At 41.4% G+C, this 65008-nt stretch overlaps 2 protein-coding genes across 2 annotated transcripts; both read left to right on the top strand.

Annotated features, from left to right (window-relative positions):
- The first annotated feature begins 6149 nt into the window (after nt 1-6149).
- Nucleotides 6150-28440, top strand: TMF1 (TATA element modulatory factor 1). The gene is made up of 17 exons (XM_075183412.1): nt 6150-6410; nt 11050-12248; nt 15198-15301; nt 15672-15798; nt 16040-16145; nt 16659-16801; nt 17487-17653; nt 18009-18165; nt 18363-18455; nt 18746-18902; nt 19089-19281; nt 19839-19908; nt 19994-20086; nt 21899-22015; nt 22372-22524; nt 23131-23256; nt 26481-28440. The coding sequence occupies exons 1-17, from the start codon at nt 6269-6271 to the stop codon at nt 26619-26621; spliced, it is 3288 nt and encodes a 1095-aa protein (XP_075039513.1). The 5' UTR covers nt 6150-6268; the 3' UTR covers nt 26622-28440.
- A 7214-nt stretch (nt 28441-35654) lies between these two features.
- Nucleotides 35655-62705, top strand: EOGT (EGF domain specific O-linked N-acetylglucosamine transferase). The gene is made up of 16 exons (XM_075183411.1): nt 35655-35782; nt 37383-37601; nt 38409-38509; nt 39581-39689; nt 39771-39865; nt 40901-41005; nt 43288-43394; nt 43808-43911; nt 50224-50316; nt 51489-51560; nt 51662-51748; nt 52947-53015; nt 55804-55865; nt 57094-57213; nt 60104-60206; nt 61546-62705. Exons 2-16 carry the CDS (start codon nt 37398-37400, stop codon nt 61690-61692), a joined length of 1578 nt encoding a protein of 525 aa, XP_075039512.1. The 5' UTR covers nt 35655-35782; nt 37383-37397; the 3' UTR covers nt 61693-62705.
- Nucleotides 62706-65008: the final 2303 nt, after the last annotated feature.

The raw sequence follows: 65008 nt of genomic DNA, 5'->3' as shown, positions 1-65008 counted from the left end.
GTGAGTTCTCTGTACAGCACTGCGGAATCAGTGGCACTATATAATTAAATGATGATGATGTTTCTTCCGTATTTACTAGACGGGAACAGACGGTAGGATTAATATATAAATATGGAAATGCCACCGTACCATTAATTAATACTTGGCTGACAAAGGAAGAAGTCCAAAAGAGACTGAAAAAAAATTAAATAAAGCTCCAGGGTTCTTATGGAGCTAAACTCAGAAATAGCTAGACCACTATTCTAGGGGAAAGTTAGTGGGAACTTAGACCAGGGTAGTACAGTAGATGTGGTCTTATATTTTGCAAAGGCCTTTGATACAGCGCCACACAAGGTTGATTTACAAAACAAGGGAACTGGGTCTAGGAAACAACATTTGTACTTGTCAAAAACTGGTTGGAGAATAGGGAACAGAGAGTTCTGGTAAATGGAATATTTTCAAATTGGTCAAAAATGTTAAGTGGTGTACATCAAGGTTCTGTGCTGGGGCCACTCCTTTTTAATATATTAATGACCTTGGTGATGGTTTTAGAGAGCAAAGTTTCCATTTTTGCTGATGACACTAAACTTTGTAAGATAATAAAATCAGAGCAATATGTAGTTTCTCTGCAGAGGGACTTCAATAAACTGGAGGATTGGGCGGCCAAATGGAAGATGAAGTTTAACATAGATAAATGTAAAGTTACGCATTTAGGGATCAAAAAGAAATATGAAATCTATAAATGAAATGGGTTAAATGTATGGTAATCTGTAATGGAAAAGGATTTGGGAGTGCTCGTGGACTGCAGACTTAGCAATAGTGCTCAATGTCAAGCAGCAGCTGCAAGGGCAAACAAAGTATTGGCATGCATAAAAAGGGGCATAGATGCAAGGGAAGACAGTGTAATTTTGCCACTATATAAATCATTGGTAAGACCTCATCTTGAATACGGAGTACAGTTCTGGGCACCACTCTATAAAAAGGACATTTTGGAACTAGAAAGGGTTCAGAGAAGGGTGATAAAATTGATAAAGGGTATGGAGTCATTAAGTTATGAGGAAAGTCCTTTTAGGACTTTAGCCAGTTTAGGCATGTTTACTTTAGAAAAGAGGCGTCTAAGGGGAGATATGATTACTATGTACAAATACATTAAGGGTCAATACAGAGAACTTTCATGGGAACTTTTTACCCCAAGGACTGTACACAGTACACGCGGTCATCCCCGAAAGTTAGAGGAGAGGAAGTTTCATAAACAACAAAGGAAGGGGTTCTTTACAGTAAGGACAGACAAGATATGGAATTCACTGCCAGGAAAGGTTGTGATGGCAGATTCAATTGATATTTTTAAGAATGGCTTAGACAATTTTTTAGTCGAAAAGGGTATCCAGTGTTACGACCGTTAATACAAATGAAGGATAGAAGTGGATCCAGGGAGAAATAGGACTGCAATATTGGGTCAGGAGGAATTTTTCCAGATTGGCGGATGCTTACTCTGGATCAATTTCAAATATAAGTGAGGGATCATAGGAGATCCAAATAGGTTGAACTTGATAGACTGGTGTCTTTTTCCAACCTCATCAATTAAGAAAGGAAATCCCATGCTAATTAGGCCGTTCTTCTGTGAGTGACCAACACATCTTTGAGCCAGTATACACAGCAAGGGGGGGGGAATTCGTTCCTTTCTAGCCTGTGTTTTCTGTCTTGCCCGCGAGTATCTGGTGGCAAGGTGATACTGATACTGTTACTGATGGTGAGAAAGCAATCCAGATAGACTGTAACATCCCTTTTCCTCTTCTCAAACAGACCGGATGGCAAAGTACGGCCATCCGGTCACAGTCGGCTATTCAGGCAATGGGTTTTGCTGCTGAGGGAGAGGTTTTCAGTAAATTTTTTCTGCTGGGTAAGTGCGGCAAAATGCCCAGCAAGATATCATATGGTCAGTAGTAATGCCAGCAAAGTGTAATATGCTCAGTAATAATGCCCAGCATGGTGTAATATGGCCAGTAATAATGTCAATAAGTGACCATTTTAAAATTGACAATTGACTACCGGATATGGATTATGGAGTGTCGCCAACAAAAGAACTACTTTTCCTTTTGAACAATATTGACATTTGTTCTGGGAGATGTCCCCCTCTAAGATAAGAAATACAAAAAATAATAATAGGGACAATCCACTGGAAAGGATGGAAGGAATTTATATATATATATATATATATGCACAATAAAAAAAAAATATGTCATGCGGACAGAGGCAGAACTAGCAAGCTGTGGGCCCCGGGACAGAGTGGCGAGGAGGAGAGAACCGGTGCCCCTGAACCTTCAGGGCTGTCTTTCCGACTGGGCACGATGGACAGGTGCTTGGGGGCCCAGGGGGAAAAAGGGCCTAAGGCAGGACTCCTGTAAAAAAAAAAACTAAAACAAAAAAAAACAAACAACTTACCTTTTGCGATCTGGCTCCGTCCCTGGTACCCTCTTTCTTGCTGTGCTCACAGTGAATGTCGGGTGTGATGACGTCATCACACCCGACATTCACTGCGAGCGTGGAGGAGCGCCGAACGGAGACTCTGCGATGACCCAGAAAAATGAAGAGAAGGGGATATATATATATATGTATAAAAACAGTGATAAAAGACAACGGCGCTTAGTGCATTAACACAGTCACGTGAATATATTGTGCTTATATAAGTAAAAAGATTCACATACAGTAAGCTGCTTCACTTTTATACATCAATTGCAGATGTGACACCAAGAAAAATACAAAAAAGGATCGCCAAACATAGGGGGTATTCAATTAGCTTTTAAAATCGCGGTAACGCGCCGTAACAGCCGCGAAACGTAATACACGTTACCGCAATAACGTGGATTTTCGTTCGCAGCCCATAGGGTTGCGTACGAAAATCCGCGTTAATGCGGTACCGTAATACCGGCAAGAACGCGCACTTTTCGCGGTAACGCGCGTTACCGCGAATCGGAAAGCTAATTAAATATGCCCCCGTGTGTGTGTGTGTGTGTAAAAAAATAAAACAGAGCTGCAGCGCCACCTGCTGGGCAGAGTTATACACTGACCTACTAAATTCTTAGTGTGTGTAAAAAAAAATTCAGAAAGGGCTGAAATTTGGTATACTAAGATGTTTTTAATTTGTTAATTGTTAAAAGTATTTATAAAGATTTAAAAAATATATATATATTTCTTGAAGGAGAAGTGACAGTTGGGAGTGGTTGGTGGTTGGTGGTTGGTGGTTGAGGCCTGGGCTATGGCCCAAATGCATGATAAGAACCTTTTTAACATCTTAAGTAGCTTGATTTGACTAGAATGCATGAGTATCATGCACGGGTTAACTTGTATGTATATATATATATATATATATATATATATATATATATATATGTATGTATATGTATATGTATGTATATATATGTATATGTATGTATGTATATGTGTGTGTATATATATATATGTATATATGTATATATATGTGTGTGTATATGTGTGTATATGTGTGTATATGTATATATATATGTATGTATGTATATGTGTGTGTGTGTATATATATATATATATATATATATATATATATATATGTGTGTATTAATATGTATATATGTATATGTGTGTATATATATATATATATATATATATATATATATATATATGAAAATATATATATACTCACCATTTTTTTTACATACACATATTTATATATTTATGTAAAAAAAAGTCATTTAGTGTGTGTATATATATATATATATGTATATATATATATATATATACACAATATAATCACCTTTTTTTTATACACACACATATATTATATATATATATATATATAATGTTTAAGATAAAAAGGGGAAGTTCAGGCTTGTGCAATATTGTTTAATATGTAAAAGATCCTGTTCGGACTGTGTATACCCGTTCGTGTGATTTGTAAAGTACGGATGAGCACGGAAAAAATGCGCACCGCCCTTTAATTCTCTGCGAGGACACCAAGCTTGTCACTAGCTAACATCAGCTGTCTACTCTGGATGCAACAAAATTAGCAGATTAGATGACTGGAGAGCAGACAGGGAGATTAGACAGATCCGAGCCATGAGGCTGATTTAATATTGCATCAAGTACTACGAGATAAAACCCAAGAGGTATAACGCAGACATGACACGTAGGGTGCAGCAGGCAGCACTGAGCCAATTGTGATTGTATGATTTCGTCACTAAAGCCTCCGATAACTTAATATATAACCCATTATACAACATGCGTGAGGATCAGAAACTTGTATTAGGCTGAGGAGTAGGAGCAGACGTACAGTTTTTATTCTAGTGACAAGAGAGGTGAGGGGGGATCGATTTGTGTCCTCACTGTTTACAGTCACCTAAAGTATTGCATATTCCACCAATTGGCTAAAGCAATATGGTTGAAGCCGATCTGTTCCCCAGGAGTGGTGCAAAGCAACAGGCACATTTGCAAAAAAACAACTCAAACTGTCCCTTCCATTGGCACTAATTTATTGGTCATTTTTTTTTAGGTATATTATTCAAAGGGTGCCAAGAAGTGTGCACAGTGCCTTGCAAAATTGCAAGAAGCACTAACAAGTGGCAGTAGCCACTACTGTACTGAAGAGCTTACAGTCTACATGGATGATGGAAGACAAAGCAACGATGGGTGAAGTGTGGCAGTGTGTATGGGGTACCGGTGTAAGCTATTGGCAGAGGCATAGGCAGACATTGGAGCAGTGCTACGTTCCTAATATTTCATCTTGGCTTGGAAGTTTGTTCTGCATAGATGTAGCAGAAGAACAAGAGAGTTTCAGAGGTAAGTAGCAGAGGCCAGCTGGCAGTGAAATGAAATGATGTGGAAAGGAGTTAGCTGAAAGAGGAACTAAGAATACATCTAGGGACAAATAAGAGATGAGATAAGGAGGAGAATGAGTAGAATGAGAGCTTTTACAAGTGATCATCATCATCACCATTTATTTATATAGCACCACTGATTCCGTAGCGCTGTACACAGAACTCATTCACATCAGTCCCTGCCCCATTGGGGCTTACAGTCTAAATTCCCTAACATATACACAGACAGATACTAGGGTCAATTTTGATAGCAGCCAATTAACTTACTAGTATGTTTTTTTTGGAGTGTGGGAGGAAACTGAAGCACCTGGAGGAAACCCACGCAAACACGGGGAGAACATACAAACTCCACACAGATAAGGCCATGGTCGGGAATTGAACTCATGACTCCAGCGCTGTGAGGCAGAAGTGCTAACCACTTAGCCACCCATGCTGCCCAAGTGATACAGCACACGATAGGAAACCATGAGAAAGACATTCAAACATACAACAAATAAGTCACAAAAAAATATTAAAAGGTATCTTTTATCATTTGTATTTGTCTAATTAACTAGACAGATGCATAATAATATGCTTAATGTAACACATTATATATCTATATGAAAGCATTACTTGCTTGCAGTTTGCCATTCATTAGACTGCCATTGTTTTCCTCTCAGTCTCATAATCCCATTCTATCCTCCCAATACCATCCTTCAGGTATCATAATCCTTCTATAGCAAATTATCTTGCTCTAGTGGCAAAGGTTGGGTATAAAATCATTGGGCATGGGATAAGGCATCACAGGGGACAGGCTTAGATCAGTGTTGGCTAACCTGTGACACTTCAGGTGTTGTGAAACTATAAGTCCCAGCATACCCTTCCGGCAATAACCTGCTAAATAGTGGCAAAGCATGCTGGGACTTGTAGTTTCCCAAACACCCGGAGTGTCACAGGTTAGCCAACGCTGATCTAGATGGCAGACAACTCCCTAAATTTGCTTTAAATTGAGAGATCCAGTGTAACATAGTTTTGTAAATGCAGGATGAATGGATAGGTGCAGTGCTACAGACAGAGTGCAGGGGACTAGTGTCTCCTTCATCTTAATAGGGTGAAACATCCCTGAGATAATATAATCTTATGAAGAAAAGTGCTTAACGTTTAAACTTAAGCTTTCATATTTCCAACTGGTCCCAATACCGTAGGGAAATACAAATAAAACAGTTTTATTCACTATGTATAGATATATAACAAGTCACGTTACGTGATATCTAGGACTATGTGTTATGAAGTGTGGGCAGTCACGTGACCGCCATGGGCCTGGCAGTGTCGCGGTGTGATGATGTCACCGCCGGGTTTGTTTACTGCTACGTGTTCGGGAAGTGGCTGAGAGTCGGGGGCCACGGACGGTCCCGGAGAGGGAGGAGGCGGCGGCCGCGGTGTGACAGGGGCTGCCCGGCACCATGAGCTGGTTCAACACCTCGCATCTCTCCAGCTTCGCCAAACAGGCGCTGTCACAGGCCCAGAAGTCCATAGACCGGGTACTGGACATTCAGGAGGACGAGTCTGCCTGGGCAGGCGCCATCATCACTCCCTATGAAGAAGGTGCTGAGTGTGATATGTGTGTGTGTCAGTGTGATATGTGTGTGTGTCAGTGTGATATGTGTGTGTGTCAGTGTGATATGTGTGTGTGTCAGTGTGATATGTGTGTGTGTCAGTGTGATGTGTGTCAGTGTGATGTGTGTCAGTGTGATGTGTGTCAGTGTGATGTGTGTCAGTGTGCTACTGGTCTCCTGGACTGAGTGTGATGTGTGTCAGTGTGCCACTGGCCTGTGTGGCGTATCAGTGTGCCACTGGCCCTGTAGGTCTCCAGTTATCTGTCAATTTCTGTATGAATTACTGTTTTTTGCTGTTGTGATACATATCCAGTAACTGATTGAGACCAACAAAGGAACACCTGTACACACAGAAACATCACATGTTTTAAAAGTCAAGTATGTTTTATAGCCAAAGCACACTCTGTTACTTTCAATGCCTAGGTTACAGGCGACAAATCTCCATCTAAACATTTAGCTTCCTAGTGGGTCATTTCTGAATACGAAAAAATTATAAATCGTTGTACAAAAGCCAGTTCTTCCTGCTTTGGGACATCCGACTTCTGTTTTAGAATACTTGAGTGGATTAGTGCGGCAATATAGCAATGTTTGTGGAAGGAGCAAGTTTGTGCTCTAACTGATGGGCATTACTGGATAGACGTGTGAATTGGGCTGTTCCAAGTGGAATGTTGGATATCCACAATAATGCTCTAAGCATGAAAGAAAAATGAGATTTGTTTTACAGGACATTATAATGAATTCAAAGGGATGGAGACCGCACATATTAGGAGCAGCTCCCAATTTAGTGATAGGCTGCAAACCCTTTTTCTCTTTACTACCTATGGGGGACACTGCAGATACCTCAGTGTTTAAGTGCCTAGGAGACAGGTCACTTTTGTATAGGCTCCTGCCTATACTTGTATTAGCTTTAGGTTTTCATGTCTTTATTTTTATTCTTCTTACAAGTGCAGCGCAGGGATCGAACTTAAGCTCCAGTGGCATGAATAGCCTTTCTGCTTCCTTCACTCTGGGTTCCTGCGAAGGAGGGAGCAGTTTCAGCTTATTAACCCCTTGCACGGATTGCTGGCAGTCTCCTTCCCCTAGTTAGATGAGCATTAGCAGATTAATTCTTCATCACTAGGGGGATGTTAAGGTCCGCACAGGTACTTGAATCTTCCTTTTTTCACACTTCCACACACACTCCGGCTGCACAGACCATATCTGTCGTAGTCACATCTTCCCAGACAGAAGCGGCTATGCCATTATCCCAGTCTGAGTCCGCCCAGGGCGCAGCACGTTTGCTTACTATCCCACACAGAGGTAAGCAGATTATTGCAGATGCTTTTCAGGGTCAGGATCAAGATTCAGAACATTCCTCTGCCGAGGTCGGCTAGTTGGATCTTGATTTACTAGAGGAAGACACTGTTAGCTCTGAGGATTCCTCATCCACATATAATGTGAATAATCTTATTCTAGGACTCTTTTGACTTTGCAGAGCCTGAGTCTGCGGCCCCCTCCACGTTTGCCCTTTTTAAGAAACCTGAGTCTCAGGTAGCTTGTTTCCCCCTCTCCCCCCAGTTGATGTACATGGTGTCGAAAGCTTTGTAGATGCCAAATAAGCAGTTTATGATGCCGGGCAGATTTAAATCTCTTTACCCTCTCCCCTCAGAGGCGTTAGTTAAATGGGAAGGTACTCCTAGGGTGGACACCCCTGTAGCTCATCTATCCACCACTTCTGCTGTCCCTACACAGGGCAGGGTTTCTCTGAGGGACCTCACTGACAAGAAGTGTAGCTTGGGCTAATTAAATCATTCAGCTGTGGTGAGAACAGCTGGTGAAAGGTACACAGGATGACGTTCCAAGATCCAAACTTCTCATTTTAGCTGATCATATCCAGGAAATGTCGGATTATGTCGGTCAGGCAGCCATGAATGCTGTGTCTGTTAACTCCAGATCCTTGGGCCTCATCATTGCGGCCCATCGCACCTTATGGTTACGCTCTTGGGCAGTGGAAGCTGACTCAGTGCACCTTAGAAATCTTACCTTTCGACGGTATCAGTCTGTTTGGGTCATAATTAGAGCGAGTTATCCAGGAGGCCACTGGAGGTAAGAGTAGCTCTCTTCCCGTCCGCTCCACAAGGCAATGACAAGGACGTTCTCGGTCCTTTTGTTCCTTTGGCCGAGGTCGGGGTGCTTTGTCGTGAGGTGACTCCTCGGCTCGCAGAGGAGCATATAGTTGAAACAGAGGTGCTGTTAGGCGAGGAGCCACGAGGGCAGGTGAAAGCCTGCGTTATGACAGAATCCCTCTAGGGGAATTGGTTGTGGGAGCGTGTCTTCTCCGCTTCCAGGACCAGTGATGGGCATCCACCACAGATGCATGGGTGCGGGGAATAGTGTCCCAGGGTTATGTTATCGACCCAGTCCAGTTTCCAGAGCAGAGGTTCTTCACAGCCCTTCCGGTTTGTCCCCTCAGTGCAAGGAACTTCAGGAAGCCATCCAGAAGCGCCTAGCAGCCGGGGTTATTGTCCAGGTCCTACAGCAGGAAAGAGGTCATGGGTTTTATTTCAACCTCATCCTGGTCCTAAAGCCAGAAGGGTCCTTCCGTCACATTTTAAACTGGCAGACCTAAACAGGCAGGACAGAATTCTCAGGTTTTGGATGGAGTTTCTGTGCTCTGTCCTTGCAGGCATGCAACAGGGAGAGTTGTTTGCCTCCATAGACATCACAGATGCCTACTTACTTGTACCAATCTGTAAGCAACACCAGTGTCTTCTCCGCTTTGCTGTACGGAATTGTCCCTTCCAGTTCAGGGCCCTACCCTTCGGTTTAGCCACTGCGCCTAAGTGTTTACCAAGATAATGACGGTCATGGTAGAGCTTCTGGGACACGAGAGTCACGATAATATCCTATCTGGACAACCTCCTTCTGAAGGCTCCGTCAGCTTTTCTTCTCTCGCATCACATCCAGATCACCATTCAATTTCTGGAAGCGCACAGCAGAGTTCTGAACCTACCCAAGTCTTTGCTCAATCTGGCACAGCAGATGCATTTCTTAGGCCTCATCTTCAATGCTGTGACCTAGAGGGTACACATACTGGAGAATAAGGTCCTCTCACTTCAGTGCAAAACCAGGACACTTCTGGCGCAGAGAGAGGTTTCTCTCAGTTGAGGTCCTTAGTCTGTAAGACTAATTACCTCTTCGTCCTCTATGATGCTCATAAGCGGAGCTGGCCAGCTTCCAAGCAGTCTCTTGCCCGCTGAATCACTTCCCCATTTGGCTTATGTACATGCCTCTCGACCCGCCCCAGTGACTTTGAGAGCTCGCTCTACCAGGGCTGTTAGCGCTTCTTGGGCGGCACATCATGGTGCGTCAGCGGAGCAGTTGTGCAGAGCACAACGTGGTCATCTGTCCACACCTTTTCCAAATTTTATAGGTTGCAGGTGACTTGGGGCGCAGGGTGTTGCACTCAGCCGTTCCAGAGCAATTCCTCCCTTAGAGGCAGGTTTGGTATGTCCCCAATGTCTTGCAGTGTTCCCCAATGGTAGGAAAGCGAAAATAAGATTTTTACTCACTGTAGAATCTGTTTCTCTAACTCCATCGGGGACACTGCGCACCCCCTCCCCCCCCCCCCCCTTTGCTCTGTAAATAGTTCTGTTCTAGTATGGTTAGTAGGTTCTATTTTTCCTTAGTTTGCCAGTTCTCATATGCTTGGTTATAGAAACGGAGGTATCGGCAGGAGAGGAGGGGCATAGTAGGGGAGGAGTGGGTGGGTTAGAAAAATGTAAGTGCCTAAACTCCTAGTCCCACCTACTATACCCTAATGTCTCGCAGTGGGAAAATTCAGATCTTGGCAATTGCTGGGAATGGAACATCTTTTGTGCCATATAATCCGTTGAAACAAAGACGGCCCTGATGTCATGTGTTATATAAGATATCGTATGGCGCAACATTTTAGAATATTCAGATTCATTAAGCTGGTGGTAAAGAATAGGACAGTACCACAACATTTACATTTAGTTTTGCAAATATACAAATTTCTGTCTTAGACCATGAGAATCTGCACGGGTGGGGGGGGGGGTTGGGGCAATAAAAATGTAAAACGGGTGCTCCAATGTTTGTGCATGGCAGATCCATTTTTTTCTTACAAAATACAACACACCTCGCCTTTGCATTTTGTTTCAATCGTGCCCCTTCCTTAAAAAAATGACATTGTGCCTTTGCTTCATGTAGCCGAATAACCATTTGGATTTGTGAAAAATGTATGAGATATTTATGAGATATAGAGTGTACTGTGTTCTTTAAATTTTAAAAGCAACATTAACATTTTAAAAAGCAATGGTATGAACGTTTGCCATTTTGCTCAATATTGTTGTTAAACGCTTTTCATGCATTGATTAATACCTGGGGGGAGAGGATGTTAAATGTATATGCAGTTTTGGAATCCAAACATTGGTTGTTTTATTGTGAATAACATTTTTTAATACTTTACAGTTGCACCATAGGTGCACAGGAATACATTCTCGTGACAGTCTGTCAGTAAAAGACCCTTGATTAAAAGGTTATCAGTATCATGATTCTGCAAGACATTTAGAGAATTCCAGCACATCCCTTTAACAATACGTTTACACTTTTGACTTTTATTTTTGTAGGCAGCGGTCCTTCCGTTAAGGGAAGCTGGGAAAACTCGAACTGGGGTGGAAGTTCAGAAGAGGATGAATCCCAGATGGTAACACCGACGGCTATCACCAAACCTGTTAGACGAACTGTAGTGGATGAGTCTGAAAATTTCTTCAGTGTCTTTCTTCCTTCTCAGGAGGTGAATCCTGTAATAGATAGTTCGGTTGTGTCCAAGCCCCCTACCAAATCTCAAAGACCCAAAGAAGAAGTAAAGCAAACGGCACCCAATCCTGTACTCCAACTCAAGCATGAGGATGGATCTGGAAATATCTTTGAAGGAAGGGAGCAGGAAGCGAGTCCAACCCAGGATTTGGGGAAAACAGATTTATGTAGCGAGAACTTTATCTTGGACAAGTCAGAGGATTCTGCAGTTGAGCATGAAAGGACCAATCAGAATTCTAGTTACTGTACTGAGGATCTTAAAGGTCATTTAGAGCCAAAGCCAGGAGAAGACCCCATCAGTTCTTCTCCATCGATTCCACCTGAAAATAAGGACAATGCACTAGACCTCAAAGACCAAAAGATTGAGGATCGCCAGAGTAATACCCCGTCACCTCCAATTAGCACTTTCTCCTCCGGCACCTCTACAACTAGTGACATTGAGGTACTTGACCATGAGAGCGTAATAAGCGAGAGCTCTGTCAGCTCGAGGCAAGAGGCGACCGAGTCCAAGGGGAACCTCAATTTAATGCAGAATTCATTTCAGCTCTTGCCCCCCTCTTCGGAATATGGACGCTTGGAGGAGTTTCCTAAGCTCACCGAGAGCTGCTCTTCCTCTGATGCCTTTGAAAGGATAGAGTGTTTCAGTGTACAGTCTATGGACAGTCGCAGTGTGAGCGAGATCAATTCTGACGATGAGCTGCCAGGCAGGGGGTGCACCCTAGTTGCTGTTGCAGTTGGCACTTCCAGCCCAATCATGGATGTTACCGACTCCGCAGAGAGCAAAGCTGACGATGAAGTGAATGAGACGCTGCTCGTCCACTCCTGTGACGATATAGAGATGGAAGAAAGTGGAAGGAGCGCGACCCCTGTGAATTCCGAGCAGCCGGATCTCCTGGTCGCTGCACATCAGACCCAGGAGCTAGAGGCAGACAGCCAGGAAGTCTCGGCGGAGGTACAGGAGAGTGACAATGAGCCAAAGGTTGATTACACAGTGGAGGATATGCAAAAGGTAATAAAACCACAGTATAAACTGCTTTCTGTGGATTATATTGTTTGCTGGGTTTAACACTTTGTTCTGTTCATTATGTTCTTCGTGCTTTCCTTCTTTAGCGCAGTCTACAAGTAAAGAAACATTACATGTGAAAAACAAAGTACACCCTCTTTCAAGTCTGTGTTGTTACATAATTAACAATCATCTAGATCTCACCAAGTCCTAAACTTTGATTGATCTAATCTCACATGACAAAGAACACATGAGATTTTACTTTGAGGTTATTTATTCAACAGAGAACAGGCCAACATGAAGTGAAATGCAAGTTCACCTCATGGTTCAGTAGCTTGTTAGATGCACCTATAGAAACAGTAACTTGAAGCAATCATTTATTGTTTGAGTTTAATAGTCAGACATTCTTATATGCACAGCTTCTCAGTGGGCTTTAGGTCTGGACTTGACTGTATCAAGTCCTTGATCTTTATCTGTTTCAGCCATTCAGTTGTATATTTGCTGGTGTGCTTAGGATCTTCATTGGTATATGATCCAATTTTGACTGAGCATCAGTTGTCAGACAGATGGGCTGACATTTTCTTGTAGAATACTCTGATATTAAAAGGAGTTTATGGTGGATTCAAAGATTGTGAGGTTTCCAGGTCCTACGGCTGCAGAGCAACCCCTAATCATCGCCTGTCCCCAATACGCTTGACATTTGGATTTGCTGGTGTACCTTCTCCGTGGAACATTAGCAACTCACTGAATTTGCCGTATAACCCTTTAAAGGCTAAACAGAAACATTCTATTCTCTGAGGTCGTTGTAGATATCTTTTCTCCTTTGCATGGGTGTAACGCAACCTGATTGCTCCTGTCCGAAATGCCAAAAGTTCTACTTTTTGAATAGAGGTGGCTGCACTTCCTGATGATCACAAGTGCAATTTTAAAGCAGCACCTGGCCCAAATTATATTTTCATTGATATTGAGTCAACAAGGGTGCACTTACTTTTTCACTCTTGGTTTTTCCAAATAGTAAAAAAAAAAATTAAACCTGTTTATGTGTTAGTTGTCCAATTAAAGTTACGAAGTTTTAGGATGATTGTTAATGATGTCCTGTTGTGTAGAAACACAAGTGGACTTTCTGCCAAAAAGTAGAGAGAGTTTGGAATGAATGTCAATAACCAGCTATTTTGTAATGTTATTGTGCAAATTGAATACGTAAAAACAAACCAATGAGATGTGGAATTTAAATGTACATCAATTGCGTACCATACGAACACAGCATTTAAATACAATTATAGTATAATGTAAGGGGCACTGTAAGAAGAAGAGAATCTATTTAGTAACACTGGAAGTGTCTTGCAAGGACCAATGTGAGCCATTGCTGGTTGTGGAGATTGATGTTTGCATTTTTGTTTAAAGTCCAAGTCCTTTTACAAAGTAACTTCATAGTTACAGATGAAAAACACGTCTTTTACCTCAAACGACTTCATTGAGGCCAGGTAAATTCAGCCTGTCAGTCAGTGTTTACATACAGGACCCGACAAGTACCTCCCATATAAAATAGGTCAGGCTGACATTTCTATTCTAAAGTTATTTATTTAATAACCTAGTTCATTTAACTGCTGGTTGTGCGTGGCATCAACTATGTCACGCTATGACAAGTAAAACTTGTAACCTTTTCTGCGATATCGTTTTCAGATCTGCCAATTAAAAGTGTATGGGTTTGAATTGCTCTTGCTGCAGTCCAGTTAGTTCAGGTGCAAGCATTCAGCCGTTACTGTGTCCCACCTTTGTGCACTAAAGCAGTACAGACGAATAAGGGGAATGTTTTGTACAGTTACTCTGGCCGCTGTAGAACTCTGGCCGCTGTAGAACTCTGGCCGCTGTAGAACTCTGGCCGCTGTAGAACTCTGGCCGCTGTAGAACTCTGGCCGCTGTAGAACTCTGGCCACTCTAAACCGGACACGTTCCGTAGCGTTTAGACGGGTACAATATTAGAGGTTGGCGTTTATTTTACGTTCTTTCGAGGAATGTTTTAGTCTTTTTTCATATAAAAATAATTTAGCCATAAATTTGTAAGGTTGTTTTACTACTGTGTTTGTTCCCAATTGTAAAGCGCTACGGAATTTGCTTGCGCTATATAAATAAATGTTGATGATGATGAATTTAAAATGCCTACACATAGTGGAGGCAGCCGTATTGTAGTCTGAACTAATACATACCTCCCGACTGTCCCAGTTTAGGTCGGATAGTCTGGATTGGTGAGATCTTTGCCGTCGGACGCTTGGAGCGTCGGCAGGTTTTGCCCCATTCAGCGCTGCTCTGCGTGACAAAGCAGCAGTGTGCACGGGATAGTGAGATTTTATGGGCGGGGAGGATGATTATGCACAGTCTTCAGAGGTGTTGGTCACGCCCCTATGTATGTGGTTACGCCCCCTTTTGCCATGTGACCACATCCCCATCACGGTGTAGCCACACCCTCCTTCAGCGCTACGACCCAATTAGAAATCTTGTATGTTTGGGTGTTATGCTATACTCGTATATTATATATATATATATATATATATATATATATATATTAAAGGTTAGAATAAGATCTTAATGTTTCAATGCACTGGGGTGCTTCAGGCCTGTTTCCTATTAAATGGATAGATCACTTAGTTCATTAATATTGGTTCCGAACACATAACGGCCACTTCCATTTTATGTAGGTATCTGGTGCCGATTAAAGCTTTCTTTGTTTTCGCTTGTCATAAGCTTCATCGGCGCCGGGACTGATGTGAATTATTAAATTCTCCTGTAGAGGGCTGCGTAATAGACGTAGACGCTATATAAATAAAGGTTCAGAAATAAGTAAAATAACTCCATTATAACCAATTTGAAAATGTTATTGGATTCCGTTTTCACTCATAATATTTGTTTAAATACAATTATCAGTTCTTCATTTCCTTTTTCATGTTGTTTTTAAAGATGATTAATGAACTCACTACCAGGCTGGAAAAGAGGGAAACCCAGCTATTATCGGTCAGCAGAGAGAAAGTGCTTCTAGAGGAGACTGTGGACAATCTCCGAGAGTGAGTATTCATGCCGGGGTGTTGGAAATATTCTCCGTTCAAAGCCAATGACTCCAGATATTTATGCCTCTGGGGCCCCTGGGGCCCCCGTACTGTTCCTGCCAGTATGTGTCGGCTGCCTCTGTAGATTTATTGTCTGACGTGTGCATAGAACTTCTATGCCTGAAGTTATTGTTTTTTTCGAAACTCTTTAAAATGTTAATGGGAGTGGATCTCTCGGGAGCACAAAGAGCAAACAAATAAAAACTGCTCTGCTTAGACATTTCATACCGTGGATTGTGACTTTGAACCCGCAGAGCATGTTGGGTTATATTGAAAAATAAATGAGGATTTAAATTTATTAAAAGAGTTATTTTCTCTGTCTTTATAGTGAAATGATTAAGGTTCAAGAAGAAAGTAATGGCGTGTCGCTGCTGAAAGACGAGTTCACCCAACGAATAGCGGAAGCTGAGAGAAGAGCGCAAACCGCCTGTAAGGAGAGAGACGCGGCAAAGAAGGTGAATAGATGTCAGACGTGGCGAACGCGCCAGTGCATCACCGACACGTTCTGTGTTGCACTGTTTCACGTTCGCTCGATCACAAACCCTTCAGTGTTTTATACACGTTACTAAAGTATTATTGTTGGCTATACTATTACGCTCTTCTGTCTCTTTATAAATGTTGGGAAAGACCCGACTTGTGTGACCTCATTGTTGGATGAGCACCGCGTGTTACAGACTTGTTTTATTGAATTGTCAGGAAGTTAAAGCAGTGAAGGAGGAGCTGGCGACAAGGTTAAAGTCTAGTGAAACGGCGGAGATCATGAGAGAGAAGGATGAACAAATCAGAGGGCTCATGGAGGAAGGCGAGTAAAATAAAAAAATTAAATCGCTTTTACATTTTTGTTCTGTTAACGTTCATTACGTGTATTTTTGGAGATAAAAAAAGGTAACCTAAAAATAGGTAGATTATATAGGACTTTCCATGAATGCCAGGACCTCACTGATTACCCAGAAGATCTTTCAGAAGTCATTCACATCATTTTTTGACCGCCTTTAACCCCATGTTAATGACTATTCCTTGCATTTATTATAGCAGCTTCCAGTTAACAAAGAGACAGCAGAGAGACGTTGCTATAAATTAGCCCCTTCTTGCGAATTAATCATTATAGCTAAGACATTGAAATAACGAAGACCTATTTTGTTGTTGTGCAGCTACTTAGAGTTTTCTCTCTTTTTTGGAATGTTGAAAAAATTCCAGCCTGGTTAAAGTTGCAGAGACTGTAATCTTGTACTGTCATTGGTCCTGCATCACTTGCTGCAAGGACCAGACAGAGCTTCTTCACCTCTAACTGACTTCACATTTGCTGCTATCACAGGGGAGAAACTTTCTAAACAACAGCTGCACAATTCTAATATCATCAAGAAGCTGCGATCGAAGGAGAAAGAACATGAACACACGGTCACCAAACAGGCGAAGAAGATCCGAGAGCTGGAGGAAGAACTGCAGCTGTTAAAACAGGTAGGTTGGAACGTCTGCCTTTCACAACCCTGTATTCCTCTCACTGCCCTAGCTGAAAAGTGATCAGAAGCCAATTCACCCCGTTTGTAAAATATATTTGTTTAATTAACTTGGAACAGTAAGGGGTGTCATAGTTGCACCATAAACTATTGATTTACATTTGTTAATGTAAAGAACAAAAGTTTATCTTCTACTTTAAAACAAAATATTCAATTTTGGGTGGAATATTATTAGTAAAACAGCATCCACAAAAGCTACTTACCTGAGGTCTGGTGTTCATGTGATCAGCTGGTCTACCAATGTCTTCCACCACGGATTCCCATGCAATGTGTAGCCATTGGGTAGTGCTGAAAAAAGACCAGGTCAGCAGGAAAGAAAATCCAGTGCCGTCTGTTGCACTCTCCTCGTTCCTGTTGATCCGGTCTTTTTTCAGACCGGCAGCACGTGTCAACTTACCATGCACTGCCAGCAGGGGCGAGGAGGAGCTTGAGAGCAGGATGCTGGGGGCACCAGGAAAATAATCTTTTGGTACCTGGTTTTTTATGACATTCTACCCTAAGCCATTTTCTTTTTTATGGTTGCACTATTATTTCTAAGAATGAAATTGAATAATTAGGAACCAGTGACCTCACTGAGGCACAAGGCACTAAGCATTGGTTGGACGTCTTTTTTCCTTCTCTTGCAGACATTAGATGGTAAGGAGGAGGTTGAGAAACAGCACAGGGAGAACATTAGGAAGTTGAACAGTGTGGTGGAGAGACAGGAGAAGGACGTGAGCCGACTGCAGACAGAACTAGATGATGTTCTAGAGAAGAACCGCAGTCTCCAGGCCGCTCTGGACAGCTCCTACCGGTGAGACAGGATTAGTATGTGCTGGTTTGTGTCTGACAACATTGATCCTTAAAGGGCATCCGCCCCCTGTACAAACAGGAGGCAGCCACCGCGAAACAATTTACTTTTCCATAAATCTTTAGAAAGTTATACGGAAATTTATTTATCTTGTTCTCCTGAGTTATAAGGATATTTGGGGGCTTGTATATCTGTGCTTGGTCTTCAACTTTCATACCAGCCTCTTTCTCTAGGACTAACAGTTGGGGGACACTGTGGACAATGCAAAAATCTTATTTTAACCCTTATAAATACCAAATGTTTTGATAGTTGGTCCAAACACTGTCATTGCTTTATAGTCTGTGTTTCTCTACCTTAGAGAGCTTGCAGAACTGCACAAAGCTAATGCCACAAAAGCCAGCGAGGCTCAGGAGGTAGTGCTGAGCTGCGAGATGAAAGCGAAGGAAGAGCTGTGCTACGCGCTGGAGAGAGCCAAGGAGGAGTCTCAGAAACAGCAGGAGATCTTGGTGATCCAGGTACGTTCTTTATATAGTGACATAGTAACCGTCTTCAAAGATGGAGCTGCAGGTGGAGCTTAATAACTGCTCCATTATCTTATTCTGAAAGAGTTTGTTTCTAGACTTGCTTTTGATCCCTGAAAGTAGGAAGAGTTAGCATATCTATGTGTATTTATATTTACGAGTCATGTGATTGAAGTTTGTCTCTTGATCAGGTTTCTGATTTGAGGCTGGCACTGCAGAGGGCGGAGCAGCAAGCTGCAAGGAAGGAAGATTATTTGCGGCAAGAAATCGCAGAATTGCAACAGGTAAAGTGCAATTCGTTCTGACGTTTAACAACTTTTTTAGTAACATAGTTCCGTATGGCTTTATATTTTGGTACTGTATAAAACTGTAGTTTTCTAAGAGTATTAAGGTTCAAGAGATTTCATTTAGAAAGGTGTTTCTTCCAAAAGCCAGATGACCTAGTACCAAGCGTTCACAATATATCAGGTTAGGCAGCTTGGCTGATCTAGAACACCTACGTATTGACCTATGATCGGATAAAATGAGCTGTGAATGAGGAACTGCGACCATTCTGTGCTTTTAAATATTGCAGAGACTCCAGGAAGATGAGGCTCGGAACCAGGAACTGAGTCAAAGTGTCACCTCGGCCACCAGACCCTTGCTGCGCCAGATTGAGAACCTCCAGGCCACTTTAGCAGCCCAAACCTCATCCTGGGAAAAACTGGCGAAGAATCTGTCTAACCGACTCAGTAAGATCAGTCTACAGACACACTAATGATCTATATGGTCTTTCCTTTGCTGAGCAGGACTTACGGCCTTTCCAATCAAATTCACGTTGCACCACAATCGTACATCAAAATAAATCGATCCCAACGTTTATAATAGTCCATTACTAGACTAAACTCTATGAACTTTTCCCCCTTGCTTTTCAATAGCTGAATCACAGACATTGTTGGCATCTGCAGTAGAGAAAGAGAGGGCATCAACCGAGGAATTCATATCTGTAAAGACCCACATTTCGGCCATCGAGTCTCAAAACAGCCTCCTCCGACAGGAAAAGGGTCGTTTCCAGGCTCAGCTAGAGGTGGAGAAGTTAAGATTGTCAAAGATGGAGGAAGAGCATAGTAGGTGTGTGTTAAAGAAGTTGTGGGTAAATGTTAGCTTCCTTTAGGCTGACTACAACTCATCTCATGTTCTGCCATCCTCCCTTATCTATTTTAACATTCTCTCTTTGTATTATTAAAAAAGTGCAATCTTTATCATCTTAAATGCTAATGACATTTTTTTTTAGTCTTTTATAAAATTTTACCACTTAACTCCTAGACTTAAAGTTGCAAGTGTGTATAGCAGGTATAATGTAACTTCTGTTGTGGCTTATTAAAATTATTTTTTGTAATTGTTGCAAGATACCACTAATTAGTGGATTAACTTGTACTTTTATATTTGGACCTTTTTAAACAGATTTTGGTGCCGTGCGTCACAGTATATCTTACTAAAGTCTCTGTTTTTACATTGATTGCTCAGTCACAACCCCTTAGATGGCCACTCCATCTAATGAGGGAACGGCCTTCACCAACACTTGAGGAAGTGTCAATATTCCTTAAACCTGAAGATATAAAAATTCTGAGAGCCGATCAGTGTTTTTTGCTCACATTTAAGCTGAACATAAACTCTCTCTCTTATAGAAATCAGGTGGAGCTGGAAAACCTGAAGGAAGACTACCAGAAAATGGTGGAAGAAGCCAGAAAAGAAAAGGTGAGATTGTAATTTACCCCCATTCTTTGTCGTCTACCTCCCGTGCGGTTGTCCTTGACTGTACTAAACAGCGTTTTATTTTCAGGCTCTGCTGAACAGTCAGCTGGAGATGGAGAAGATGAGGGTGGAACAGGAGAAGAAGAAAGTCATGTTGGCCCAAGAAGCAGCCAAAGAGAAGGTATTATATGTGCATAAAACACAGATCTAAGAATGCACATAATATAATGCCAAGTGTAAAATAATTGTAATACTTTAGGCTTTAAAGCCTATCGGTTGCCTGCGTACGCTTGAGGCAGCCGTTTAGTGTGCTCAGAACCAATATTAATAAGACTAGAGCCTATCCATTTACTGGGTGCTAGAGATATGAGGCCTGAGTGGTGTCACTGGTTCTTCATGAATTACAGGCTGCCTTCCTGGGATTATCACTACAGCTGCCTACACAATGGCTGTATAGGTGACCGGTGCAATTTAATACGTTCTGAAATAACCTCATGCATCAGTGGACATTAATTATATGCATTCCTCATGTACAAAACATCTTTACTAGCAAATATTTTTATACCTTATTTGTGATGATATTAATTAATATCAGAAGACTGCAGAAAACAATGACATGTAAAGCTACACGTTATTTTAAAAGGGGCCTTGTACTTGGGTTAAATCCTTTTCTCCGATTCCATCTGACGGACACTGCGTTCCCGCCCTTCGCTCTTCTTTTGCCTTTGTTGGTTGCGTATTGTTCTGTTTCCTTTCATTGGGGCTTTTCAGTTATACTGAGGAGCTACAGGGGTTGCAGAGGGGAGGAGCTTCTGTCAGCAGTTACATTAAAAGTTTAACTATGTAAGTGCCAACGCCATGTGCCCTCATACAACCCCATGGTAGCAGTGTCCCCCAGATGGAATCAGAAAAAAGGATTTACCGTAAGTACAAAAATCCTCCTTTTATTAGTATGTCCTTAATGTCTACTGTACATAAAATACATTTTTACAGTTGCTCCTGATTGCAAACACATGTTCTAGCATGTATACACAGCCGTCATCACTAGTCATCGGCACCAGACCTGTAGCTGGTGTAAGTGATATGACAGAAAAACACGTACAGTTTAATATGCTTGAAGCGGATGCTGCTGCTGCGTTCTTGAGCTTACTGTGCATTGACTATGTGCATACACCGAGTGCCCTCCCCGTTTTGTGCTCATGTAGGCTGTACTAAGGGTCCTTTGCGCTTAAAGACTAATTAGACGTTGCTGCGTTCATTGGCATATGGGCCGGCTCTGGGCCTGCGCAGAACGATTTTACGTAAAATACGTATCGGCATTTACGTTCCTTAATGAATCAGGCCCTGAATGCTGATTGGAAGAAAAACCTAGTTCTGAGCAGGTGAGAGGATGACATAGCCACCAAGAAGAAACGTTGCCCCCTAGTGACCACAATTATCACGACCATTGTAGAACACTGCTCCCTCTTTATAACGCCATTTGAAAACACAGGACAAAACTGGCGGTATGGTGAAGGTGACAACGGAAATAATATTTTGTGATGCACTTTAGTGTATTAAATATACTTAATCCTGGCGCTGGGGGAAACCACAACTTGAAATATAGCTGCAATGTAAATTTTTGGTGGGTGAGTGGGGGTCTTTTAGGTATGGGAGGTTTTTTGGTTTGTTCAACAAGCTTTAGTATTATTATTATTTTATTTATAAGGCGCCACAGATTCCGTAGCGCTGGATACAGAAGCAAGTAACAAATAGATGAGGTAATACACATAAGTATTATGCACAGATGAGTGTGAGTAAGGCTATGGGGACTCACACTGAGTGCAGGACATACAAGGGAGTCGGACAGTAAACAGACGTGGGACAATAGGTAGAGAGGACCCAGCCCGCGAGATCTTACATTATAATATATAACATCTTTGTAAAATAATTGACACAGCATTTTTTACAATGTGTAACCAGTTAATAATCTGTTTATATTCTATGTAATAAGGAGCGTAAATCTTATGGATTTCCTTCTCCGGATCCTGGAGCCACCCCAACACTGTCCCGATCCAGTTCTATTAGTGGGGTCGACTTGACTGGTCTCCAGACATCTCTCCTTTCTCAGGTAACCAGGTGGTTTCCTAGTCCACTTACTGTCCTATATTCTCTGTAGAAATTACATAACCCATAATCACCTTTTATATGTCATTCAGTTTGAGTGCAAGGACATTTACATTTATTAATATGTAACTGGATTGCATAGAATGGGCCTGTTGACGTTGGCAAAAAGTGTCCTAAGCGATAAAGGCCGCGGCTGCCGCTTCCACACGTTCTGGTCTCCTGGGGCTTATTTATTGGAATTGATTGAATCTGACTTATTTTATAAAACTTTGATACTTGGAGCCAGCTCACCCTCACCGGCCACCTCTCTTTTTATACGGCCTGAGCTCAATCCCACATTTTCTTTGTACATAAATACAGGACGACTCTCACGACCATCTTTATGGATCAATGACCGTGTCCGTCAGCGGCAGCAACCTGTATGATGCTGTGAGGATGGGCGCTGGTTCCAGTGTCATGGAAAACCTACAGTCACAGTTAAAATTACGAGAAGGGGAGATTGCACAGTTGCAGGTAATAAACGTCACATGATTATAGTCCTAAAACTTTCAGTTTACATTAAAGGCGGATTCAACTTGTGATTTGATGATGGCTGAATGCATATTGCAAAAATGTTTTGAATCATGCAAATTTGAGATATTCTAGCTTTAATACACTTGTCCGAGGACTATTTGGGACATTATTAATTGAAATCCCTTTCACTATTGTTGAACCGACTGGACCATAGTTACTGAAAACAAGCTCTAGGGTTTAGTTCGCTTCCCTTCTCTGCTGTTATTTGTTTTCTGGTATGGAGCCAAGAAACCCTCACCATTACCTGGTAATTTTCCCAAGAAAAGCTTTGAGTTCGATAAAATATAATGCTATAGGTATCTTGTAGGAGAGGTAGGAACAGATTGAGTCCACCAGCACCATGAGCTGAGACACTGGTTTCAGGCCCTCCTTTTTGTTGTTCAGACGGCTGTTACCCTAAGTAAGAGATGTCTAAAAGTTGACAGCTCTTTGCATTGGGGTTTGTGTCTGATCTGGAAGAAAATATGGATATTTTTGCAAAAGTTTTTTGTATTTTATTACAAATCAGTCAAGATTGTTGTTCCACTGAAATATTTACACTTCCAGCTTGAAATTGGATACTTGGAAAAGACTCGTTCCATACTTGCTGAAGAAATCATTAAATTAAATAATCTCATTGACGATCTAGAGGAGAAGGTGAAGGAGATTCCAAAACTGCGGGCTCATATGAAGGTGAGTGTCAAGGTTTTAGAATAGAATGTGTTTATCAGAACTTTCCCTTAACCTTCCTTCTGTTCTTTGCAAGGACATTAAACCACCATTAGTCCGAGATCAGTCCCAGACAAGGAGCTCTGTGTTGGGAAATGCATTTATATGTATTTGATTTACTGAGACGTTTCAGCTGTAAGCCTCCATAGAAGAGGGGGGGTTAGCTCCTATCAAAATGGTCATTGTTCATATGTCAAGTGATAACAGACCATACCATAGAGCAGTGGTTCCCAAACTATTGCAGTTCGCAGCACCCTTAGAGTCTCCATAATTTTTTCAAGGCTCCCCTCCAAACTAATTACCGAGCAGTCCCGTTTTACAAGTAATTGGGTCAAAAAAAACGTATTAAGTATTTAGGTCAGGACAGAAATACTTATTTAGTTGTATGCAAAAATAATACACATAAATCCAAGGGAAAAGAATATTTTTATATATTTTTTTCAATTATATTTCCGTCAAAGAATAATTTACAGCTAACTCACACTGTGCCCCCTCTGCATTTCCACACACACTCTGTGGCCCCTCTGCATCTCCCCACCACTCTGTGGCTCCTCTGCATCTCCCCACCACTCTGTGGCCCCTCTGCATCTCCCCACCACTCTGTGGCCCCTCTGCATCTCCCCACCACTCTGTGGCCCCTCTGCATCGCCCCACCACTCTGTGGCCCCTCTGCATCTCCCCACCACTCTGTGGCCCCTCTGCATCGCCCCACCACTCTGTGGCCCCTCTGCATCGCCCCACCACTCTGTGGCCCCTCTGCATCTCCCCACCACTCTGTGGCCCCTCTGCATCTCCCCACCACTCTGTGGCCCCTCTGCATCGCCCCACCACTCTGTGGCCCCTCTGCATCTCCCCACCACTCTGTGGCCCCCTCTGCATCTCCCCACCACTCTGTGGCCCCCTCTGCATCTCCCCACCACTCTGTGGCCCCCTCTGCATCTCCCCACCACTCTGTGGCCCCTCTGCATCTCCCCACCACTCTGTGGCCCCTCTGCATCTCCCCACCACTCTGTGGCCCCTCTGCATCTCCCCACCACTCTGTGGCCCCTCTGCATCTCCCCACCACTCTGTGGCCCCTCTGCATCTTGGGGGCCAGGAAGAGAAGAAAAAAAAACCAAAAAACTTACCAATCCGGGGGCGCCCGGGACCCAGCACTTTGGGAACCGTCGCCATATACGTTTGTAAAGCTGAAACTTTCATTTAAAGCAGGTGTGTCCTCTGTACAGAGGTACCTCTGTGTCTGCGATGTGTATTATGCCATGTTGCAAGATAATTTGGCCACAAGGGGCACTGTTCTACAGCCGGTACCGTGGCTGTAATAAGTATTTATGAAATCGGAATGGATTGATTTGGGATCAACACACTGCAGAGAGAGTAGCGGAGTTGTATCTCTGGTGAATACAAATACACAGCTAAACTCTGCTGATATAAATACATGGCTAAAAAGTACTGGAAGGAAGTCAGAACGATCATGTCTTTAATAAATGTTGTAGACGTAAATAAATGAAAATCTCCCACTTGGAGAAAACCTATAAGAAATTCCCAGTGCAAAGTTGTTTGGTTAATCGCAAGAAACTGAAGAGTCCTATGTTTTACACAGCGGTGGAGCCTTCTCTTCCACACGTAATATCAATATCTCAGGATTTGCATATTGAGAGGTACAATTTAAAGTCTCAGCATACGCTGATGCTTTAGTATAGTCGCAAACCCAATTATTAATATCCCTAACTTAGTTGAAGGACCATTAAAATCCAATCTGTAAATTTTCAGATAAGAGCAGCAGAGGTAAAACACGTGGTCAGTGTTACTTTGGTGTTTCACAGCAGCTCTGTTTTAAGAAGTAAAATATTATCTCCCCATACAACCATACAGAGCCGTATATCACTACCTGCTTAGTTAGAGATGCACCTCCCTCCTGATATGGCAGTGTGCGGCTGAGAGCACGGTGGTCATATAGGTATAAACACAGTTTTTATCGTGTATCTTATTCAACTGTTGGCTTTATTTGCTGTTTAAAACTCTTAAGGAGTTTGCCATGATATCTAGGCTTAAAATTGTAATGTCTGGGGTTCTTAACAATATTTCAATGTTCAATTTTTCAATTTGACATATTGAGGGGTTAAGTTACTTCCAGCTACTCTTTATTGCATCTAAAGTTATCTCATCTTGACTATTTTTCTCCCAGTATGCGCTGTCTTTCTTCCTAGATTCTTTGGAGTTGCCTCGTTCACCTTTACTTTTTTTTATCGGTATTCCCTTATTTTCCTTTCCATACCTTGGGTCATTATACCGCTGATGAGTCTGTTCCAGACGCCTGCAAATCTGGGACATGCTAGCAATTTCATTCCCCCCTACCATTCCAAATTTAATAGATCCAAGACCCCTGCTAGATGCTAGTAACTTTGGTAAAAAAAAAAAAATGTTATGTAGAATGTTCTGCCTTTATTAAGGAGACCGCTATAAACGTCATAGATTGATCACTCCCATTGTGTTTTAGCTGGGAGCTATGGGTCTGTATATGGTAGTTCTGCCTAGGAAAAGCGCATCATCTGATTATGTAACGTTACCCCTAACACTTGGGAGACTCTGTGTCCCAACCTCACTTCCTGTTAAATTACAAATATAGCTTTTCAATTGTAGGTGCATCTTGATGGTATTTAGAGAGAAGTTGGCTATACAGCCTTCAATATTGTTTTCCTAAAATGAGTAGACCCATTATGCTTAATGAAATCATTGGATGCTGCATTACGAAATAGAGCTAAATAAAGATATCTATGCATCATAATATATTGTGCCTGATTCATTAAGGAAAGTAAAGCAAAAAAAAAAATGAGTAACTTTGAACCTTGGCAAAAATCATGTTACAATGCAAGGGCTGCAAATTAGTTTATTATTTTGCACATAAGTTGCAGCACACAAATATTTAATACATTTAAAGTTGATCTAGGACATGCCCTACCCCAGTTATAAATCTGTCCCCACATTTTTAAATTTGGCTCCCCCTCCAATGCAACATGGTTTAGCCAAGGTGAAAAGTTACTCATTATTTTTGCTTTACTTTCCTTAATGAATCGGGCCCCAAAGATGATTTTTTTAAAAAAATAAATAATTTTGAAGGTGGCAACTGCATAAGTACTTTGCATAGACAGCAAAACTGCATTCTTATAATACTATAATGTACGTTTTAGGACTTGGACCAGAGATACAATACCATCCTACAGATGTATGGGGAGAAAGCCGAGGAAGCTGAAGAACTACGCCTAGACCTGGTGGATGTAAAAAATATGTACAAGGCTCAAATAGATGAACTTTTACAGCAACTGAAATAGCTTCTCATTGAGCTTCAAAATAAAACAAAACAATACTCCCAAATGATCAATCAGAAAAGGCATTTTAACTTGTTTCATATGTAAATGTAGAAATCGCAACTACCCTGTATAAATATATAGTGTACATTAGGAAATACTTTTTATTTACTGGTCCGCATGTTGATACGACGCTTTGTTTTTTCCTCTGTAGCTGTTACCTTCCATTAAATTATTTGTGTAATATTTAAATTTTACTTGGGTTTAAATCTAAACATTTTCAAAGGAAATACTGTAACTTTTATGAATCGTACAAATGTTTGTTTTGTTTAAAAGTACATAATATCCTTGTTTAAATGACGGTCCAAAGCTATTTTTTTTTGTTCTTTTAAAAAGCAAGGTTCGTCTTATAGCCGAGAAAAAGATTTTAATGTAGATTTGCTAACTTATTGGTGGAGAGAAGTCTAAATGAAAAATAATTTGTTAAATGTATACGATGGTGAAAAGTCAATACACCAAATATTATAAAGTATCATGTAACAGTAAGTAAAACAAAAAACTAGTCACTGATTCTTTTTTTTTTTTTCAGTTACTTATCTTGCATTTCTTTTCTTTCTTTCCTAAATTTTAACATATCTATAGAAATAATTTGCAAATGGTGTACGCAGATTGTTAAAATGGCAGTACCAACCATATACTCTGGTACCAATTCATTTACACTTTACGGGACTAATATTTGTTAGTAAATGGGGTCAACCGCTTCCTCTTAGCTGATTGGGCACATTGTTTTCCAGCTGCAGTGGCATGCAAAAAAGCACTTTGCAATTTTTTAATCTATAAATTAAATAATGTTGCCCGCAGTGGTGATTAAACCTGGCCACACGTTTTGATATAATCGTCGTCCTCCCGCCCGATGTGGCCCCTAATAGAGCCCAGTGCCCAAAAATAATCCATTAGGCATGCTGACCCTAATTACGTCCTCAATACAGGATGACTTGCTCCACTTTTGTCATGGTAAGCTTTTCAAATATTCCCATGCTGTACTCCATATGTCTGGTCAGAATGTGATTTATTTTTAATGTAGAGCCAGCACGTCCGTATCGTTGGCTTCTGTATAATTTGTACAGCTTTGTGTATAGCACTCGCTACCTTTTAAAGCAAACTTTAATCAACTTTTATTGATACATTGGCACGGAGCCTTGTATTCATTGAGTTTCTCCAGCAGGATATGAAGTCTAAGGAGTGACACTCGCCCCCCGAGACAGGGATGATGATCTCTGACACTGGGCTGGGTTCCGTATTCCAGTTTGGCTGCAGGAACCTCTTGGTAACACTATGTTACTTCCCATGGGTTCTTACACTTTTCTGTCTGGGAATTATCAGCCTTATGACCCAAATGAAGTTTTTAATTAATAACGAGCTTCCCTTCTATAACTTTACGGACTATAAAATTGTAAACTTAAAATAATGCTAAAACATGATCATTTCTTTGCAAAGAGCGTATCATTGGTACCCATTCTTAAATGACATGGCGAGCCGTGGTTTGGGTTCAAAATCCCTCCCCTCAACGAAGATTTCCCTTTTCAATTTCTGCTGGACAGAATCAGACGATATGTTTAACCCCTAGTTGTGGCTTTGCAGGAAAATTGCAGACTTGATCTATTTTGTGTAATGGCTAAAGTATGCACCAACGTCATTTACAGGTCGGCATGAAAACTCAACATCTCCTAAGAATGTTTGAGATCACGGTCACCTCCACCAGAAATAAATCGTAATTTGATATTTTTAAATTCTCTCGGTTAATTATTTTCCTAAAATGAAATAAAGAAAACAAAGAAAAGATGTTAAGTGTGTTTTTTTTTTTGTATAACACCAACACTTGTCAAACGTCAATGTTTTAAAGTGTTTCAAAGTCCATAAAATACACGTCATTTGTAAAATCTAATAACAGACAGTAGGGGGTGCTATACACTGAACACTAAAGTGAACTCTTGATACAGATATTGTTTACAGGAGTTTATAAATATATTAATATCACTTGTGTAGTATAAATAATAGATGCCTTGAAGGCTTTTAAGAGGAGATGTGGTTTTCAGGTGCAAGTAATCAATGCCCATTTTGGGGCATTTATAAATGTTGCCAATTAACTAGTAGTAGGTTTTTGGAGTATGGGAGGAAACTGGAGCACCTGGAGGAAACCCACGCAAACACGGGGAGAACATACAAACTCCACACAGATAAGGCCATGGTCGGGAATTGAACTCATGACCCCAGTGCTGTAAGGCAGAAGTGCTAACTACTTAGCCACCGTGCTGCCCAATTTATCTAGTACATTCTTTTAACCCCAACATTTAAATCACCCCAGCAGAAAAGGGACATAGATGTTAGGTTATATTTATTTCTAGTAGACTGGGCACTGGACTCCTTGTACTCCCTCTCCTCTGTCCTCTGTTCTTTTCCCAGACCTCTGTATAGGAGGCTGGCACAAAGTTTTCTGCTTCTGAGGTACAGCCTGAGCTTATGGAACGGTAATATATCCGCAAATAAAATGATAGACGTATTGTACAGCCCAGGTAGAAAGTAGCACATCATTATAGCAGATAAGTAAAAGTAATTCTACACCATGGTCTGTCTCCTTTGTATACTGATGTCTTACTGTGCTAAAATACTCCTATCTTGGTATTTGTTATTACCTATTCCCTGTATAAGGAACCACACCTCTATCTTATATTACATACTAAACAAAACAACGCTCACCCACGACGCCTGGAGAGCCGCAGGTTGTTAGAGGTTAACCATTGATTTGTAATAACACAGTTGGTGCTTTGAGAACAGGTTCTTGGTATCTGTAAAGAAGGAATTAAATGACAGAATTTGCAGAGAACAAGAGTGATATGTGGTAGAAATGTCCACCGGGTGTCACTCAAAGGTTTATCAATGTGAAAGTGTTCAATAGCCAAATATTGACATGAATCACCAGCCTATATTCCGTGCTTGGCGCAAGCAATGTTCTACTATAACTCGCCATCGCTTCTTGTGTATGATGAATGGGTAACACGAATTCCTTCACAGCGTAGTCTAATCAGAGCTGATCACCTCACCGTGGATTTAGGTCAGTGCCACATGGGCTCGTTCAGCTTATAGAGCTTTAGGAACTTATTGCTTGAGCAGGCAAATCGAGTGTGTAAAGTTCCAGTCGTAAGTTTGTAGTGTGTGTCAGAAACTGCGTTTACACTGTCTTCTATGTGTAGGCAAATAGGTGAGAGGACATGGTTATTCTGGTATATCTTTAGACCTACAAACTTGATGTTTGCTTGTACAGAGCAGGCAGTGTACAAACCTGCCTAGTTGTCAGGAGCCGCGGCGGGCACCGCCGCGACTCATTTGCTGGCCCGATTAGCGTCCCGGTATTCATTTCCTGTTACTCGGGCCCGGCCGTTGTCAAGGCAACTGAGGCCGGGCGCAGGCGCTAATTTGTTATTACAGGCTAATCAAGCCTGGTTCAGTTGGCCCCCCCACACTGTCAATCATTACAGGGCTAAGCCCTGATTGGCCCATGTTACTATATAAGGCAGGGAGGGCTTAGCCTCCCTGACGGTTATAGCGTTGTTTGCCTGTCACCTAACCTGCTCCTGTATCGTGGTGGTGACAACCTGTGGATGGATTTCTTGTGTACGACCCCTGTTTGGACTTTGACTCTGCCTGTTTGCCAGTGACCCTTGACCTTTCAGCCTGTCCTTTGGATTTCGCTACCGTGCCTGTGACCCCGACCCTTGGCGTGTTTAACGACTGTGCCTGCTCGCAAGTGATCCCTGACCTCGGCTTGTTTATTGGATTCCCTGTCTCCTGCCGGCCCTCGACCCTTGCCTGGACTTCACTCTGCTTTCCTGGGTTCTCCCCAGCCGGTACGCACTTCACGACCCTCTGCTAGTCTGCGGCCAAGTTTGTCCCCACCACTAGGGGCTCCAGTGAACACCTGACTGGCAGAGCAGACTCCGGGTTGTGCTGTGCCGGCTAGAGGGGTTCCTAACACTAGTATTATGCATTCAAATAACGCATGCGATAACTCAATAGGCAGGCACGCAAAACCCGGTTTTATTTGCTGCATTGCAACGAAGATTTAAATATTGTATTTTAAAACAATAAATGCTAATAAGTACACAAAGGGGCAGATTTAATTAGCCAAGGGTAACGGGATGTCTCTCCAGAACAGTTAGCAGAAAAACATTGGAGTTTTCACTAAAATACCTGCATTACAATCTTCAGCAAGACATGATAACTGATGGTCACATTATAACTGTATTGTTTATCCACTACTCTTCTTCAAAATTAACTTACAAAACAGAATAAATACAACGACCGGGCACTGCATATAGAAAATAATTGGCACTGGGCAGTCGGTGAGTTTTATAAACTAGGACCATAGGCAAAAAAAAACTACTTGGTACAAATCTTTAAACCATTGAGCGCTGCAGTGGTTAGCATTGCTGCCTGACAGCGATGGGACAATGCGTATATACAAAGCAAAGGTGAGAGTAGGTGAATAGTTACGTAAGAGATGAAGTCAGGGAATATATTAAATTTAAATGTGGAAGCCGCATAAGCTATTCATAACAAGCTACGAGTTTGTTCAAGGAACAATTGCTTGGGAGCTAGTTAATGAATAAAAGTATATAATTGGAATAAATGAATGAATGGAAGTGAATGAGGTAAAATTATAATGAAATATATTGAATAGTTATTGTTGATGTGATAGTTTTCCCACAATGCAAAGAATAAAAGTGTCTCCGAATAATAATGAAAAACAATTAATGAGATAGAATAGTTGAGGGAAAAAAGGAGAGAGATAATGGACGAATAAAAAGAATATAATGAAATAGGCTAATTAATTGCATGATGTTAAAGGAAGTTGAAGAACAATATCATGAAATTGTTTGAATGAAAAAATGGATATAATAGTGAACAATGTAAAATACAAAATATGAGAATGAATAATTAAGTAAAAAGATAGAAGTATAAATTCTAACTAAAGAATCTACTGAGGCAGCTACAAACCACACGGAAATGGAACAGAGTTGGGTCGTGTCTTCATGTAATCCCATGTAAAAATGTGTATTCTCAACAAACTGCTATAAGAACTATAATTATTTGCATAAATCTCATGGCAACATTTCATACAAAAAAAATATAATATTATTATTGTAGATTTGGAAGGCGCCACAGTGCTCCACAGCGCTGTACGGCAGGGAAAACAAGACATACAAGGTAGACAAGATAAATGCAGACATGAAAACAAAGGGTATGAAGGACCCTGCTCATTATAGAGCTTACATTCTAAAGCTGGGTACACACTACACTGTTTTCGTCCAATAATCGGCTCAAACAGTCAACATACGACCGCTCGTTCAAAAGTCAGGTCAGTGTGTGCAGTGACACGATGGTTGAAAGTCTGCCCAAATAAACATTTGTCGCCTCATTTGGTTGGTCGTACCGTTTAATATTTTCCTTCCAATCTCGTTTCCACTGTGTAGTGTGTATAAACTTCCGACCGATCCACAACAGTGAGTACGAAATTACAGTCATTGCTCACGACAACATGGCTGTAAAAAGTCGCTAAAGGGACGTCCGCTCTTCCCTTTATCGTCCTAAACAAGGCTAGTGTGTATGCAGTCCATGGACCGAGCGATCGGACCATCGATCGCATGTAAAATCGCTCGGCATAAAAAGTTGGTCGAAATTTCTGTAGTGCGTACCCAGCTTAAGTGGAGGAGGGCACAGCTGAAACAAGAGGAGATTGGGACAGCTGTGAATGTGCATTAGTGTGAATAGTGTTATCGAGGATAAGGTCACCTCTAAAAAAAAAAAAGAGATGGGTTTTCAAAGAGCATCTAAAGATTTGAAGGTTGAGGGAAAGTCTGATTGAACGTGGTAGGGAATTCCATAAGTGGGGAGCAGCACGGGAGAAGTCTTGTAGGCGGGAGTGGGGTAGTTCTTCCTCCTTGCAAAATCCTCTGACCGAAGGCAGCATTGTGTACTGACTGAGAGTACCAGCCGATATCTCTACAAGTTCAGAATTACTTACCCAAGCAACTGGAAAAGTACAAGTCTACTTTATATTATTTATAAATGGTGGAACATACAGGATACAAATTATATTAGTAATAAAAACCAGGTGTTCACTGCATAATGAGTCTAATAAGCAACCCTACCGTAAATGGGCTATATTCACCGTTACCCAACGAGACAGATGATCTGCCACAGAGCCACACATTCACTCCTCTAGGCTAGGGACCAAGTCCGTTGTCTTCCTGCTTTTTACAGGTGCAAAGTGACAAGGTCCGTGGAGACTTCAAAGGTGCCAGTTTCCGGCAAGATCCCAGACCAGCCCAACAGGACTCGAAACTCCTAGTCAGAACTGTCTCAAAGTACAAGATGGCACTCACAATATAGCAACATGGGCTCTTTATATCAGTTTAAAACCAGACTCCACCCATGCCTTAAATTCAAATAAGCCTTGAAATACAGTACCAATCCTAGCGGATGTTTGAGCAAGGTAGTTAAACTAGCAGACGGGGTTGTTACAAAAACAGACTGTGTCTAAAAATGGCCCAGACTTAAGATTTCTATTTCACTAGATGAAAGTAAGAAATAAAAAAATTAAAATAAAAAAAAAAGTTAAAATTTAAGTTTAAGAATTAAAAAAAAATACTTTTGTATTCAAAGAAAATTTTTTTTTTTTCTATGCTTTTCTTCCGCTATCTTATTAAATAAGCTTCCCCATGGGCTATATAAAGATTAATAATAATAATAAAATTTGTGCAATTTTAAATCTAGTATATAGTTACATCAGGTGTAAAAATGTGTCCACAATTGTTATTAACTCTGAAACTAGGCACTAGGCCTAACTGATATGAGTTCTCTGTACAACGCTGCGGAATTGGTGGCGCTATATAAATAGCTGCTGATGGGATGCACCAAGATACACCTCTTCAAAGAAGTATCATAAAGATGCGTAAGTGTAAGCCAAAATCAAAGCCGTTACTGGTGTGGTTGACCTGTATCGCCATGACTCTACTATACTGAAATGACACATGAACGCCCGTCAAACACCTCACCAAGCGCAGGTGTAAGATAGACTCAACTCAAAATACGGACGCAAGTGGTGAGCGTAAGCAGTGCGACAAATTTTAAAGCAAGTCACTTGTTTACATGGCGCACGTGGACTTAGGTCCAACTCTAAATCATTGCCCTAATGTCAAAATCATTGCTCACAGTTCTGTACATATTGTTGTTATGACAAGAGAGGGGCCAGGGTTTTTCTGATTTATTTACTGACATTCAGTAATGCTGGATATAACAATATAAAGCAGATCTTTGGATGGAGTAGTGATATAATAAGCTGCAAGCAATGCAAAATAAATTCTGCAAGATAAATGTAATATATGATACAACAGTATAGGACAATGATATCCTTCCTTTCATCTGTGTAGGCTGCACCCCTCTCCCCATATACATGACGCCCCCACCCCATTCAGTGTCTCACCCTGTACCCCCAGCCCCCACCCCATTCAGTGTCTCAGCCTGTACCCCAGCCCCCACCCCATTCAGTGTCTCACCCTGTACCCCCAGCCCCCACCCCATTCAGTGTCTCACCCTGTACCCCCAGCCCCCACCCCATTCAGTGTCTCAGCCTGTACCCCAGCCCCCACCCCATTCAGTGTCTCACCCTGTACCCCAGCCCCCACCCCATTCAGTGTCTCAGCCTATACCCCAGTCCCCACCCCATTCAGTCTCACCCTGTACCCCAGCCCCCACCCCATTCAGTGTCTCACCCTGTACCCCACCCCATTCAGTGTCTCAGCCTATACCCCAGCCCCCACCCCATTCAGTGTCTCACCCTGTACCCTCAGCCAGCCCCCACCCCATTCAGTGTCTTAGCCTGTACCCCAGCCCCCACCCCATTCAGTGTCTCACCCTGTACCCTCAGCCAGCCCCCACCCCATTCAGTGTCTCAGACTATACCCCAGCCCCCACCCCATTCAGTGTCTCACCCTGTACCCTCAGCCAGCCCCCACCCCATTCAGTGTCTCAGCCTGTACCCCAGCCCCCACCCCATTCAGTGTCTCACCCTGTATTCCCAGCCCCCACCCCATTCAGTGTCTCACCCTGTACCCCCAGCCAGCCCCCACCCCATTCAGTGTCTCACCCTGTACCCCCAGCCCCCACCCCATTTAGTGTCTCACCCTGTACCCCCAGCCCCCACCCCATTCAGTGTCTCAGCCTGTACCCCAGCCCCCACCCCATTCAGTGTCTCACCCTGTACCCCCAGCCCACACAGTGCCTCACCCTGTACCCCCAGCCCCCACCCCATTCAGTGTCTCACCCTGTATCCCAGGCCAGCCCCCACCCCATTCAGTGTCTCACCCTGTACCCCCATTCAGTGTCTCACCCTGTACCCCCAGCCCCCATTCAGTGTCTCACCCTGTGCCCCCAGCCCCCATTCAGTGTCTCACCCTGTATTCCCAGCCCCCACCCCATTCAGTGTCTCACCCTGTACCCCCAGCCAGCCCCCACCCCATTCAGTGTCTCACCCTGTACCCCCAGCCCCCACCCCATTTAGTGTCTCACCCTGTACCCCCAGCCCCCACCCCATTCAGTGTCTCAGCCTGTACCCCAGCCCCCACCCCATTCAGTGTCTCACCCTGTACCCCCAGCCCCCACCCCACACAGTGCCTCACCCTGTACCCCCAGCCCCCACCCAATTCAGTGTCTCACCCTGTATCCCAGGCCAGCCCCCACCCCATTCAGTGTCTCACCCTGTACCCCCATTCAGTGTCTCACCCTGTACCCCCAGCCCCCATTCAGTGTCTCACCCTGTGCCCCCAGCCCCCATTCAGTGTCTCACCCTGTACCCCCAGCCCCCATTCAGTGTCTCACCCTGTGCCCCCAGCCCCCACCCTGCACACTGACTGACCCCATACACACTGTATATTACACCAGTCTCCATATCCAGCACTTACATAGACCCCGTCCTCCCGCTCCCAGCTCCCCGCCTCCCTGTCACCGCCCCGGGCTTCCGGCGGAGAAGAGGCCGGGCCCAGCTTCCCTCCTTCCCAGACACCGATCTGCCGATCTGGAGGGGGTGATGCGGCCGGACACCGAGCCAGAGCTGGGCAAGAGAGCAGGTGAGGGGACCCCACCATCCTTCTCATATTATCATTCATTTCTATAGCACCAACATGCTCAGTGGCGGGGTACACAGACCGCCTCCTTGTAGCCCATATAACATGGTGTTTTCATTATCTCTAGTCCATAATACAGCAGCTTTATTCATCTAACCTCATAATGCTACTTTATTTCTGGTGTCCCCTGCAATTTATTTTAAGTGCATTCTATGTTTTGTAAAATATAACTTCTATATTTATAAATATGACTGGCACAGGTTCATTTCCAGCTGTTATGAAACTACAATTGCCTGCTGCTACCTGTAATCCCCCAACTGCTTAGTCTTAGAGCCACAGGTGCAGATTCAGTTACATTTCCCACCACAAATTGGTACCACTTGTAATGTAATATATATATATATATATATATATATATATATATATATATATATATATAGTGTTCCTTGTTTCACAATAGGTGAAGGGATTTTTATATCTTGTTTTATTAATAAATCAAACTGCAAAGCTTCTATTTTGTATCCACCTGACACATGGGAAATTATTTTATATTTGTGCTTTTAGCAGAAACATGTTGGGATTGTAATTGGGCTAAGTTTTTTTATTTATAGGGTATTGATATAACTTTTTTTTTTTTTTAAATGTTCCTTTAAAATTGAGTCTTCACATTAATGAGGCTCTGTTGTTACGAGCTAATGTGTGAAGCTGTTTGTATTTTGTGGTGTCTGTTTATACAAATGATAAGTCAATATTGTGCTGTGAATCTTGAGATCTTAAGAGACTTAAAAACTTTCTAGTGCAAATCAGATCTCCAGGGGACTGTATCATGTTTTAAAGATTTGTCCCTGTAAATTTTGGGAAATATTCCTATTTTCAACATTTACCAGCTGCACAACAAAAGTCTTTTTGTCTCCCTGCATTTTAGATGTAATTCTTACCATGCATTTCTTATTTTTTGGGCTTTCTAAAGTAATATATATTGAGTAGGGGCATTTGAAATGCCAACAGTATGTTATAATTAAATTCAGTAAACATGACATTATGAGGGTTGTAGTGCAGATTCAAAACTGTATGTAGTGTTCTCCATTGTGAAAACTATTTTAAAATGTTGGCATCTATGAAATCCTATATATTGCTTCACTTGGTCCATTAAAGTGGACCTGTTGTTCCACACAATGGAGGCAGCCATTTTATTGGAGGAACCAACATTTAAGAAAGTGTTTTCTATTAAATCCATTGTGTGTTGCTTCAGCCTGTATATTGACTGCCTCCACTGTGACAGGTACACCTTAATGAACAATAATGTAGAAAGTAACAGGTGTACCCTGTATATTATATGCAGTACTTCTATTGAACAGTAGGAGTGACTGGCAGAAGGGTTTTGTAAAGTATTTACAGATATATAGATATAAAGGGCGAGATTTCACATATTGCTATTGACAGACATATATGGGCATTATCAGTAGATTACAAGGGTCACATGGAAATGCCTCTATTATAATCTGCATCACAAGCCTTGTTAAATATTTTCATACAATGTTTTCCTTTCTCAATATAATGTCTCGCTGTTGAAGAGTAATTGCAGTTTGTATTTTATTTTCAGAACGTGCAGTTTGTCATGGTGTATCTAATCTTTGGATTACTACTACATTTTTTAAACATAGCCATTCAAAATCAATATGTATCTGCTGTCCACAATGGCTCTCCTCTGTCCTATGATTATCAGAGGATCAATCTGCCAGCCAATCATATACCATATTTCCTGCACAATAACCGCGATGTGTCTACAGCTTGCAGTGAAGACACGCACTGCCCTCTTCGAGTAAGTTCTACAAATATAACCATAAGCAGTTAAGGGTATATGTAGGTGTGTTTTGTCAACTGTAAGGCTTTGTACACAAAGCGCCGATAAGGAATCCGTTATATGTTACGCTGGGGTGCATTTCATCATCATCATCATCATTTATTTATACAGCGCCACTGATTCCGCAGCGCTGTACAGAGAACTCACTCACATCAGTCCCTGCCCCATTGGAGCTTACAGTCTAAATTCCCTAACATACACAGACAGACAGAGAGAGACAGACTAGGGTCAATTTTTGTTAGCAGCCAATTAACCTACCAGTATGTTTTTGGAGTGTGGGAGGAAACCGGAGCACCCGGAGGAAACCCACGCAAACACTGGGAGAACATACAAACTCCTCACAGATAAGGCCATGGTCGGGAATTGAACTCATGACCCCAGTGCTGTGAGGCAGAAGTGCTAACCACTGAGCCACCGTTCTGCCCATGTGTAAATTATGTAAATTAGGGCTCATTAAACCCTCTGGAGAACGCTCTCTATGTACTATTGGGCACTCTGTAAATGCAGGGTGGTCTTCGAACAATAGGCCTTAGAGCGGTGGACTCCACATTTTCTTAACCGAAACCTGCAGCTGTCAGTGTGTTTTGGGATACGGCATGTTTGACTCTGCTTTGATCAGTGGTTAAAATAAAAATAATAGAATGTAAAATCCTTCTGTATTCTGCATTGTGTCAGCGTCCTTAGCATCATGAGACTTCAGTGCCGATAGCGCTGGTCTGGGGATGGCTGGTAAAATCGCTTAAAGAATGTTTGTGCTTTTCTTAGGAACACCTGACGCAGGTAGACTCTTGCTGGGGTTACGAAAAATCGTGCAAGAAAGAGGACAGCTTCAGCTACCCATACTGCGACAAGGTGGACTTTGGTTGGTATGTTATCATTTTACAGTCTGACAGGTTAAACACTTGTGATAATTTAGTTTAATAATAAACAGTGTATGAAAAATTAAAATTGTATTAGTGCATCAGAACCTGTAAAACTTTCTCTTCTGTAATCTGTATTTTATCTTGGCTTCAGTTACTTCTCCTGTTATATATATATATATATATATATATATATATATATATATATATATATATATATATATATATATAATATCCTTAGCCCATTTATGGTATTTTAAATGTCCATTTCAGTGGGCCCTGTTTGGATTGTTTTTTTTTTTTTTTGTTGTGTTAAGTAATATTTTGATGGTTCTTGTTAATTATACGGGCACCACTTGAACCGCTGCACCACTGTACCATACAGATTCCTGTATAAATCTCCAGTTATAGTGGGAATTTTATAGTTCACAAGTAACTTTCAATGAAATGGATGGAACCATCATGTCTAGAACACACTTTGCATTCATTTTATAACCATTTTTATTGCAAATGTTATACCTATAAAAATCAGTTTGGCTAAATAACCCCAGTAGAGGGACACCCTCCAAAGTACTATGATTGGTAAGGGAAGTTAATTTAGTAAAATATATATATATATATTTTTTAAAAGTGGAAAATAACTTTTAAACCCTCCACAACTTTTGTTCTAGTTGACTTAGTTTGTGGACAAAGACACTGTAGCTTTTTTAAGACCTCACTGCTCCCCCTTTTTTTTTTTTTTTTTTTTTTGTTTCTTTAATAAATTTTCTTTGTAGTATTTTCAAAAGTAATAGGTGCAGAGAATGAATTAGGGCTACATCCCAGGATATTAGAAGTAAACATTAAATACATTTCAGATAAGTTCAGAATAACAGTACAAATATCTTGTATATTACATTCTGAAGTAGAGTTGAGTAGTTAGTCCAGATTGAGTTTTTATGGGCAGCATAGTGGCCTAATGGTTAGCACTTCTGCCTCACAGCACTGGGATCATGAGATTGATTCCCGACCATCTGTGAAAACCTAGGGCTCCGTGTGACTTTAATTTTCGTGGTTAATGTGGTTCTGTTTCTGAAGGGCAAAGAACTTGGAGGGCGCTCGAGAGGTATTTTGGAAGCAGGCAGACTTTGGTTATGTGAAAGAGAGACTGGATGAAACGCAAATTTTATGTCGTCAGACGCAAAAGGTTTGCATTGCTATATGCATTGTTCTGTATTATGCATACTGCCGATGTATCTTCTAATCATTCTTTATCAATGTTTTGTAGGGAGATTCACTGTTGGCTTGTTCCACTAACCTCCAGCACTGCAGGGCAACCAACCTTTACCTGGACTTAAGAAATCCTCAAAGAAGCAACGACAGGTTATTAATGTTTTGATATCTAAGCCAATAATTCATAAAGTAATAATAACACATGGTCACATAGTTCTAAGTAATTAGCTTACAGTGCTCCCTCTACTGGTGAATTGCAGCCGTATCGGTTCAAAAGAGTTACCCACCCCTAGAAATTAGAGACGCTTGTAGTTGTTTTATTACAAAGAAGTGGTTCATTCAAAATTATTGCAGCACGCAGATGTTTATAGGACGTTAAAGCTCTTTAGGTGACAACACAAATATGACAAACTTATATATGATACTGTTGAGAAACTGAGTGAACACTCATACTGAAGATTGTTGTGTTGGTTCCTTTAATGAGGTTCAGCTGATCCCCAATAAAGTTTAATTAGTAGGCTCTGAATAAGAGTGTATCAGTTAAGAACAATGTACAATACATTTTATTGTTCTTAAGCATATAACTTTTTGGTTCCCTTCTCTCACCCTCCCTAAAATAACCAATGAGAATTATTCAAGTCCTGTGTCCGGAACCCCGCGGTACTGGTTGTACTCATCCCTGCCTCAGTCAGTTCCCCAGGCATTGTCACATTAGAGAACTGTGAATGGCTGCAGTGAGCGGCTCTAGGGTATAGAGAAAGCTGATTGGATGGGCTGACTTGACATCTCATTAGTGTTCTCGACACGCTTGCATTGCCCGCTTTATTTATACAAAGTCCTTCGGTGTTTCGATCCCTGTAAAATGGACCGTTAACTGGCCGAGGCAAATGTGGGTACAGCGTGAACTATAAGGATTCTGGATATGGAAGATGCTAAATTGGAGCCTATTTATTTAACCTTTTTTTGGCCACAATCTTATTTAGCTTCTATTCATGATCGTTAATATAATTATGCAGGTGATGCTAATTGTTCTTGGTGCAAAACAATGTGTATCTATAAGTGTTGCTGAACATTTAGAGTAAAATAAACGCAAAGTCTTCTTGTTGTTTAAGGTAAATTTTCTCTTTTAACAGATTGCACAAAATAATAATTCCCAGTTTACAGAAACTCTTTCTCTCTTATTAGATTTAAGGAGGACTTTTTACGAGAAGGTGAGATTGGAGGTCATTGTGACCTTGACGCACAGAAATTGCTCTCTCAAGGTCATCGCAAGAGCCCCTTGCAGTCTTGGTATGTGTTTTTGTCCTTATCATCTCCTCAATTTCTTCTCCCTTTATATAGACCTTTTAACCTGGCCTCACACAACCTTAAGTTAAGGTCAGTCCTGTTGGTTCAGGTTTGATTAAGACGTAAAACCAGGTTGAACAGTGACCCCCGTCGCTGGATACTATGTCCTTATTCTATCTGGAATTGCTTTGTGTTCGAACATTTGACATCATCTCTGAACCACTGGCTCAGTACTATTTGCCTATACACGCGTGCTCGCTAGATAGTCATACAAGATGTCAGTGTGTCTAGGCTATCGTTAGACGTTGACCTAATTGTGACTTATACTTTTTTCAGTGTTTTTTTTTCTTTCTCTCCCTTAAAATTAAACACCAGGGGTATAAATCAAAGTCAGACCATAGAATTTCTAATTAATTTCTTTCAACGTACCATAGACAGAAATCAATGCAAGTGTTTGGAGTTTCAGTTTAGCAAGTATTGATTGTGTGAATTGCAAACAGCTAAACTTGCTCTTCGAAGACTTAACAAATATTTAGCATAACAACAAATGCTCTCGTTGGGCTCAAATCAGAAAGTATTTTATGGCTTTTGAAAGTAGGTCAGAACTATAGTTCCCAAAGTCTTTTTGTCAATAGCAAAAAGACAGAAAACGGTAACGCTGATGTTTCTTTTTGCTTGGATGGAAAGGAAGAAAAAGTAATGAATGAAAAGCTTAAATATTATTAATTTCCCCTAGATCAGCTATTGATCACTAAGGGGTGAATGTATCAAAGTTATAAAGGAAAAGTGGAGGTGTTGCCCATAGCAACCAATCAGATATTCGCTATCATTTATCTAGTACATTCTAGAAACTGAAAGGTAAAATCTGATTGGTTGCTATGGGCAACGCCTCCACTTTTCCTTTTTAGAATGTCCATGAATTGGACTGACCTGGACAACACCTCACTTCAGCCAATCACAAGCGGGTTTCCCACAAGACAGCCAATCGCTGCTGTTTTCTGGCAGCTAAACTCTGGGTGTGGCCTGATCTAGGCAGCGAGATGATAGTTTCATATTTCTTCTATTTCTGTGCAATGGACTCCTCTGATTTCTGTGGGACGTTCAATGCATTTGTAACGGTCTTGTACCCTCCCCAGATTTGTCCCTCTCTATAATCCTATCTCTGACTTGCTGGCAATGATCTTTCGTCTTCATTTTGAGTCTTTATCTGTGGGACCGCCTCTACCATGCCGTAGTGTCTCGTAGGCAAAGATGTATTTAGATTTGCAAAAGAATTAACAAAAGCTAATCCACTTATTTGTTAGTCAATGATAATTTGTGTGACTTTGGAGGTATTGTATTGCACCTGTGCATATTTAAGCTTGTAATTACAAGCGCCATAACCTCTAGATATCTGTTTGTATATATTGTCTTTTTTTTTTTTGCTAAATCTTTACATAAATGAGAGCAAAAACAGGGTTGTACAGAGAAGAAAAAAAGCTGTATGCATAAGTGACGTGCTGAGTTTTAGACGATGGTATTCCCTGTATCAATCGGGCAGACAGACACCCAGTGTCAGTTCAACTGTCACTGGAATAACCTGCTGAGAGCCTAACTTCCTGTCTGGGCATGCTCAGTAGTGCGATACGGACGGCTGGAGGCTGCCCCACTTCCTGTCCCCAGTAGACTACTAGGGATACCACTACCAAGATGGCAGACAGAGCTTAGCACTCCATATTAACAAAAACATTACATTTAATGAAAGAGAGAGAGACACCTATCTGTAATAACCTATTAGCAGGGATTTTATACAAGTGTTACAAGCTGTAACAAACACAACTGATAATGAAGCAGGAAGGAGCAGTGGGGTCGCAGGTGAAGGCTCGAAGGACCCCATAAATCCTTGGGCCCCTCACTCCTGTAAGCTCTCACTAACAATGTGTGGGAAATTGTATACACACACATGTATACTATATAATTTCTTACCTTTAATCTTAGTTAGAAAATCATTTATAAGTTGTTTGCTGCACGTTGCTATTTTTCAGTGAAAGTCGCACTCAATCACTAATTTGAATGAATAAAGAAAGTGTCGTGTGATTAGGTATATGTTGTATAATTTGTACCTCGTTTTAAATTTTTTAACAGGCTAGACAATCACTTCTGCGATCTCTGTTTGACTATCCTATGTGTGACTAGATGCCTCATACATGTAGTTTTAAAATCTGTCTTCATCTTGTGAGTTTAGTCTGTGTCAAGTCCAGAAGATCAGGAGAGCAATTATATTTCTGATTTCATTATGATTCTAGGTTTGCCGAACTGCGGACATACACCTCCTTAGGCTTCAGACCTATAGACGATGGACACTGTGACATTATCGTAGAAAAACCAACATATTTTATGAAGTTAGATGCAGGTAATCTCTAATTTTGTTATATTATAATTTATTATATTTGCACTTCATATTTCATAACAGTTTCTGTATAATATCCTGCATCTATATTATGTTTCTTAGTTATGCTGGTATTTTTTTTAAATAGAACAGGCAGGAAGCTAATAAAGAAAAAATTGATTGGCCGATCCAGTTGCTTAAATGAAAAATAAATACATTTTATTCTCTAAATCTCTTTTTGTATATTGATTCAAATGCAAGTCGCACATACAAGCAATATGTATTCTCCGTTACAAAAATATACACGTCTCCAGCTTTTTTAAATGTACACACTGGACCCATAAGAGACCGGTAGCTTCTGTTGATTCGAAATTAAAATAAAAAATTCTAGAAGTTGATACTAACAAACGGCTACTAATTATTATTTTTATTTACAGGTGTAAACATGTACCACCACTTCTGCGATTTTGTCAATCTTTATCTAACGCAACACATTAACAACTCGTTCAGCACAGACGTCCATATTGTCATGTGGGACACTGTAAGTAAATCGTTTATATGTGTAGGAAAATGTGAAACCGTCTTTATGTTGTGCCGAATGTCATTTAGTTTCATACACAGTTAAAGCAACAGTGTCTCTCTTTATAAATTTGCTTGTATCTAGCCACCACTGATTATTTTGGGGGCTTTTACAAGCAAGATCCCTTAACATTTGTTTAGAACATGTATATTATTTGTAAATGTGTATAGAGGATAACCAGTTTTCTATTGCATTTGTTTTTTAAAGGAAAGAAAATATAATAATTATATAATTATATTTTCATTCCACACATATATGTGGAGTTATTGCTGGACAGGTGTGTGAAGGTATACCTTGAGACAGCTGTACTTTTTATGTAAGCAAGTATAGTATAGATAGATAAGTTAGCTAGTGGTTAGCATAGGATGTTGGTGTTTAATTAGGTCCGGTATAGGTTCGTTAGATTAGTGTATAGGTTTTATAAGGGTTAGGGTCACGAGCTAGACTGGCAATCAGCTTGTTGATGTTCCACAAGGTCCGTGTTCCAAACTGTTGGGGCGTTATAGTTAAGTTATGTTTGTCAATTATTTTAGGCAGTTAAGATCTGGGGGTAAATGTATCAAGCTGCGAGTTTCCGGTGGGTTTGAAAATTAGATATGTTGCCTATAGCAACCAATCAGATACTAGCTGTCATTTTGTAGAATGTACTAAATAAAAGATAACTAGAATCTGATTGGTTGCTATAGGCAACATCTCCAATTTTCAAACCCACCGGAAACTCGCAGCTTGATACATTTACCCCCTGGGGTATTATGTTGTGTATCTCTGATCTGTTGACCTCAAATTAAAATCACGTTGTACCATAATCCTGTTGTCAGTCAAGATAACAAAGTACCCATATGCACACAAGGGGCATTCTATATGTGGGTGTGATTATTTATGTAAATCATGGGGACATTTTGTTGCAAACTGCAGATTGACGCCTATATTGGGTGTTGGTAAGAGAGCCCTGCAGTGTAGATTTTCAGGGTGTCTCTAACACAGATGCACTATTAGAACGTGAGCATTTAAATATCAGAAGACAATGAGCGACTTTTAGAGATGGAAGCATGTGCACGCAGAACGTGTGCCGAAAGAAACATGCACAGGGTAAATAACCGTGTTCACATGTGTGTGTGTTGAGGGTGTATCACAAGATGTGTGTAACTCCAAAACGGTAGTGTCTGTCCCTGGTATACATCAGACGTAGAAATGTGTATACTTAATAATGGCGTAGAGATGAGGCGTGACCATGTTAGTAGTGAATGCTAAATTCACATTACCTGATTTGTACACAGTATAATAATGTAATGGGGTCATGCACAAAAGAGAGAACAGTGTTTACACAATCTTGCTTCCATCTCTAAAAGACGCTCATTGTCTTCTGACATTTAATTGTTCCCGTTCTAATAGGTTTAGTTGTGTCAGCAGCCAATTAACCTACCAGTATGTTTTTGGAGTGTGGGAGGAAACCGGAGCACCTGGAGGAAACCCACACAAACACTGGGAGAACATACAAACTCCTCACAGATATAAGGCCATGGTCAGGAATCGAACTCACGACCCCAGTGCTGTGAGGCAGAAGCGCTAAACACTGAGCCAATACTGCAAAAGTGTACCCAATGTAAGCGGATTACAGTAAGGGCTTGTTTACGCCTCTTATTAGGGGTATCTCTTGCAGGTACAGGATGACAACCATCAGAAGCATTCTTTAACCACTTTGAATTGTCTTGCTTGCTTACTAACCACTCCAGCTAATAGTACTTAATTCATTATCGCTGCACCTAAATAACATCAAGTCGCATTACTCCCTATTCCCATTACTCAATTGTCATTTCCATTTGAACTACTGCAGGAAAAAAGAGTCGCGTTGGCTTTTTAAAGGGGGTTAAACAACGGACGTATAGGTGTTTTGTATTTCAGTGCATTTTATATATAACATGCGACATCCCGTTCTCATAGTCTGTCTGTGTGTGATAAGGAATTTAGACACTAAGCTCTAGTGGGGTAGGAACCGTTGTGAATGATAAATATTCTCTGTACAGTGCTGTGGCATTGTCGCTGCCTGCAGCCCTTGGTTTATTTTGCTTCTGAATGGATCTGAGTTTAGTTCTCCAAGTTCTCAGCCTTTGCGACAGTGAAAAATCAGTCAACCTTTTATCAATGAAATACTTTTACTTGAGATTGCTTGTAAGATTGTTTTTGCATTTTCCACTGAAATATAACATAGCATGGTTTTCCTGGCCATTACAGCTTACAATCTAATGTTTCTCTCCAGGCGTGAAAGTGACTTGAATTAATTGACATTGGTGTTTGAAGTGGGGTTTCTCAATTTTATTGTATTAACCACCGAGCTACGGCTAACCTTACACTGTAGTAGTGCTTGGATGTTATTACTTGCTGTTGCTGTCATATTCTTAACTGTTTCAACTGAAAGTCGTTCTTGGTGCCCTGTGCAATGAGGCTGCTTGTGACGCCCCTGCACTATGGAACCAGCAATGGGAACATACCAGGACGTGTCGGCCTATTCTTAGGCGTGAGAACAGGAAGAGAAGTCTCCTGTTTTGTTACTTAGAGGACGAAGCTATACGTGCCAAGAAAACAAGCTGGTGAAATGCCAAGTAAAAGCCGTGCTATAAGAGACGGGATTTACTGTTGTAGGAGAGTGACTTGTACTGGAGGGTGGAAGAAGTCCTTCCCAGACGCACAACAGGATTGTAAAAATGGCCGTTGCATAATGTCTACTGAGTACGCTGAGTTTTATGTAGATTCACAGCAAAAAAACGTTATTTTCCTTTTTGTTTTTGTTTGTTTTTTTACGTTATTTGTATACAGCTGTTTTGTCTCCAGTTTAGCATTCTCAGTAGCTGCTCTTTGTCCTTTCTTGTACTTCACTGATTTTATATTGTATGGATTTGTCCCTCTTTTTAGATGTAGATTCTGTTCTTCTTCTAACTCAGATATTTGGCAAGATTGTCTACGTCAAAAACTCCCGGGAGTGACTACGTTTCATTCAGAAGGACATTTCCGAAAGCGTGATAGCCTTTGTGTTTGCAGAAATGTGTCCAATTTAGAACTTGGTCCAAAAATTCAATCTGCACCTACTTTTGTGGGCTTCCGACTGGAAGGAGAGACACATGGCAGAAAGATGGGGAAAACGTCACCTGGAAGTCCGCTCTGCTCCCATTTAGCACCAGGCTCCACACTGATTTAAACATTTCCATTTTTCTCCTAACGTATTACTCCGTGTAGCCAGCTTTAGATCTCCAGTTATCCGGAGTGATTGTACTTCGACGTGGTCTTTATTACATGTGTCACTTGTGTGTTTGAATGTTTTTATTACGCTGGTCGAAATGTGCTTAGAGATGAACTTTTCTGGACATATGTTGTCACTGTTGTTCTGATCCTTGGTGTCACCGATAGTTACAAGTACCTACTATTTTTTATTCCTATACGGCCGCCTTCACTGTGAGAAGGCAAAGAGTGAACGTTAGGACTAGGCCGCTACATGGACTATCTTGTGGTCAGTTAAATAAAATGGACAGCACGGTGTCTCAGTGGTTAGCACTTCTGCCTTACAGCACTTGGGTCATGGGTTCAATTCCTGACCATGGCCTTATCTGTGAGGAGTTTATATGTTCTCCCTGTGTTTGCGTGGGTTTCCTCCGGGTGCTCCGGTTTCCTCCCACTCTCCAAAAACATACTGGTAGGTTAATTGGCTGCTAACAAAATTGACCCTTGTCTGTGTCTGTGTCTGTGTCTGTGTTGGGGAATTTAGACTGTAAGCTCCAGTGGGGCAGGAACTGATGTGAGTGAGTTCTCTGTACAGCGCTGCGGAATTAGTGGCGCTATATAAATAAATGGTAATGATAATAATAAATAATAATGGATCTCAAAAATCAATTAGCAAACCAAGGGGTCATCCCTCCATTATCTATCTTTATCTGTTGAATAGTAATGGCAGCCAATCCCGCTGGGGATAGAGTGCATGTTGTCCAGCAGGTATAAAAGAAGCTTATCTGCAGCGACCAGTCGGTTTTGTGATAAGGACGGGTGTCCTCCTTCTCAACCTGTTTATGTTCTGGGTCCAAACTGTGTCAAAAGAAGCAATGCTGATTTATAATCCACTGCCATCTGCCGAATTATTGAGGTGGGCAGCCCAGGCTCCTTTCTCGCCCCCTTTATAGCTCTGCTGTTGTGTGAGAGATTACAAAGGTCTCTCTAAGAACCGAACAGGCTATTGTCCTCTCCCCAATGACCATCCACGCCCCCTTTCTCATCTTCTGAGCGGTGCATTGTTCAGACCGACACATGACTGCAAGACTGATCAATTTCCAGGTCAGACGGTTTAGTGTGTTGTCGGATATGTCACATCTATAACTTATTCATTATTTAGAATTAGATTTTTTTGCTGCCACAAAAAAAAGGTGCATTGTGTATTTTTTTGTAGCATCAGACAGTGATGTAGTGCGATATTCCACCCATCGTAAATTATATGGTGTTAAATAACACTCGGTGCCAAGGGAGCGGTCTCTGTGACATGTTGCACAGTCTTGTTGTGTGATGTGATATTTGGCCGTCTCCCCTGGCTCTGTTTTTACCAGTTTTAATATGGTATTTCCATGTAATAGTGTTTCACTGAAACAGTTATACATAAGTTGTGCCTTTATTAAAGTTATTTTATCGTTTACCAGTAATCATTGTCTATGCAATTTGTGTGGTTTCAACTCACAAAGCGATTTATTGGCAAAAGCAAAAAAATAACAATTAAATAAAGAAGTACAGCCGATACATACGCCGCTCTCCGCTGGATCCAGCTTACAGTCATTCAATCCTGAAGTCTGTGGTCAAAGAGACTGTAAGCTGGTTCCAGAGAGCAATATATATACATGTGGTGTTACAGTAAATACAATACAGATGACTCGGCATGTTTCCATAGGATCAGGCTCCAGGACGGTCCAGTATAGTGTAGTTCATAGGTCAGTTCAAACGACGCCCTCCAAGGGTGGGGGTCAGCTCTCCGATCAGATGAATACTAATCTTCCCACCGAAAGCTAGTTCAAACTGGTCTATTTACATTATGCACACAATACCATTCTGATCACTAATATTCCCTATATTCCATAACTAGCATACACGATGTGCGATCTCATAGCCGTTGAAACCGGATCACTAAGGATTAGAATGACACCAAACATGATATGTCTCTTGCAACTTGAACCTTGGAACTCACTAAAGTGCATATAACATTATAATATCTAACTATATACTCAATAACATCTGTTCATAAACGACTGTGGGTTGGAACGATTATAAAATGAACTATGTTCAAGTGAATGTGTAAGTGTATGCGTGCGTTATTTACCGTGCGACTGCGTCGTCACACGTGGCGTACTGATCGCACTTGCAACGTAAAATATTAATCAATATACTTTCTTTCATCCAATTATTCGACTTTGACAGCCTATACCGCGGTATACTGCCCTTCTGAATAAAGGCAAGCTGTACCATTCTTGCATTTTATGCAAGAGTGGTACAGCTGTCTACAGCCGTAGAAAAATTAGCACATTTGCACCTTAGCAAAACCATGTTGCTTTGCAGGAGGGGGTGAAGTTAAAAATGTGTGGACAGATCTAGAGTTAGGAGTGGGCGTGTCCTAACTGAACTCTAAATTGCAGTGTAAAAAACAGCTGCCTAGTATTTGTACGCTACATGCAAAAGCATCCAGTGTTTTCCCTGCATACCCAAAAAAGAATGCATTTGCGCCCTTCTATTGCAACATGGTTTGTCCAGGAGCAAATCTGCTCTTTTTTTTTTTTTGGCTTTCTTCTAACTCTGTATGAGGCTGCAACAGGCATGCTTTAAATTTACAATATAATGCAATCTTGTTAATACAATTGTAATAGGACCTTTAAAATGTACAACGTATAGTAAACACGTTTGGTGTATTAACTTAGGCTTATATAGAGGAATCTTTGACAGTACCCGTTTACCAGTTTAGAACTGCACATGTGGCAGGTTTGATCTTATAGATGCATATATCACCATTGGATAATAGAGCTTATAGTTTAGTTTGAGATGTGACCATACAGATGACTTATATCTGTAATATCATTGCTGCCAATGCTTAGCTAAGGATTCTGGGAGTTGTAATGTGACATTAGCTGGAGTTCCCAGAGTCCTCTCTGCTTGTCCTGTTTGGAAGCTGGTTACTGGAGGATCTACTAACAAAAAATATTTTGTGTCTTATTTATATTCAATGCTAAACTGAGGTTCTTTTTCATTGCATTGCAGAGTGCCTATGGCTATGGCGATTTGTTCGTTGAGACGTGGAAAGCTTTTACTGACCATGAGATCATACACTTGAAATCTTACGATTTAAAAAGGGTGAGAAAATGTCCTTTATTATATATTGTGACAGAAGCACTGGGAGAGTTGTTAAAGGCAGATCTATATGTGTTTTAAAGCTCCCAGGGGGTTTGTTTGTGTTTGGGAAAGAGTTTTCCGAAGAGTGTTTTCAACTGTAGGAAAAGCCAGCATAAGGGTCCCTGGGGTTATGAATGGAGAGAGAAGGGCGGGCTCCATTCATCATGCCCATTCCAGCTAGTTCAACCTATCAGACACTCTGCTGGTAATCAGGTTTTGCTCCTGTTCGGTGCTGCTAGGCAGGTCCCTCAGTCTCTCACTATCTGGGGAACTGGTCAGATGCCTGCTAAGAGATACGATCATTGCTATCAGTGCTGTTGTTTTGTTTGGGTGGAGTTGCTAATAGAACTAGCTGCGGCTACCTGAACCAAGGCACTGGACTGGCCTGGTATACTTGGCTGATGCATGTTAGTGCAGCAGGGCTAATATATGCCACATTTAATAACCCTAAAATACTGCTCGTTACAGACTTGTTTATGTCTTAATTTAATCTGGACAGTTATTAGCTTTGTGGCCACCTGTGGACCAGGGAATGCTTCTGTAGTTGTGCCCTGTCCACCCTTTTATTCTCATTTAAATATCTCTCTAGGCACAATGCAATCCCAACTTTGCCTGTGGGTCTAATTTAGTGATGCACAAGTGTGCCCAGTTCAGGTTCATGTTTTACCTTCCCTTCCTGGCTGACGTTCAGTAGAATTTTTGAAAGTAAATTTTTGTTACTGAGTTGTTTCCAGCGCTGGCTTAATAAACAGCTGCAGCCGCCATCAATTCGAAGCTATGGACAACTACCAATGACGGCAGTGTGCTTTCCAATGTGTTACAGCTGTCACCCTGGAAGCAGGTAACATTGCAGCCAGGCGGGAAGCCATCCAATCAGTGTGATCGATACATTTGCACTGAGAGATGGAATCACGCAAAGTTTTTTGGGGTGTCGAGTCCCAGAGAGCTGATCGTTGCGGGTGGATACTGGTTTCTCAGAATATGTTTTCCCAGGAATGGGTACGTTTGCAGTAGTACCAGTAGGGGGAGTTGATCGAATTAACCTTTTTGCTGATATGAATCTTTGTGTGTGTTTTTTTACTTTTAAATCAAAATACCATATTATCTCCAAGTATATTATTTCTCCTTTTAAGGTCTGCTTTAAGGATGCTGTGTTTGCACTCCTTCCCAGAATGAGATACGGGCTGTTTTATAACACACCGCTGGTAAGCTCATTATCCGGAGATGACGGGAGAAGCATTGCTGGAAGACAGGGGGATGTCTGCTTTATTAGTGCCGTAAATTATATCGCTTTTTGTTTCTCTAGATCTCGGATTGCCACAGCACTGGATTATTCCGCGCTTTTTCACAACACGTCCTTCACCGGCTGAATATTTCCCAAGAAACTTTAAAGGTGCGATATAAATCCACGTAAGGGTTTTATTCTGGGCACAGTTCATTAAAGTAATATATATTTTGCGTTTTAAAGCCTTCCCATTGAATGAAATACTGCAACGCCAATCTAGCAGTCAATTATGTGGGTATAAGATTATTCATAGGCTACCAACAATATATGGAGTGCTTTTATTCTTTATAAAACTACACAGGAGTGTACAATGTGAGCAGAAAGATCAGAAAGTATTAAAGGGGTACTATCCCCCCAAAAATCTATTCTACCAATCAGATTCTAGCTGTCATTTTGTAGAATGCACTAGATAAATAAAACCTAGAATCTGATTGGTTGCTATAGGCAACATCTCCACTTTTTCAAACCCGCAGTTTAGTAAATATACCCCATGGTGTGATATTGCCAAGACTGTATAAATACTGTTATAAAGATAGATTACAGTCTACTTTTGTCACCTAAGATGCGGGAAAAACCTCTAATTGTAAAACAACCGACACCATTGTGCTATTTCTTACAAACTATAAAGGAATAAGTTATGTTCTATTTATATCTGTTAAAGTATCCAGTAAGCTACAGTGTTGGTAGACCATTGTAAACAGACAAAAAATGAGTTATAAAATGTTTGAATCGTCCCTCTAGACTCAGGGGGGCATATTCAATTAGGATTCGCGGTCGTACGGGTCCCGGTACTCCAACATCGTAGATTTCTGCGCATGGAATTCCGCAATGTTGTGGTACCATAATTACGCTTTATGCGCACAGCTGCGAATCGTAATTGAATACCACCCCCCCCCCCCCCCCCCTTACCTTTTCAATTATCCGCAAAGTTCCGCAGTAACCTTGTGCCTGTGTTTATCCACTCATTACCGGTAATTACGATAATGAAAACTTCTTCTCTTCTCGCTTGCATCTCTATGAGGCGTAATGATCATTTCCAAAGCATCATGCCGTAATTGAATCTGTCCCAAGAAGTGAAATATTTGAACAAACTTGATTTGTAAATAAATTTGCATTTTTGTTAAGAAACTGCTATCAGTGATCCAGTATCAGGAGTTCAGTACAGATCTGAGGTGACCGTGTGCACCTAATTGTTTAGCTCTGTCCAGTGCAGCGACATTAATGTTCATCAGTAAAGGCTCCACTTACATGCATCACGATGTGAGAAATACCTCAAATAACCATTTCATTTTAATTATGGCTCTAGGAAGAGAAAATCCGCGTTACCATTCTCATACGCAGCACAGAGTTTCGGAAAATACTGAACTTAGATAAGGTACCCCCTTTACTTCTACATGACTGTTTTAATTTTGGAAGCTATGGTGTCCGTAGGATGAATTGGGTATTATTATTAATTTTCATTTATAGGGCGCCACTAGGTATCCGTAGCGCCGTACAGGGACAGACAGAAACATGACACAGGGTGAGACAGCACGGTACAGTTAACAAAAAGCACAGTAACTCAGAAGCTCAATGTACAGCTAGATGAGAGGTGAGAGCCCCCAGCGGGGTAGAGAGAGGGGTAGAAGGGCAGGAGGACCTCACGGAAGAGACATGGAGCTGGAGAGCAGAGTTAAGGTGGTGGAGAACAGAAGGAGAGGAGGCCCTGCTCGAAGGAGCGTACAATCTAAGGGGAGGGTAGGACGGACAGAGATGCAGTGGTAGGAGGAGGGGGAGAACGGAGACGGAGAGGGGGGGGGAGAGGAGAATGAAAAGGAGGGAGGTAAGAGGGGGACAGAAGTGGGAAGGGGGTAGGGGAGACTGGGAGGAGGTAAATAGGTCAATTAGGTGGGGAACTGGAGGGCTTTAAGTCCCCCACCTAATTAGTAGTAGGGTAGCGATAGTTGGGTAATTAACTTGAAAATGCTAATTAATTGCTGCCATAATTTAAATCTCCCATACTGTCCTCTTGGGCCCACCTCTGGGAGGAGAAACGAAAGGTCTCTCAGGACCCTGCATTTTTTTATTGTTGTTGGGGTGTTTAATGTTAAAATGTTCTGTCGTCGGGTGTTCTTCAATAATAGCACTAGTCCTATTCCTTTATTCTCACTTTATAAAATTTTATACCTGAAAGTATTTCTTGCTGTGTCCTGATTGTCTGTTTAAAATATGAGAGCTCTGTGTATGGTTGAAATTAATTAAATTAAAAAAAACTGTGTGTATTTGTAGGATATCTCCACCAATCAAAACAAAGTAATTCTGGGTGAGGGTGGAGTTAAAATAGAAAAAAAAAAATAGTTCTTACCTTGCAGGCAACGTTGGCTCAACCTGCCTGGGTACCTCATGGCATTAACAGCCTGACATCGGTCTGCTTTTATTCCTGCCACCCCGCCTGGTTCAGACATGCTGATTGGATGTCAGTGTACCGCCCCCGTAAACTTCCAGTTTATGCAAAAAAAATTTTTCCAACCATCTGGTGACCCCGGTACATCTGGCGAATGGTGCCTGCAAGGAGAGTATGGTTTGACTATTTATATTTTGTTACGTTAGCTCCTTAATCTCCACCGGAAGTCAATTTTTTTGCATTGTGTAGAGGTCTTTCTTTCTTTCTTTTCTTTTTTTAAACATACTATTTATTAAAAGCATTGCAAATGGCGCAAAAAAAAACTAGTTCTAGACAGGAAGTAGAAACGGATACAACCAAAAATAAATAACCGTCTGTAACTAACATTACCAAACATAAATACAATCAAGAGATGGTGATGCAGATTTCACCAACATTAGGTGGAGGGGCTGGGGCGAGAGATCAGGAGACTAAGGGACTGGAAAGAGTACGAGTATGGAGAGTGCGGGAGGGGAAGGCCGCTAGTAGGGTCTAAGGTGAAGCCAGTGGTTTATATGGGAGACAAAGATAAAGATGAAGTTATAGATTAGGAAGAGGCTGGTTAAGAAAGGAGCTCCATGGGTCCAATACGTTGTGCTCACCTATAATTGTGGTGGCTAGGGAAAGGCGTCTTTCCAAAAGGGTTGACTTGTAGGGCAGCTCCACCGGATGTGAAGGAAGGTCCTGGTTGGCCGCAGTTCCTCCAGCAGGTGTCTGAGAAGATGCAGTGAAGCTTAGTTGGGACTTACTACCACCTATACAGCACTTTATAGGCGCTCTCTTTGATGCCAACGTTAATGGAGGATTATGTAACCCACTCGTAAATGTCAGACCGTTCTTCTGGGTCAAGGGATTGGCTGAAATAAGCTTCCACCTCAGACGACATAGGTCCTTCTCGTTTATTGAGGTAGGAAGGAGAGCATTATATATGGTGGAGAGACCAGAGAGACAAAGGTTTTCAGTCTGCCCCATTGACGGGTCTTTTTAGAGTGATGGAAGTGTCTAATTTGCGGGCACTGGCAGAACTGCCCTGAGAGAAGCCCGGCAAATCGGGTCAGGGAATTGAGGGAAAGTTCCTGTCTTAGAACGGTCGTTCAGAAGTAGAGTCCCGTACAGTGGGCATGTGATGTGAAGGGCCTGGCGGGAAGGATGGGTTGCCGCAAATGGGAACAATGAAAGGGAGACAGAGACAGATTGGCCATTTCTCAAGTATACGTCCCATAATCTGACATATTGCTTCTACAATGTCAGAATATGTGATGGTCTGAAGAATCTGTTAGCTTTTTTTTTTCCTTAGTCCGCCCTCTGTGTGTCCCAGATTGTTGGGAATCCTCAGGGAGCGGATTTGTTTCCATATAACAGTCTTGCTTTTTTTTTTTTTTTCCTACCATGACTAATGCCTGGCATCTAGCTGACGTCTTGAGCTCAGGCGTCAGGGTGGGATAGAACGTTTGTGCCAGCGAGAGCCTTGTTTACCCAGCACATTCCAGGAATGGAAGGAAAACGTGGATTTCACTGTTAACCGTATCTGTCTGTCTATGGATGGGGAGGCTCTGAATATGGTATTGAATGATTCCATAAAGTCATTTATAACCACAGAAGCTTCCTGTTACCATAAGTATGGGAAATAGTTGTGGTGATAATTCTCCCAGGCAGTCTGTACAATAACACACAAACTATTATAGTGTTGACTTTAAAAAATAAAAAAAAATAAACTATTGGTTCCAATTTTCTCTTTCAGCTGGTGGGTGCCCTGAAGACTGTTCCGCTATTTCACGTCAATGTTGTAGATTACAAGTATAGGTATGTATTATGTATCGAGACAAGTGTCCAAGCGCCAATTTACTGACATTATAAAAGAGTGGGACTGTCACTTCAACACGGTTTATAATCTAGAGCTGAAATGTCGTCATTACTGGCCCATGTGCCACAATCTCTGTTAAGACCATCTATGATGGGGCAGACTGCCGGATCACAGTGCACGATATGTTTTGTGAAAGTCATGCACTTATTTTTTTACGTGTATGCACCAGTGTTTTTCCGGGTACTGCATAGATCCGTGTACCAACGGTGGGGGGGTGCAAAATGTGCCGTCTTCTTTTGGGAGGGACCGGGCTGTTCTGAGCATATTTTGCTGAATGCCGGCTGGGCACACTCATGTTCCCTTATACTGTGCTACATGCAAAAAACAAGATTTGCTTTTTTAGGACCAGATTCAAGGGGTGAATAGAAAGCAGTGGTAGGACTACCATATTTGCAGGGGTGCTGCCGCTGCGATTCCCTCTCTGCGCGGAGCAGGGTGGAGTCCTCTTCTGACCGGCACATGCTCTGGGACCACACATTCTCAGGAGTGGCCCCCTCTCTTTTCAAAACAGAGCGACAGGCCCATGAGGCTACTGTTCTTAGCCTAGTTTTGGTACGGGGGCCAATGATGTATTATTCCGCCCTGGAAAGAGCCCATATACGGGGGCATTCCCTCTTTAGTGGAGGCCGCAAAGCCTTTTTTTCTCCCTGTTAAAAGCCTTACGTTTTACACATACTTGGGAGTAGATTTATCAAACCTTCTATACAGGAAAAATGGAGGTGTTGCCCATAGCAACCAATCAGATTCTAGCTTTCCAGGTTGGAACCCACATATTTGAGCAGGCCGGTGAGAGATGTGACTGTCAATCTCCTGACACCTGTGAACCTCTCCGTAGCTTCTCTAGTGTTCCATTGTGGTGCTGATGTTATTTGCCTAAATAAACGTGGTTCAACATGTCTACTGGTGTTCTCCTATTATTCCACCTAAGTTCTTTAACTGTCAAAACTTATTTTCCCCTAATTTAATCACCCGATGAACCAAGTAACATGGGAAGTTGAATAGCGCATCTGTTAATCGATACCTGTTATATTGTGCATAAAAAAAGCGTGAGGTAGATGTTATGGGCCGAAAAAATGTTACAGGGGGGTCTTTGTTTTCTACATCAATAAAATGGGAACCCCAACCATCATGGCTGCTCTTCTATCCTGTGGTTTGTTTTTTTTATAGATCCCTCGGATTCCTCGAACAACTAAAGATCACTCACAACTCCGACATCTTTATCGGGATGCACGGAGCTGGCTTGACCCACCTACTGTTTTTACCAGACTGGGCAGTTGTGTTTGAGCTGTAAGTTACGTTTTTCTCTATTTGTTTGTTTCTATTATGTGTTCATGTACCGTAGCACTGTTTCTTTTTTTTTTTTTAACTTTCCTTACTATCTATGCACAGTTGCGGCAGCCATTTTGTGTCCTGAGTCTGTATTCATGAGAATGCCGCTAATCGCTTCATTATCAAACAATTAATTCTTGAAAGCACTTTGAACCAATGTTTACCATATCGCAGCCTGTCCATTCACTAGAACCTTGTGATAGCGGCATGAGGCACAAGTGATATCACAAGAACCATGTTTATTGGTTCAGCCTGCAAAATGTCTGACTCCAACTTGTGCAGACGACCGGTAAACTTTAAGGGGGGAAATTCAGTTTGCCAGTGCGGTCAATTCACCAGCTGGTTTTATTGTGAATCTCTATTGGGTGTGAGGAAAAATTAGCAACGATGCATCGGAAGCACTCTGCGGCATATGGCCGTGATTTGAATCCCCCCCTCCCTAACTGTCTTTAAATTTTTCTCTTCAATGTGTTCGCATGGAATAAACACCAGCTCTTGTCACCCTTTTTAAATGCAAACGCTTAAACGCTTCTGGTACCTTCTAAGTACGGAGTTATTTTAAGTAAGCGAGCATACTTGTCCATATATATTCACTTTCCTGGAAATGGCCTGATGTCGCAGAATGGAATTTTCAATAAATATTTATAGACTTCTAAAATAAAAGCAAAGTTTCGGTTCCCACGAGTGTATTTGTGCAAGGTCAGGCCGGCATTCACTCGGTCCATATCTGTATGTGGATTATCAGAATCTCCGTATGCTAACAGCCATTAATCACAGTGACAATCTTATATACCTATTAATATGCTTTATAATCCTGACTTTGTGTATAAATAATGGCACGCTATCAATCTTATCCAATGGACACTGCAAGGGTCATGTAAAGGATATATTTAGAATAGGCCTGGAATTTTTTTATTTTTTTTTCAATGTTTTACCTCATAACACTAGAAATATTTGTATGACAAGGAAAAGAAACCTCTGTTCTGGTCCATGGGTGTCATTCATGACTGGAAAAATGTGCAGGTGTTGCAAATAAACTGCTTTATAATGTCATATGCATCATCATCATCATTTATTTATATAGCACCAACATATTCCGTAGCGCTTTAAAATTGGGGACAAACACAGTAAACTAATAAACACACTGGGTAAAACAGACAAAGAGGTGAGCAGGCCCTGCTCGCAAGCTTACAATCTATGGGACAATGGGAGTTTGACACATGAGGTTAAGTCTACATTTTGCATTTCGGCCCAGCCAAACTGCAAAGGTAAAAGTGACTCATAAGCTAAATGATCCTGTCACACAACAATGTTGGTCAGGGGGTAGTTGTCTTGTATGAAATTGTGTAACGGGTGGTAATAGGGTAATGTAGTGAGGTTAAGAGGGTGGTTGAGGAATATTATAAGCGTGTCTGAAGAGGTGGGTTTTTCAGAAAACGCATGAAAGTTTATATTCTTTTTCTTATGTCCATCCATGGATTATAATGGGTCAAATGGGGGAGGAGCGAAAGGCTGCTTGTTATGTTTTCATGAGCTAGCCAGACACGGGCAAATGGCTGCCTGAATTCAGAACGAGCCATGTAATGCACCTACATACGTGCATACATACAGAAATACATACATACATACATATGTGCATTTTATAGAGGAATCACATTAACATGCAAACATAACATAGTAAATAAATGACAAAAAAGTTGGCCGAATGAGTTTTGTTTCACACAGAGCTGAGTTTAACCCCACGATCGCCTGTCGCCAGCATGTCAGGAGTTTCTTATAAATTCTCCCTCTTGGCGTTAAGTCTGTGATTGGTTACATCTTGGCTTTGCCCCTCCCACTTCATACTTGGATAGACACAAACATGTTGGTTGAGCTGAAATATTCTGTGCTGCTATTAACATGCTAATGGTCTGGCTGCAGATCGCTCTGGTACCGCCCACTTTAACCCCTTCTTGTCTGTATCTGCCATTTTGATGAATGAATGCAATGGGTGTTCTGACCATGGTCGAACGCTCCTGATGCCCCCTTACAATCATGAGCTGATACTTAACTGTGAGAGGATCTGTAATATTATTATTATTATTATTATTATTATTATTATTATTATAAAAAAAATGAAGCTTCAGTTAATTTAGCAGGGTTTTCAAAATGTGACGGTAGGCAGTACTTTAAAATGCGCATTTCACCTCATTAAATAGCAAAATGCATCAGGGGTGTGCCTAGCTATTGAGCTGCCCACGGTACACCCCATAAGCCATTTTTTATCTCCTAACATTTACCCCTTGCGAATTGGGCGTTACCATAAAAGGGGGCGTGGTCATGTTGTGTTAGCAGTGCAGTTTTGAAGCCCTAGGCCGTCCCCAACTCTAACCCCGCCCTTCCCCCGCCCCCGTCAAAATACCTCTATCGCTGAGCTGCGATGAGCCGGACACCCACCCACAGTTCCGTCCGTTGCGACAATAGTCCGAACTGTTGGGACCGTCCCCCCTAGTCTTTGCCTAAATTGGTCCAGTTGTGAGGTATGCATATTTGGTATAAGTTCTGTGTGCTTTATAGACAAATATTTCTTTAGTTATTAGTAGATCTACTGGTGAAGGTAAATACCAGTAATTTAATGCTGAAACAGCTTCCTCTGAATGCTGCTGACCCTAGGCTTGTGCCCAGTTGGCCTTCTAGCCAATGAAGCTGTACCTTCACCCATCACTGACTTATTTCTGGGACGTGGCTAAATGTGTCTGCTTATTCTGTACTGATCCCTCTTTTACCCCCATAATGGCCTATTCCTAGTCTGTCCTCCCCGGCAGCTGAAGGTTGTATCAATGTCTGTAACACGGTCAAATTTCCCTAGGTACAATTGTGAAGACGAGAGATGTTATTTAGACTTGGCCAAACTTCGAGGGGTTCACTATATAACGTGGGAAAAAGCGGATAAAGTTTTCCCTCAGGACAAGGTAAGTGCTGTCCACGTGTGACCAGATTATTTATATATGTATATCATCATCATCATCATCACCATTTATTTATATAGCGCCACTGATTCCGCAGCGCTGTACAGAGAACTCATTCACATCAGTCCCTGCCCCATTGTAGCTTAGTCTAAATTCCCTAACATACACACAGACATACAGACAGAGACTATGGTCAATTTTTGATTACAGCCAATTAACCTACTAGCATGTTTTTGGAGTGTGGTAGGAAACTGGACCACCCGGAGGAAACCCACGCAAACACGGGGAGAACATACAAACTCCACACAGATAAGGCCAAGGACGGGAATTGAACGCATGACCCCAGCGCTGTGATGCAGAAGTGCTAACCCCTTAGCCAGCGTTCTGCCCAGCACTATATATAAAATTGTGGCAAAGCGGCATATTTGTCACAGTTCCCCTATAAGGGAACTGTTAAAAACACAGCTTAACAGGATTAAAGGTTCCCTAGGTTCCTCTTTGAGCACACACACACACGTGTATCATATGGGTGTGATTGGTTTGCTGTGATTTGTTTGAAGTACTTGGGGTGGGGGATAAAGACTCTGTCTGTATGTGTGGGTGGGACCACCGACGCCACTAAGTGGCCGGCTTGCAGACAGGGAAGTTATGTCTAGCTAGACGTAGGTGGTGGAGATTTTGTGTACTGTTATTGGATATGATTGCTGAACTAGTGTCAGAACTGTTTACCATCCTGACAACTGCTAATAAACAGTTAAATGGTTCAGCATACCTTTGTTGGATTCCTGTGAATGCTGTACTTTCTCACAATAATATATATATATATATATATATATATATATATATATATATATATATATATAATGTGTATATATAATGAAAGCTAGGTATTTTTAATGTCATTTAACATGTCGTAATTTTTCTTTATAAAACAATCGCCAAATTTTATACTTTTTTGCTTTTAATGTGACCGGGACACGCATTTACTCCTCTCCAAATCTATCTGGAACAACTTCTGACTATTTCTATTTAGGATTTTTTTAAATGTAAAAATGTATTGTTCTCTCCCATTCATAGCTCTCCCTCATTGATCTGTCACACATTGACGGCCATGGTGGGCGCAAAAGGAAATTAATTGGTCATTAGTTCGACCTGTCAATAATCCCCCCTCTCCCTCACCCCCCTTCAGGGTCCGTGCAGAAAATAAGATCAATAGATCCTGGGGGCTTTAAATGAAAGTTGTTTCTGTGTAGAGAGTGACTTAATTAAATTGTCTTTCAATAGCAGAAGAAAAAAAAAAATGCCATGGATTGACAAAGCTTGTTATGCTGTCTTAATTAAGGGGCATCACCCGACTTTGGGAGAACACCCTAAATTCACCAATTACGCCTTTGACGTGGAGGAGTTCATGCGGCTGGTTGTCTCGGCCGCGGAGTGCGTCTCTCGTCATCCTAAATGGCCATTCCGAAGAGGCCACGATGAACTTTAATCATCCTAGAGTGATTTCCCCTGTAGGATTTTATCAGTAACTTATTTATTTATTTGATGTTTTTTTTTCTTTTCTGTTTTTTTTTTTTTTTTTAAGTTTAGCTGTTTGGAATTTGAGGTGAATGCTGTAGATCCCATTAGCATTTGTGTTTACCCATCATGCTCTGCTCCCTTATTGCTGCTCTCTCTCATGCTCGGTCATCCAGAACAGGCAGCCAGCCACATGAATTACTTTCTAGATGTCATGTTGTACACAGCTAAAAAGCCTGTTCGCATCAGTGAAATTTGATAACCAGCCTCTGTAAAAGTACAGCGGATCGTTTCGGTGCCGAAGGAGACATAAGTTGTGTGGACCGAGACCAATCATCCACCCATGTGTGCGATACAGGATTACACAGCGGTTTTTTTTCACCTAATATTATTTATTACTGCTGTTTGTTTGAAGATATACTTGTAGCACCAATACTGCTGTTTTGGAACATTGTTAAAAGGAACAATAGAATGTACAAATGTCTCCCGACTTCTTATTTGCCGCCAAGACGATTCAGTTTTAACAGCAACTAATATCACCCACAAAAATATTTTTTAGTTTGTATTTTATGGGAAACATTAAATAAGATTGTGTATAATGTTCCGTCTGGCTTCAGACCGATATCCACGTAAATACCGTATTTCCCCATGTATAAGGCACTCCCACCTATAAGACGCACCTTAATTTTGGCACCGAAATTTGAAAAAAAAAAAATATTACGGTAGCAGTCAAAAAAGGCAGAGAGAGTGTAATGGCCGGCTGCTCTGATTGTAATCGGAGCAGTCTGGAGCACACTCTCCCTGCAATCACCCCCCCCCCCCCCCCTGATGCCACTGTGCCCCCCCCCCCCCTCCTCCTGGATCCCCACTGCCACTGTTCCTCTGTCCCCCTCCTCCTGGATCCCCGCTGCCACTCTACCTGTCCCCCGCCTGCTGGATCCCCGCTGCCACTCTGCATGTCCCCCTCCTCCTGGATCCCCCCGCTCCTCCCCCCCCTAGAATCTGATTGGTTGTTACATCCCCGCATTTCAAACCCGTAGGAAACTTGCAGCTTGATACATTTACCCCCAGAACATCTTGCAAGTGATTTTTGTCGGGTTCCTGAATAAAACCTCAGCGCCTCATTGCCATGACATGTATGTACTGTATATGTAAAATAGTTTTGTTTTGGGGAATCCCTTTTAAGTGCCTGTTTATATTGATCGTGGTAAGATGGAAATATATTTTACAGCACGTAAGACACATCAATTATATGAAAGTTTTAAATGAAATATTAGTGATTTTAAAGCTGCAATCCCACGTAAAAGAAGTATTTATTTATTTTCTTTAAATAGCAATTTAACTACCTTTTAAGAATGCTAGTCCTTTTTCTTAGCCATCCTCCTACAAATCATGATCTCCCTTTGCAAACAGAATGGCTGCCAGACACCAATAGTCTGCTGCACAGACACTGGCTCTCAGCGTGTCATGTGAGGGCAGAGGGGGGAGAAGGAGGGTGTCACAGTGCAGACAGAACTCAAAGGGGCGTGTCAAAGCCTCTCTGGTCACTACATCATGTGACTGTGGTTGCCATGGTAATCAAGAATCCTAAACCATTAATAGCAGGCTGAAGAAAAAAATTAAGATAGTAAATACCAACATTCTTCTTATAGCCAGCCACAGTGATTTAAAAAAATAAAAGCACACCTGATTTTTTTTTTTCTTTTTTCATGGGATTGTTGCTTTAAACTAAAGTGCTACTTCTCTTTTTATGATTGTACTAAAATTATACATCAAGCTGTAATTTATTTCTGCATGATTCTTGTTCTTTAATTGCACAGATATACTATTAAACACGTTTATTTCGTTTATTTTACAGCAGAAATATAATCATTTTCCATCTTGCACCGTAAATACAAACCTCTGGAGGATGACAATAGTTTTATGTTTAATTAGCACTATGTGATTTTTTTCCCCTGTCTATATGAATTTAGCTTATTGATCATTTCCTTTCTAGCTTCTTGCTATTAGCCATGTCTTTATAGCATCAGGGAGAGTTGTTTATTTTCTTTGTTGCCCCTGGTTACGGCACTGCTCTGTTGTCTCTCTCCGCAACGGGTACAGTTGTATCCTGAATACGCTTGCGTCCTATTCCAGGTTCACGAAAATAAACAACCGATAGTATAAATGCATGGCTACAGAGCACACAATGATGCGCAAACCAATAAACTAAAGTCCTCTGAAGGTGGAAGATCCTTTTTAAGTAAATTATTAAATTGTGATCTGACTTGTCATGTAGAAATCTGCCACGTTGTGGTGAATTGTAATACCACTTTTGTATTTTAGACTTTTGTGATGGAATATTAGATTTGTATTTTGTCATACTAATTATATAATAAGCTAGTCGCTTTTTCGTTTTTATAAAATTCTCGTTTATCCTGTTTGTACCGGAAGGATCGGAAATGTGTTTTGTAAATTGCAAATACTTCCCGTCAGAAGTGATGTTTTTATTGTACGATATCTTTTATGAATAAAGAGCTTGATTGAAAGCTTAATTTCATACTCCCTGCCGCTGCTCCGTGAATGCTCTGCTGTCCAGAAATTGACTTGTTTAAACTGTTGAGCAACAAACGCAGCCTAGTTATACTTGATTGCATAATCTATACGTTCTATAAGTAGATTAATTCCCACTTTATTTTCCTATAAATGTTTAGCAATGCATGGGAGAAGTTATTTTGCAAAAAAACAAAGATCTATTTGAATTTGCATACCCTAATGTAAGCAGGTATTTGTGAGGTAAACTTAAAGCGTGAAATGTTAATTAGTACGTGATTGGAAAAACGCTTGCTTCATTATCATCATTTATTTATATAGCGCCACTAATTACGCAGCGCTGTACAGAGAACTCATTCACATCAGTCCCTGCCCCATTGGGGCTTACAGTCTAAATTCCCTAACATACATACACACACAGACATAGACAGACAGACAGACAGACTCACAGACTAGGGTCAATTTTGATAGCAGCCAATTAACCTACCGGTATGTTTTTGGAGAAAACCGGAGCACCCGGAGGAAACCCACGCAAACACAGGGAGAACATACAAACTCCACACAGATAAGGCCATGGTCGGGAATCGAACTCATGACCCCAGTGCTGTGCAGCAGAAGTGCTACCCACGAGGCCACTGTGCGGCTTGTCTTTACCAGATAATAAGCATTGAATGGAACCTCTCATCACTATCGCTATGTAGGTTTGAGGAGGTAGTGATAGGACACTTACACATTTTTATAGTTTCATTTATTGT

The sequence above is a fragment of the Mixophyes fleayi genome, chromosome 8 (genome assembly GCF_038048845.1).
Source record: "Mixophyes fleayi isolate aMixFle1 chromosome 8, aMixFle1.hap1, whole genome shotgun sequence".
NCBI classification, from domain to species: Eukaryota; Metazoa; Chordata; class Amphibia; order Anura; family Limnodynastidae; genus Mixophyes; species Mixophyes fleayi.
Note: the sequence above shows the minus strand (reverse complement) of the source record. Positions and strands in the feature narration are given on the sequence as shown.

What these genes read in the sequence shown, in the direction of transcription:
- TMF1 (XM_075183412.1), top strand. Translation starts at nt 6,269, where the DNA reads ATGAGCTGGTTCAACACCTCGCATCTCTCCAGCTTCGCCAAACAGGCG. An exon ending in CAGTGGAGGATATGCAAAAG is followed by an intron (nt 12,249 to 15,197) that starts GTAATAAAACCA and finishes TTGTTTTTAAAG; the next exon opens with ATGATTAATGAACTCACTAC. An exon ending in AAGAAGCCAGAAAAGAAAAG is followed by an intron (nt 19,909 to 19,993) that starts GTGAGATTGTAA and finishes TTTTATTTTCAG; the next exon opens with GCTCTGCTGAACAGTCAGCT.
- EOGT (XM_075183411.1), top strand. Translation starts at nt 37,398, where the DNA reads ATGGTGTATCTAATCTTTGGATTACTACTACATTTTTTAAACATAGCC. An exon ending in TATGTCGTCAGACGCAAAAG is followed by an intron (nt 39,690 to 39,770) that starts GTTTGCATTGCT and finishes AATGTTTTGTAG; the next exon opens with GGAGATTCACTGTTGGCTTG. An exon ending in TTTTATGAAGTTAGATGCAG is followed by an intron (nt 43,395 to 43,807) that starts GTAATCTCTAAT and finishes TTTTATTTACAG; the next exon opens with GTGTAAACATGTACCACCAC.